This window comes from Netta rufina (assembly GCF_964035555.1).
Source record: "Netta rufina genome assembly, chromosome: 13".
Lineage (NCBI taxonomy): Eukaryota > Metazoa > Chordata > Aves > Anseriformes > Anatidae > Netta > Netta rufina.
In genome coordinates, this window is record NC_140136.1 from 17661969 (window position 1) to 17734057 (window position 72089).

The following is a 72089-nucleotide window of genomic DNA, read 5'->3' on the forward strand; positions in this document are numbered from 1 at the left end:
TCTATTTCAGTGCAGACAATACACCAAGAAAAATGTGCTGAAGAAGGGGAAAAGAAAAACAGAAGGGGAAAAGAAAAAAAAAAAAAAAAAAGCATTTGACATCAAATACTTTATCTGTTAAGGACAGTTTGTTATGAATAAAGTTAAAGCCCTTCAGCAAATTAAAGTCCAATAGAAATCAAATCCCAGCATGTGATTTTAATTACAAAGATAGGAGAACAAAGGCTTGTGTTATGGTCATCTGCAGACCGCACAGCATGGACAGCTTACAGTTTCTTCTTTCTGTTGTGATTTAAAGAAAAAGGAAGAGAAGAGGAAAAAAAGACAAAGAGAAAACAGAGGAAATAGAAGGGGACAGTACAGTACAACAAAATACTCCACCACTCAAGTACTGATGCAAAATTTACACCTCAGAGTTAGGCTTATACAACAATTAGTTGAAAGCTAAGTGACAAGAATATTATAGAAGATATACACAGTGTAGTCTTGCTGTGTATCTGTGTAATCTTAGGATTTTGATACAGAGAAGAAAAAAAAAGACCCTTTTTACCTCTGGTAAGGCTTTGAAATTGTTTTTGTAATCATAGCAATTTAAAACAGCTGGACAACACATTCAGGAAGCATTACAAAACCAGAATTTTAGAATGTGTGTTTCATGCCAAGTTAGGTTCCAATCATGAAGTCTAGAATATTGCTAATAAAAGTCACAGAAGTATGAAACAGAATTCAATAGAAGAATCCATAAATTTGAGTCATATTTCTGAAGAAATCACCAGTCTTAAAATTTAGATTATTTTATTCAACTTCTAGATTTCTAGGGTTAGCTTAAACCAGATTTCCGTGTCTTTGTCTAGAATAGTATGTAATAACTTCTATTTTAATTACAGATTATAATTACAGGTGAGTACATGGTTCCAGTAGATGTGAATTTGACAAAATATTGAAGTGTGAGACTTGCAATAAATCTGAAAGAATATTAAGCTTTCTGAAGCTTGTAGCTCTGTCTACGCTGACAGCTTTTTTGCTATGTCACCAGGCAAACTTTATACCAGCCAAGCTTTAGCTACTTGAGTCAGATCTGTAAACTACCAGCTTTCGGTTTTACTGGGTGAAATGAAAATTTATAAACAACGTGATTTCCCGTTGAAAAATAAACATCTTATTTGAAAATATGAAAATACATCACTGGGAAACAGGAAGTCTTTTTCTTTATGGCAATAGAACAAATCACTTCTCAAACATTTAAATGACAGCTGCTCCAAGTTGTACGCAGCCTTTGTGTTGATTTATAGGATATTCAGGACTTCTGTGCTTCCTCTTTACACAACTGAATTCCCCTGAAATTGCAAGAACTGCCCACAATCAGAGCTGAGAAGACAAAAAGCATTGGAAGAGGATGCAGGGATAAGATTCCTTTAGCTTTCCTCTAGTGCTACAGGTAACAGCAGAGCCAGCTCTGTAGGAAGGAATTAAATGTGCTCAGTTCTCAATGAAGAGACAAGACCCAACAGCAACTCTCGAACACTGCTCAGAAACGCGGTATCTTCTCTTTTCAGGCTTCTCACAGTGTGTTTTGAAAGGCTGTATTAATACTTATGTGGGGGAAGAAATACATATCCTTCCATTGGAAAGAAGACATCAAGACAAGGACGGCAAAATGGCATGTATTCTAGGAATGAGGGCCTCTGCTACCAGTTGGAAATGTATCTTCCTCTGATCCAGATGTTACTGAATGAGACACCTAGAAAGGGCAGCCCTCACCATTGGCAAAATCCACATGACTTGTTTGTGTATAATTCTCTCAAATTTCATTAGATTCAGGACGAGATTAGTCAGGAAATTTCAGAAAAACAATTGAACAAATGGTCTTGCCATATAACATTTAGAAGAAAAAACTTAGAAAGTCTGCCAGTTCTCTTGTGGGAATAGAGGATATAGCAACTTTTTTTTCCATTCTATAAAACATGTCCTTTAAATATTTACTAGACTTGTATTTTCTGAATGTGGCCAGGTCCCAAGCAAAAGCCCTCTACATCTCACTAAAGTATGCTTAAGAACGTTCACTGCATATGTAATAAGAGTATTAAAGGATCCAGATGTGAAGTAGAAAAACAACTGTGTCTATTATAGCTGAATTTCAAACTACTGGAGTAAGATCAAGCAGGAAAGCTGTGGTTTATTCCAGAGCACCACCCACACAATTCTCTGAGTAGGTCACCAAATGACAGTAAATCTCCCCAGTACAATGCAAAACAAAGCTGTCACATCTGATTAAATTCTCTGTGACTGAGTGGCCAATGGACATTTCTCTGGAACTTCTCAAGCTTAAAAATTAACCTTGTGAAGATGTATATAATAAATCTCTAATTAACATCTAATTATTATTTTCTTTGGTTATGGAATATCACATATGAGTCAACAAATTTGAGGGACAGTTACAGGATTATCCCTGTGGGGTTAAAATTGAAGTTTCCCTTTAGAAACAAGCACGGTTTATTTCTGCACTTAAACTTTACAGAAGTAACATTTTGAGAGGCATCACGGGGCAGGCATTAACAGAAAACGGTAGCTACGGCAGCGTTGTTGAAACCGTGGAAGCCTCGACAAATATGCTATTAAATTCCAAGGAGTTTATAGGAAGCCTTAATTTCCATCTAAAAGTTAATTTTTGCACTTGTAATGGACAACAGGGGTGTATTTCCCGAAAACGTATGAGTGGGGTGGGCTGTGAGGAGCGGGGTGAGCTGTGAGGAGAGCAGCGGGCTCTGAGGGGCCTCTGAGGGGGCCGCACCCCTCGCCCCAGGACGGGCAGGATCCCCATGACCCGGGGGAGCCGCTGAGGGCGGCCCCCGTCCGCTCTCACCGCTCCCCGGCACCGAGCGCGCCCCCACGGCCGCCGCTCCGCATGCGCCGCGGCACCTCCGGGCCGCCAGGGGGCGCCGCAGCACCGCGGCCCCGTTTCCCCCCCCGCCGCCACTGCCGCGACAACAGCGCGGCCTGGCCGGGCCGGCGCCATGGGCAAGAAGCACAAGAAGCACAAGTCGGACAAGCACCCCTACGAGGGTGGGTGGGCGGCGGCTGGGGGGGGCGGCAGGGGACAAGGGAGCGAGCGAGGCGGGTGCGGGGTCTCGGCCCGCGGCCTGGCCGGGCCCGCCGGCCTTGGGCTGCGGCTGCCGGGCGGGGAGCTGCCGGCCCTCAGCCGGGCTGGGCTGCGTGTGCCCGGCTGGGGGTCCGCAGGGCACGGGGGGGGGCTCTGCGGCTGTGGCAGCCCGGGGGAGCCGTCGGGTGGAGGCAAAGCTCAGCCCGTGTTGTTATCCGGGTGGAGCGAGGGTGTTTTCGGCGCTACTCATGTGCCCTATTTCTCTGCTGTCCTAAGAATACGTAGAAAAGCCCCTGAAGCTGGTGCTGAAAGTTGGAGGAAGTGAAGTTGCCGAGCTGTCTACTGGAAACACAGGGCTTGATTCAAGCCTATACGATGACAAATCCGAGCACGAGAAGCACAAAGACAGAAAACGGAAAAAGAGGAAGAAAGGAGAGAAACAAGTTCCTGGAGAAGAAAAGGAGAAAAGAAAGAGAAAAGTTAAGGTATGCATATCTTAATATTGCATTTTAGTCCCCCTCCCTCCCTCCCCCCCAAAAAATAAGCTTCAGCTTTCTCTAGACCTCTTCAGATGGTGAGCAGATATAACTACTTGTATCCTTAAACTGGAGTGCATTCATAGTGCGTATGCTGGTTCTGCCAACGCCTTTTCCTCCAGGTCCTTTCAGAAAAAGATGAGTAAAGCCGTCTAAAATAGTGGCCAATATAAACAAAGAAAATTAAAACCAGAAACAATTCTCACATCTAAATAAATTAATTTATCTAAAATGAAGCCTTACTAGTTCTTAATTAAAAAAGAAGGAATTGTGTTTCCCTTTGGGGGTTCTTTAGCTGATAAGCAATTATAACATACTTATTTGAAGTGTTAGGGGTACCCTTCATTTTAAACTTCCTGTCTCTTTCCTACTAGTTTTTCTAAAAGCTTCAAAATAATCCTAGAGGCTACAATGGAGATAATTCTCTGTGCAGAATTGTTCCTGTCATGCTATAAAAGGCTGTCATGTTTAAAAAAAATAACAATAACAGTTGTTATATAGCTGAAAGTACTGTCCAGTAGATGGAGACAGTACATAAAGAATACAGGGCCTTACAATTATTTAATTATTTTTATTTTTTTAATAAAAATGCTAGGTTGTTTTGAAAAATCTGGAGAGCATTACATGCAGTAATAATACTGGTTTGGAGGTCCCCTGAGTTTCTCTAACAATCTTTCTCTTTCTAGGATGATAAAAAGAAACGCGATCGAGACCACCCAGACAGCGATGGAGAGCAGGAGCTGAAATGTCAGACCCCTATCAGGTTGGAATTGCCACCAGAGAAATCATTGACAAGTACTTTATCAAAACAGGAAGGTAGGAAAAAATTACATTTTGTTTACCCTTGGTTAATTCCAGTTTTCTGCAATTGACTTATGTTTTGTTTGTTTCTGTAGCAACTGCGTTGACATTTTTTGCCATCCCAGTGTTCTTCCCCATCTTATAGAAATACATGTATATGAATCTATGTCACCATGTACTTCTTTTACAAAAGGGTATCTAGTGTCTGTGTCAGTGTGTGCAGGATATTAAGGTCAATGAGAAAAGGAGATCCCCTACATATCCTGTTGTTTTTGCAACCATATTTTGTTTTTGTTGTTGTTGTTTATCAGGAATTCTCAAGTTGGATCAGTTGTAAGTTTAGTACCACTTGCTGTCAGTTCTGTTTCACATCCTTTCTCCCCCCTGCTTCTTTTTGGTCTAGAGGTGGAACAGACACCACTTCAGGAAGCTCTGAATCAACTCATGAGACAGCTGCAGAGGTAAATATCCATGCTACAGGCTTTCAGAGCTATGAAATGAATGTAACATACATTAAGAGAAGAAACTTATAAAAAGCTGACTGAAAATATCACTAAATATTATGCTGACATGACTATTTTAGAAATCGAAGAACTAGTTTAAGAATAGATACAGTTTCTGCTCAGTTTAGGCTTCATGTAATCATGTCAGTTTTAAGTTTAAAGTAATTTTAGAAAACCCTTGAAAAACAAAAACAAACAGAAAAACACACACACACAAAGAAATTTGTTCTAGAAAAGATTCTCAGCAGCTAATCAGCCTAGCCTGACCCCACAGAGAAAATACTAAGCAACTAAATTTGACGTTAATGCTTTTAGAAGCACCCATGAACATCGGTGTACATCAGAGATCACAGAAAGCCTTGGAGACATTTTAATGTAAAAAAGAATGTTAAAATTGTGTGAACTGAAAATGAACAGAATTATAAATACATATGTTCTATCACAGATTTTAGCAACAAGCTTTCCCTTCTGTTAATTTCAGGGTAAGAAAATTAATGAATGACAGGTATACATTCTTATCACATTTGTTCCCTTTATTTTTCGTCAAACTAAGTATAGTATAAAACCACTTCTGGAAAGACCAAAACTTCAAAAGATTTAAAAATAAAAAACATTCTTTTGAGGAATACAGATAGTTATCAGACTGTAGAACTAACTCCTGAAATATGTTTGTAGCACTTTTCTGGTATATGGGTTTGTTGTGGAATCTTTCCAGCCTTCAAGAGTGAAAGACTGTGCTGACACAAGCCATTTCTGGCTTTATGTTTTTGATTCCTTTTCAGCCTAGTCTGTTCCTTTCTATTTAATTCCAAGCTCAATATGTTCTTTATTATAAAGTCAAAACATAAAAATGTCTTTTCATATCTTAACAGAAAGGATCCAAGTTCTTTCTTTTCATTTCCTGTGACTGACTTTATTGCTCCTGGCTATTCCATGATCATTAAAAATCCTATGGATTTTAGTACAATGAAAGAGAAGATCAAGAACAATGGGTACCAGTCCATAGAAGAATTAAAGGTAATTCTGTAAATTTTATTTTGACTAGAGATGGATTATGGTCAGTTTACTTCAGCTCTAGAATTTTATAAGAATATGAAGTTACCAACAAGAACCAATACTTCAGCATGAAGAAATGTTTCTTCTTGACTTTTTTGGGAGAAAGAGGTTTTGCATCAAAACTTTAAAAATTAGAAGCAATGCTTAACATTTAGGAATGTTTTCAGGATGTTATTGGGAGTCTAGTTTTGAGAGGAGTTTCATTTACTTATTTCTGTTTAAATTTTTAATTAAGTACATTTAAATTCATTTAAAAGGTTCTTTGAAGTTCTTTTTCACTAAAGCTCTAGATACATCATTTGCAACAAGGATTTTAATACAGTATGCTGTAAAATTTTAACTGTAATTGCAAAATTATTAATGTTTGCATAGGAGAACTTCAAACTGATGTGTACTAATGCAATGACGTACAACAAACCTGACACCATTTACTACAAAGCTGCAAAAAAACTGCTGCACTCAGGGATGAAGATACTTAGCCAGGTAATAGAAAATTACAAAACAAACTATTACAAGATAGCCTTCTTACTTTTTGACTCTTCTTTCATTCTGCTTTTCTTGTAGGGATCTCATGAAAATGAATGAAAGCTTGCTTAATATTTGTCAAATGCTTGCATATTAGGATTTCATAGTACTAAAGCATGAGCTTTTAATACAGCTAGCAGATTACTTATTTGCATTTTATATTTGATTTTTCTAAATTGTCTTTATACTTGCTAGTGAAAGAAAGAAAGGATAAAAATTAAATAATTCTCTGCAGGTAAGTTAAGAAAAGATTGATTGAAGTAGGATACTTTAAGATTCAGCTGTGTGTTTTAGGAGAGGATTCAGAGCCTGAAACAAAGTATAGAATTCATGGCTGATCTGCAGAAGACAAGGAAACAGAAAGATAAGATGGAACAGCAACTAACTGGAGAAGATGAAAATGGTTCTGGGAAAGACAAAGGAGAATCTGTGGATGGTGATACCAAAGCATTCAAAACACCCAACAAAGACCACAAAAAGTGAAGTATTGTTTCATTACTGATTAGAGGATACAGCTCTTTAAAGACACTGAAAGATGACAACTATTAGGGACTAGTAGATGTGGGTTTCTCTGGTACAGGATATACACTAAGAGCCCTTCATCTCAAGGGAGCAAAATTTATATAAAGCATTATTGTATGCCAAAAATATATGTAGAATCTTTTATATAGTACCATCATTTTTTGTGGAGGTAACCCTGTACTGGTCATCAACTCCATTCCTTCAGTTGTTTTTTATTTTAGTGTCTCTTTCACATAGATAGCACTGTTTTGAAGAAAAATTTTAAATATCCCAGTACAAAATAACTATTTAGCCATTTGCATGTACCAATTATTTTGTGCATAACACTTGTATTTGAAACTTGTATGTTCTGTAGCCTATGCATTTACACTTTCTAAATTATCTTTTAATATCTAGGAATACTTCTTTTAATGTTCCGAAATACTAGTGAATTCATTTTCACAGATTCAAAAATAGATACTAAAATCCAGAGTATATGAATTAATTTTACCCAAAATATTCTTGTTTGTTGTGGGGGAGTAATGATGTAAAATCTGACAAGCTGCCAAACTAGGACATCTGTATGGCTAAAGTAAACTAAACAAAGGCCTTTACAGTCACTAATTTAAAAAGCATTTGTGGGTATAAGTAGTGTCTGTCACATTTTTTCCTGCTATATTAAAACAGTTTGCATAGTTGACAGAAAAAAATATATATTCCACTGTATCCTTTCCTAATAGCCAGTTGGTGTCTGTTAAAGCTAGTAATTAAGACACGTCAATTTTATTCACAGAAAAGACAAAGACCTACTTGAAGACAAATTAAGAAACAATAGCTTGGAAAGGGAACAAGAGCAGATTGATCGCATTGTTAGAGAATCTGGAGGAAAGCTAACAAGACGACTTGCAAACAGCCAGGTAAGTCTTGGGGTGTTTGGTATAGTTTGGAGTATGAAGACTCCGTTCACTTTTTCATGGACCAGGCTCACTTAGCATCTTATGTCAGTTGAAACTCAAGGGGTGCTTTTACTACAGTTTACATCATTTTACATGAGTAATCATCTCCAAGATAAGAGGGGGGTGGGGAGAAGGAAGGTTACCCATTGAACACATGCTGGATTTCATCAGCAGAGCAAGTTCAGCTTAAGTTTCTTGAATTTTTAAATAAAGTAACAGAAAAGGTTGAATACTAAGAACTTCAAAAAATATCTCAAATCTGACCTGCAAAAAAAAAAAAATTAAAAAAAATCCCTCATAGCTCTGAATTCTGAAGCAGTCAGATATCTGAGCAAAGATTGTTAAATAGGAGGAGGAACACAGTTTGGTAAAATTGACCTACTTTTCTATCAAGTATGAGTTACTTATTTTCTTAGTCTTTACAGAAATGTTACTATTTCTTGTAACTTGGTAATTCCGAGATCAGTAACAGTTATCTAGCGAGAGCAAAAACGGTAGGAGTATTCACTTTGAATTTAACTTATCTTTCCAAATTGCTTTCTAATTCATATAGTTGAAAGTGTTTCATTAGAGGTTTTTATAAATCTAAGAGCTGTGAATTTCAGCTAGCGTATAAAATAAAATCTTATTTCAGTGTGAATTTGAAAGAAGAAAGCCAGATGGTACAACAACTCTGGGCCTTCTTAATCCAGTTGACCTTAGTGCAGGAGGTAAGTTGGCATAGTTCTGGTAACAAATAGCTTCCACCTACCTGTTCTGTAGCTTTTTTTGCTGGGGTAGATGGGTGAATGGTGCCCAGCAATCAAACGGTTCTTAATAGCCTGATAATTTGAACTTTAAAAAGTTGCAGCTGATCACTATTAAGAGGAACTGGAGAGAGCCCTCAGTGGCTTCATTTTGCATCACCTATTTGTGGGAGGTGCAAGACACTTCTTTTGTCATAGAGATGGGACTACCAGTCATATGCTAGGGCACATTTAATTTCTGGACTACCCTTAAGTCAGGATCATTTGTAGAGTGAAGTCTGTGACCTGAAGGGTCAAAAACCTTTCAAGAACTGGGAACCACCTGGGACCTCAATCATTTGTAACATCAGTACCATCTGTGTAGTGCCACTAGCTGGAAGGGTGCAGGTGCTTGATTTTTTTAACTGCCATCTCACTGCAGATTTGAACTGACAAGGTCTCGAATAGAGTGAAACCATGCTGAAAGTTTGACTTCTCCATTCCCCTAATTTGTGCAGTAGGAAATCTCAGCAAGAATAAATAAATTTACAATCAGATCCTCTTTAACAATATAGCCTTTGTTAGGGAAGGAAGTAAAGTAGTGAAAACATCTAAGTTAAAATCTTCTATCCTTACCTAGTGTTATCGCTTAAACTAGTATTATCGCTTACTTACGTCTGACTTCATGTTCATGACTACACATAGTCTTTAATATGAAACAGTTGGACAAAAACACGCTTAGAGTTGTATCCTGTATAATCTGAAGCCTTTGTCTATGAGTATTAAATGAGTTTGGATGTCTTCCTATGTCAATGAACAATGCCATCATTACTTTTGTATTTTGATTATATCCTACAGAACCGGGTTACTGCCCTGTAAAGCTGGGTATGACAGCAGGGAGACTTCAGTCAGGAGTTAATACATTACAAGGGTTCAAAGAAGATAAAAGAAACAAGGTTACTCCAGGCAAGTGCTGAATTTTTTATTATATTTGTTATTATTTTAATTCTTTTTGTATAAACAAAATATGTTGGTCTCATTACTCATACAGTTTTGAACTTTTTAATGATAAAGCACATCTTTGCATATATTTATCACACAACTAAACAGCACATCACAAATTTACACGTACAAAATGGGAGGTACATTCAATAAAATCTTCATCTATATTGAGAAGAGGAACTATGCCAGTGAGGTACAAAGGTTTTTGCTAAACATGTTTTTTTCTTAAGAACTATGTTCTAGAAATTTCTTTGGGGGGGATTGTTTTACAACTGCTTCTCACTTTTATCTGATATGTGCATACCAGAGGTGATAATCAGTGCTGTTGTTATTCATTAGTGACGTACTTGAATTATGGACCTTATAGTTCCTATGCTCCGACATATGATTCTACATTTGCCAACATCAGCAAAGAAGATTCAGACTTAATCTATTCAACGTATGGGGAAGACTCTAATCAAGGATCTTTCAGGTAATCAAACAGCTAGGATGTGTATTACAGTTTTCATCTATAGAAGCAGTTTTGTGCAAATCTCTGCATGGACTGCATCTTTGCTGCTGGAATGACGTTGCTACTGTCTCACAGCCTACTGTTTTTTTGTTAGTTTTAAGAAGCAAAAATTTAGTAAGAGAATTTGTATGTGATGTAAAATTAGCCAGGGCTGAAGGATTTTTATGGTACCAATACATAAGAACATAGAGCCTAGCACTTAATTATTATTAATTCGTAACTATTTCTGAAGGACTCATGTTAAAAACCAGGAAAATTGTTGAGGAAAAAATGTTCAGACAAACTGAATTTTTTTAATGTTAATGAATTTTATTACTGCCTTGAGAAAAAGTCAGCTTTGTTAATGACAAATAGTGACCACATTACTGTGGTTACAGTGGGAGATCTGAGTCCAAATCAGGTGATTCCTAATTTCATTCTTAAATAACATGTATATTACTTGATTTTCCTACTATTTGCTACAGCAAAAATAATTAATTCCCATTGCTTCTATTATTCCTGCTTGTAAAAATGTCAGAATGTAAATCCTTTTGTTTTATGAGAACTCAGGAATAGAAGATATTCATATTTATATTCATATGAATATAAATTCATATTAAATATAGGAATACTTAAGTACAGCGCAAACGTTAAGTGGCTGTGCAAGTTTGCTGTCAGTTTCATGCAGCTGCCTGAAGCAGTATACCTTTCATCCTTTTTCAGGTTTTATAAGTAATCTGAATGTGTTCCTAGGCTGCAAAAGCCATAGATTTTAAACAAAAGCAAGCTATTTAGATTAAATTCTATGCTGGTTTTTGTGTTTTCCATTCTGTAGATATTAGTCTGCCTTTACCTAACAAAACTTTTTACTGTTGAATGTTAGATACAGAAGTGGTTACCTTAACTATCTTTTAACCTTCTAGCATTCATGAATTTTTGATGAAATCACAAGATTATCCTTTCCTAATGGCTGATAGTTTGCTTGATGTTCTAACTAAAGGAGGACACTCTAGATCTCTCAGAGAACTTGAAGCGGTAAGAGTGAGTTTGTGGACTTTCTAGTCTTTATTTTTGCACATAAGCCATAAAGCTAGAGAAAGATGATACTGATCCTATTGACAGGCCCCCTTTTAAGCGGTAAAATTTGGAAGTGGAGATACCTTTGTCTCCAGTGGATGGGTCTTCTGGGAAGAGATTATGCTGGTTTGTTAATTAATGAACTGTGAAAAATTACAAAATATCGTAGGTTACCCAGAGTCCCATGGCCTTTTTCTGTCTATTCTACCACTAGCACTTAGAAAAGAGCAATATGGGGTTTAGAGACAAGGCAAACTCAGTTTTTTGTTTATTAGTTTCCATGAAAAGTTTAGCATGCCCCTAGCAGCCACTGTTTATGTCAGAATTAGTACCTAGTTTTTTTTATTAGTTAACACATATTTGAGTTTAAAAGCACCGCACTATGGAAAACCACTAAACAGGTAGTCCTCAAATGCTCCTGAGACTTCAGTACCCATATACATGTATGCCAAACATGACTGGAATCAGAGGAGCTGATGAGGTGAACAGCATGAGACTAAAACTTCATTCACAATCCTTGAATTAGTTGAGTATCTCCAGAGGGCAGTTGCTGCTAACTAAAAGTGTTCATTTGACCTACTTTCACATGAATGGAAACTTGAAATACAGATCATAGCTTCTTAGTAATGGTTCGTATATCAGCTAAACTAATACTGGAAATAGTTCATAGAGCAAAGATCAGCCCCTGGCCTCCAGTTCAGACCTCTGCTTAGCATTACTCTTTTCTAGTACCCAATAGTGACACTGAGTTACAGGGTTCAGTTGCTACTGGTGCAAAATATTAAGAAATAGTTATGTATTGAAGCAGTATATTTCAGCTTCTAATCATCATGCTTCCTTTTCTCCCTCCTCCCCAGTAGATAATCTTTGAGGTGATGTCACTGGGGAAGAACGCATGGATGTTTGCAGAGAGTAATAAAATGCATGCTATAAAAATGTATTTTTAGCAAACATTGGTATCTGAAAATGCTTTCTAAAAATAGTTGCTTTGTAACTTGGTTTTACAAAGAAAGCTTGCATCAGTTACCTCAGTTTAAAATACCATATTGTAAGGTGTTACTTTGACCTTAAGGAAAAGATAAGTAAGCTTTAATGCCTGCTTTAAAGAATTCTTTGTGTATTCAGCCCCTGGAGGAAACTGAAGGCACACATGAAAGAAGTGATGCAATAAAAGAAGTAAAGGTAAGATTATTCGTTTAGCTACTGTAAGCAACACGTGTAGCTTGTCAGTTATAAAACTGCCAACAATTGTAAAGCCTATGAAGCGACATCGAAAATTTGATTGTAAATATACACAATGTAAATCTTGACAACTGCATGCTATTTTGTAGGCATTTGCAGAATCTCCAAAATCTTCAAAAAGTTAATTCTTAATTTAGACTATATGTCAATAGAAGTGCAAGAAAATGCTTATAGGCTTTTGTCTGCAATTATCATACAATCCACTGGCACTTCTGGCTGACAGCTGTAGTTATTCTAATTACTTTTAACATGAACTTGTAATAAGTATGAAATACCATACCCCACAAGACTTAGCAATCTTTGAGTCATATTCTCAACTATCTTGTGTCCCTGTAGGCATACAAAATATCACTAAAATCATTTCATCTGACAAACTTTGTTCAGTTAAAGAAAGTATAGTAGTAGTTCTACTGAAAGGCTGCTCTCCTGAAGCTTTAACCTGCTGCCAGTTCCTGGGTTGTTTCTGACTTTCGGTCTCAGATTGTACATAAGTTCTGTTCTAGGTGAGATACCAATGTTTGAGTATGAAATAGTCAGCTGAGCAACTAAAGATCAGTAAAAATTTCATAGGGTGTCTTTACTTCTTTCCTGCTGTAAGTTGACTTCTGTTTTGTAGAGCTGATTAATTTTAACTAATTTGATATTCTGATTTCCCCAGAACAACTTTGTTGTTTCAGACTGATCTAAATATTATATAAATTATTTCTTGCTGCTTTTTTAGATTATGGAAATTGACATTGCAACAAGGTTGGACTCTGCTAATAATGACAGACTCACAGCACTAAAAGCTGTTACAAACTTCGGCATGCCTGTAGAAGAGTTTGATTCTGAGGGTAAGTTATCTTGGTACTAATAATTCTGATGTGTCTGTAACCTTTAATGAAAGGTAATTAATGTTCTTAGTCTCCTTGCATATTCAATCTTACGTATTTTACATCATAATGGAAGTAAACACACTCTCTTACTAACAGGACTTTTCTTCATTAAACAGAGGCTGAAATTTTCCAGAGGAAACTTGATGAAACAACAAAGCTTCTGAGAGAACTTCAGGATGCGCAAAATGAACGACTAAGTACAAAACCACCCCCGAACATGATTTGTCTTCTGGGTCCATCTTACAGAGAGATGCACTTAGGTAAATATACTTTTTCTGCTCATTTTTGGGGAATTGGTCAAGTCTCACTGTTTTATAAAGGCAAAACTTGATCAGTGGGGGATTCTCTGCCCTGTTGTGTATAGTAGATTCATTTGTTGTACGGAAAGACAGATGCAAGTTTTAAACAGTAATGGCAAATATTTTTTTCTTTACTAAGTGAAATTCCCTAAAATTGAGAATTTTCTCAATGCCCCAGGGCAGATAGCCAAGCACCTCTAACTTCATGATCTTTCCAGTGTCTTTGAACAGGAGTAATTTAAATGTTAGCGATTTTTTACTGTAAGGATAGTTTTCTTCTAGGCTAGTTTATTTTATTATAACCAATTAATAGCAATCACTTACTCTTCAATTATTCGAGCAAAGCCCCTTGTTCCACAGCTCAGTTCCAGCAGCCTTCTCTGACAGGACTGTGTGAAGAGGGTATTTGTTCTAGGAGTAAAACTAAATTGTGCAATATCCACTACAGTGTATGTGGCCTAAAATAGCTAGCTCACTGACAAAAGATAAAATCCCCATTATTGCAGAAATATGACCAATGTTGGTCCAGTTCTCTGTCAGTGATTTTATATGCATGCTTGTACATGTAGCCTATGAGTACATCTACTACTATTTTTTATGTAGCGGAGAGAGTAACCAATAATCTGAAAGAACTGGCACAACAAGTGACTCCAGGTGACATTGTTAGTACATATGGAATCCGGAAAGCAATGGGAATTTCGATTCCTTTACCTGATACAGAAGACAGCGGGGTAGATTTAACAGATGGTGAGTATACAGAACTGTTTTGTAGCATCTGTTCAACTAAAACAAAGCCACATCTGCAAACCATTAGAATGGCTTGTGGTAGAACTTGGCAGTAACTTAGTTCCAGCTTTCAGTTATTCTCTACTTTTTAAAATTCTGTCTTTAATGGAAAGTTGTTGTGCTTGGTCTCAGTTCAGAATTAATCTTTGGAATACATGGAACTTTGTTTCAACTACTCAAAGTGGTTATTTTATCATTCATCTTATAGCACTGCCAAATTGTAAAGCTTGGCAAACCATTAAATTCTAGTTTTTCCATTTAGAGTGAAGTTACAAGAAAAGAGTTAAAATTCCTCACTTGCTTAAATGAGGACATCGTGCTTCCTTCTTCCCCAAGCTTTTGGCTGTGCACTCCTTTTGCTTAATTTGGCCAGCCGTAGTGCTTTTTAGTTGACAGCATCAACTCATTTATCCAGCACGAAGTAACTACTGTTTTTGCTGGACTGAGGAGTTTGTTCAGTGAAAAACTTAAGTGCCAGAACCAGATCTCCCCCTTGTGGCAGCGGCTTATTAAGTCATGTAAACTGTGAAAGCATTCCTAGAATTTGTGTTTCCTCAATTTTTAAGACAGGCAAGAATTTAGTTTCAAGAAAGGCAATTCACACAACAAATTTGCACAATATGTGGCTTATAAAAGGTTTCAGGTCTCATGTGATTTAATGAGAAGAACAGGACTGCTTCAGTAACTTCTTTTCAAGGAGACTAAGAAATCTCAATTTGACAATTATTGAGCAATTTCTTTTTCGTAGTGTACTACAAGCCAGACTATGTAACAACCAAATTCTTGAGCTGTTACAGAGCACACAGTTAACTCAGGACTGTCTGTACAAATAACAAATTACTTCAGAAGTATTATATTGTATATGCACTTATTTCATTGACAAGTTCTAAATATACATATTGACCTGGTCTGTCGTACTCTTCCAGAGTTTCAAGAACCTAAAAAGACTGTCACCATCACTGAAAATGAATGTGGGCCAGTTAAAGTCTGAAGCTTCAGTTAAGTTTACAGGTGTTTGTTTGATTCTTTTTAAGAACCAGATAAACATTCTTCAGGTGCATTCACAGAGCATGTGTATATTGTGTGTTAAAGAAACTACTTTTGTTTATTAAATTTTGGAACTGAAATTTGAATTGTTTGAGTTTCTCCTGCTACTTAAAAGCATTTGATTATTCTTCTGTCATTTATTATTTTAAAAGACTTCAGCATTTAAGTTTTCCTTCCATTATTATATACCTGGAAAAGTCAAAGAATAAGTGAAAATGGGGCTATGTATGGTGAAAGGACTCAACCACAAGTTTCCAAAAGCACTGCTTTAGCTGTAGTTAAACTTGGTTGGGGCAAAAACTATTAGTATCTGAACACACAAGTTTCCCTTTTTAAAATAACCATGCAACTCTTATGATCACGAGGAACAGGAAAAAAAACAACACTGAATGAAACTGATGTAACCTGATAAATTAACAAAAGATCACCTTTGTAAGACTTTCAGCATAGATTAATTTCCTCATAGATAAGTAGCAACATCCATTCACAGTATTCTAAAAGTTGAAAGCTTTGATATACATCATGACAACAATAAGGTGAGACTTAACAAACTCATTAGCTGCCAAAGTAAAAAATCCACATTAATGTAGCAGTATTAACTCGGGTTGAGATGTGCATGTAGAAAACTTGAAGGTATTACTAAACACCATCTGAATAATTATTTTAAGCTTGTTTTCAGAAAGAAGGGCATATTGACTAAACGTCAATTAAAAACATGATTCCCTTGTCACAAAAATTGCTTATAGTGTTAGTCTGTTTTGTCTGCATTCAGGCAGAGAGGAATTGAAGCATGGTGGCAGTATTACACAGAGCAAGAGTCCTGAACAAGAATTATTCCTATGGTGTAGTCAATTACTTTCATACACTTGTCTGGTGCTATACCGTTCTACCACAGACATCATTACCTATTTTTAAATATTGCTTCTTTTTACTGCATAATATTTATTTAAGGTTCCAGTGTTACTTTGGAGTGTTAACAGCAATGACATGCAGTAGTTCATCTCAATCTAATTAATGATTTATAATATTTGTAGTGGCATGGAACTGAAATGAAGAGGTAACATAAAGACAAAACAGAATAATGAATTCCACTCTTCATTCCTAGTCTTATGGCCAACATCACCTTTATACTTCCTTTCTTCCTCCTCCTCTCTAAAAAGGAGCTGCAGAGGTATTTAATTCCATTTTAAAATTTTCAGTTCTTAAAACTCATTCCAAAAAGTTTGAACTGTCAGCCTGAATACTTCTCCAGTAGTTTCTGTTATCAAATCATCGCAGAATAGGTTTTTGTTTTCTTTAAATAAAATATTAACTGTTGTGCTTTTTTCCCCACAGTAGTGGCTAATTGTAGCTAATTACTTTGAAATACTTCAGGGAATGAATTTTTCAATTAATATTTAACTCATTTTCTTGGTACAAGAGACGGCAAGATACAACACATTATTGGCTCAGTCCATAGCATCTTATTTCCCATCATTTATCTTTCATATTGTGCAGTAGAAGGCCAGATGACAGAAAACAGAGCATGGAAATTTTTCTTTAGCTGTTGAATGTAAGTATATCACACTATGTATTTTCTACTTAAATAAATTCTCAAAAATATGAGTATCAAATTTACTTAGTAAGTAAAAACAATCTCATTAACTCTATAGAGATATATCTTATGTATCATGCCTCCTGTTTATGGGGAAACTTCATCAAAATAATTACAAAAAAACAAACAAGTTCCAGGAAGTTCTTTATTTAATGGTAAAAAGAAAAGTTTGTTCTTTAAAATAGATTGCTAATTCAAAACACATTATTAGCTCTTCAAATTAGATACAATGCCATTTTTACAGTTCAAAAAACCACAGTAATGCTGTAAAGATTTTCAAACAAGATTACTTCTTCAATCTTAAGTTTCACAGTTCTCAAGAAATGACTGCTAAAAACAATTACTTAAAGACAGTTGCCATGTAAAGTGAACTTATTCTCTGGTTGAATATAGCTTTCTTTGTATACACTTCCAGTTCTGCTAAGTTAATGTCATTCTCAGCTATAACCCCTTTTTCTTTACATGTGGTTTCCAACTTTCTCCATTATGTAAGCTAAAATTGAGCAGTGTAAGTACGCAATGTCCTTTTAAAACCACGACAAGAAAACAAACAAACTACTAATTCCAGTTCAAAAGCTACAGCTTTTTATACCACTTCTGTAAATGAGGTTAAGTTTAAGTTATGCCCAAGCAAGTTACTAGCCTGATAGGCAATATAATGTAAACAAAAGCATTTCAAAATGCTGTTACAGACAGCCAATTTTTCATAGATAACTTACACCTACGTTCTACTAGTTCTGTGAACAGAAACACTTCAGAGCCAGCTCTATCTATAGGCATAATGCACTTTCCAAAATATATTAGAGGCAAATCATGACTTTACGTAACATATGACATCAAAGACTGCTGAAAGGAGCCTTTGACACATGCATGGTCCTTGTAAAACAATAAATATCTCAAGATAAATGCTTGCTGAGCATCTGTTACTACAAATGCACAACATACAAGAGTAGCAAAAGCTGTTTGAAAGTTTATTCAATTGCAACACTGATCTGATACTGACAAGATGCCAAGTCTGAAACTTCCTTCTTCAGCTGAGTCCATACATGACCCAGAAAACCTCAAACCAAGGTTTTCTAACATGCTGTTTCCTGTCGGAGGCTTACTACAGACAGTTTTGACCTACCAAATTGAAAAAGGCTGTAAGCACAAGTTTTAATCCACAGTTGGACAATATCTAGATTTGTTTCTGTCTTGAAACATAGTCACTTCATCTTCTAAAGAAATTACACAGTAATTAGAAAGTGGCAGTAATGCATATGACTGCTTGTTAAAAACTTCTCCAGTATAGCTTAGTAGTAAACCCAAAGATTAGTAAGTGCTGCTTTGTTTGTAGAAGTGTAAGGATTAACAAAGCAGATGTACAACTTACTAATCACTGTGCTGTTTAGTCATACTCCGTGTGGTATGAAGGGGTAAAGGGAGAATCCATCCTTAGTTAATGCATACATTTAGGCAGGAGATATTATTATAAAATACTGTCATTCCACCAACGGAAAAGAGATTGATTACAAGAAGTAGAAAAATGCTAATTTACAAACTAAGAGCAAGCCGATTTCCATGATCATCTTACCAATGCACCAAGCATACTTTCATGTACGAAAATGTTAAGAACATGATCAAAATGTTAAGAGCATGAAAATTTAAGAACATTTTTCCACACTTCCTTTTGTAATTTTAAAAACCAAACTGTTTCATAAGCTGCATTGCATTTCAAAGGAATTCAAACCAGCAAGTAGCTAGTCAAATTGGAGAAACAAAAATAGGAAAAAAAAAAAAAAAAAAAGGAAGAAAAAAAGAAAGCCCATCTCAGTTGCAGTTCTGTTTGTACAGTATTAGAAACAGTAACAGTTACTATTTTATTAGTTCTGTTTTTCAGTTTCCAAACTGTTCAAAAATGCCCTCAAGGATACAGTCAGTATGCAGAATTCCAGCTGGATGTCAGTGATACAAGCCGTTATCTGAGCCCGTCTAACCAAGCATTCAGCATAAATGCAAAATGCAGGTGCCCAGTGCTCCTCAAGATTATTATTGTTGTTTTGGGTTCTTTTGAAATTTCAAGCCAGAATTTTTAAAGAACATTCTCCTATGTGACTACGAAATCTGCATGCAGATGCTAAATACAGAAGCACAGAAATACAAAGGATGATATGTATTAGAATGTAAACACTCAACTAGTTTAAAGATTTCTGAACAGCTGCTGGTCAGAAAAAACATTTATACTACTGTAGAAGATAGGATAATGAAGAAGGGATCCAAACTGCGCAATTAATTCCCTTCACAACCAAAGGAGCTCAGCACAATTATCATATGATATATTGGAGTTTACTTGCATTTCTCTTTCTGTTATTCAACTGTCTTCTGCCATGAAGTTTGTTTAGCATTAAAAGCAGGGTATGCGGTGCCCAGAGTATCATCTCAGTATGTCTGTGACAAATGCAATACTGTGTGCAGGTGTGACAAAGAATGAAGCAGTGGAATGTTTTAAGGCGGTAAAGAGTTCTACAGTGCATCCACACAGGTGGTTACTGGAGCTGTTAGACACTCACAGTGCAGGGAAGGACAGGAACTAACCGAAAATGCTTCATGCAAATTCCAGGTAAATTCTCAAATAACTTCGGGAAAACGTAGTCTTTTTCAAACTGGTGGTTCCATGTCTTCTACAAACTTCTCAGAACTTCTTTCAAAAAACAACAACAAACATAACAACATTCTCTGATCTTTTGAAGTAGAAGACGTATGAAAGTATATATAGTTTTGAATAATCTCCTTTACATAAGGAGGGAAATTTTAAGTCTTCACAGAAGGGAGGCAGTTCTAAGTCTACTTTGATTAACTTTGTCATAGCCTCAGTTTAGTCCAATACCTTGGAATTTGGCTGTCTCAGTGCAAACAAAGTAGGTCCTCAGTTCTCCCTTGCCTTTGACATTAATGAGTCCCCTACATTCACATGAATATCCCAGCTCCTGTAGTATTCTACTTGTTTCTTCTGTGACCTTTGTGTGAAAAGAATTAGAAAACTCCTGTGAAATTCTACTTATTATTCAAATAAATAAATAAACAAACAATTAGAAATAATTTCTTAGACATTCCAAGGCTCACGTTTACCTGGATTTTCCCAAGTTCCCCCGTACTCTCCATTCTGCTAGCAACGTTAACAGTGTTGCCCCAAATATCATACTGTGGTTTCCGAGCACCAATTACACCAGCAATCACAGGGCCATGATTTATTCCTGTATAAATAAAAGCAGGAGTCATTACTAAAGTAGGTAGTTATGTGTTACCTACCTTCATTATTAGCTATAAATTGTGACCTTCAGGGAAATAAATTTAAAAAAAAAAAAAAAAAAAAAAAAAAAAACACTAACCCTGCTACACTTTTCTGGCAGTATTATCACTGTTCTATAAAAATAGTACTGAACTTCATGAGATGGGAGGTCACTCATTCATTATATAATGGAAGTCCAAAATGAGCTAGGGCAGAGTTTATGCCAAAGCAAAACGTTTCTACTTTAAATATATAGAAATATTTATTTCTATAATGACAATACTGTCTTTAGCTGACAGTTAATAATTACAGACTACCTCCCTCTTCACCCATACCTGTAATTTTCTCCAAACTCATCCAGCTGCTGTCTTCCTATTGCTCCTTTCAGTGATTAGAAAAGCCCATCCCTGACATTTCTATAAGTTTGGCATATTTAAAAAGTGAGACAAGACAACACTACCTTCAGCTATTCATCATCCAATAATAATAAAATTACTGTATTCAGTTTTAAGCAGGGCTCCACAGAACTCCATTTACTTAAGTCATCCTGCCTCATTTTTAATTTCCAAGGAGCTGCAGAGTTCATGTTCTTCACAAACTGAACTTACCAATACGTAAGCGGAAATTGTTAAAGGAATGTCGGTTGATTCCATCCAGTTTACTCATCAGGGCAATTCCATATTCCACCATAATCCCAATGTGTGCATGCTGTCTCTCCTTATCCTACCATTTGCAACGTGTTAATGATCAAATAACAACACAGATGATCATATTAGACTGGTTTATATTCAAAACCAGTACTGTTCACGAATAAAGTATATAAGGATAAGGCTACACAATGAAATTGCACAGTTCAACAAATATTTAAAATGGATTAAATTCAACTGGCATGGCTAGTCATAATGAATTTATGTCTCTCCTACTGAATTCACAGAATTGCACAGAATCACAGAATGGCCGAGGTTGGAAGGTACCTCTGGAGATCATCTGGTCCAACCCCCCAGCCAAGCAGGGTCATGCAGTGTGCATTGCACAGGATGGCATCCAGGCAGGTTTTGACTATCTCCAAAGACAGAGACTCCACCATCACTCTGGGCAACCTGTTCCAGTGCTCTGTCACCCTTACAGTAAAGGAGTAAAGGTTTCTCATATTCAGCCAGAATTTCCTGTGTTTTGGTTTGTGTCCACTGCCTCTTGTCTTGTCGCCGGGCACCACTGAAAAGAATCCAGCCCCATCCTCTAGACACCCTCCCAGTATTTTATAATTCCATATTTAGAGTTCCATATTTAACGTATATGCTATATAACATATAGGAAGAGCACCTGCATGCATCCTAATGTCACATACAATCCTGCTAGCCTGAGTACAGAAACTGGTCTTAATTCTTTTGGGTTACAGAATGTTTCAGATTCAGATCTAATGAGATATTTGAGGCTTCTCTTTTTGTGCCAGTTCTCAGCTATCTAAAGCTTCCTGTCAAATTATAAGATGGCTTTTTCTCTGGCAGCCATTTTTCCTTATCTCCAGAGCTATTCTGTTATGCATCTAGAAATGCTAAGCTACTGTAATCAGAGATAAAAGATGTAAGAAGTATGCAGTCTTGACTCTTGCTTAGAAACTGTGAATTCAATGAGACAAAACAGTTTTGTGATCATCCACATTTCAGAAAGTTATCTTGGTGATTTACTTCCTTTTTCCATCACACTTCATTCTGCTACTTTGAAACATACATGCACACACACAGCTTCACGAAACACATACAGCACTGACGGTAGATTTCAGAAAAAAAAAAACAAAAAAACACATACCTGGTTGTTCTCTTGGCCTGGTGTAACACTGAGGCCAGCTGCTGCCATATAAGTGCTTCCAATGGTTTTTATTTTTTCAACACCACTAAATTTAGGTTTTAGCAAGAGCTGTTTGAAGGTAAGGAAAATAGAGACAGAGACTTTAATAGAATATTTCTGTGTGTGATTTAACTGGAAATCCTATGCTGCCTGCAATAAACACTGGACATCTGTAGGAACACTATCAATCACATGAATGTTAGATAAGAGAGCACGAAGTGTTCATTTAATCTTTTTGCTCTAATAGCTCGTAAGAGAAATGAAACAACTACTGAAATTCACAACTTTGAAGCCATACTACTAACGAATTAGATGATCCCATCAGATCGAATATATTTTATTTCGAAGATTTCAAGGCTGAACTCAAAATATTAGTTAAGCATAAAAGCCTTTCTTTTTTTTTTTTCTCTTTCCACGGCTAACAGATCTATTGAAACATTTTGCAGCAAAACCATAATCCGGTCCATTTTAGCCAGAAGCTTAATTACCTCATCAAAATCAGCAATGATTTCATTTAACAGCCGCAAGCATTCCAGACCCTCTTTATTGACATCACATTCAGTATAGAACACCTTAAAATCTGGCACTGATGCAAACATGACACAGACACAGTCATAAGATTGATGGTACCAGTCCTACAGGAAAACAAACAGTATAGTTAGATATTGTCTGCAGCTGACTTACACCACAGGCACTCAAAATTATGATTATTGTTTGCAAACAGTAATCAAATCACAATTTTCTTTGGAAGCCAGCTACAGATCTTTACAGTTGGTTTGTCCAATTTTATCAGAAACATTAACAAAGTTGATGTGCCTAAGGAAAAACTGCTGAGATATCTACATATCTCAAAGATTCTTATCTGTTCTGGACAGTGCCTGTTTTCTCCCACTTACCATAGCTTTGAAATCAGCAAAATATTTATTCTGATAACATGCTGGCAGAATCAAAAATGTCTTTTAAAAATCACTATCAATGAACTTTTCTCACAGGGTTGTTACCACAGAGATACTATCTGTTGGTCAACTAACTTCTTTAGAAAGAAGGTCTATCTTCTCCAGTGAATTATGGTCTTTTGAATGCAGTAAATCATTAAATATTTGCCAAATTCACTCTGCCCCAAAGCTGAACAATCAGTTCTGAAAAACAAATTTCAGAAACTGACACCAGAAGTTTGTGCTTTCTGAGCCTGTCTAGATAGCAGATTAGGTTTACAAAGTTCTTGGGATACAAACAAGATGCAAAATATTGCAGTGTTCTGTGTGCTTGTTGGCCTGATGTTCTGTGTCACACTGGTCCAATTTACTGTCATTCATGTGTTAGAGACTAAACATACCTCATTTCGTTTTTCCCCAATGAAATATGCAGCGACATGTGCTGGAAGTACATTTTCCAGCAAAAGCCTGTTAACATTCTCCATCGTTTCAAACTGTTCATGTTCTTTTTTAAACTTATTCTTCCACAGACAATCCAGTCGACAGTAATAATCAATCTGCAAATGAATCCAATACCCTAACTTAAATCCATATAACATCTCACTTAAATATATAATGAGTTAAATTATTTCAAAAGCATAGTAGCCGTAAGATTTCTTCAAGACATTTTGAACTTAAACAGTTATGAACTGTGTGCCTCAAAAACGGAAATCAGAAAAATATGAAGCAGTCACTACAAATGAATGCCATTAAGGTAGCATCAGATGTATGTACAACAACGGTATTTTAATAAAACAATAACAACAACAATAATAATCACAGTAATAATACAGTGATGGTTTTGAATTGAATTACTACATTTAGGATAAATAATCACAATGGATCCAAATTGCAGGAATTTCTAAAAAGTTCTGACTTCTGTAATATACATACTATTGAAAAAATAAAAACGTTCCTGCCCTTTCACAGTAAATTTTTTTGGCATTATCTACAGTCCACAAGTACAAGAGAAAAAAAGATAAAACTATATACATTAATTTAGCGCACAATTTCAATAAATGACATGTTTGCATTGTATTTAAATCAACTTGCTGCAAGTAAGAGAATTAACCTATTGCTTTTTATATACATACCTGTTTTGCAAGTAGTATTAGGGTTACATAAAACAGAACCAGATATATATTAACCATTATCCTCGGCTCTTCAATGAAAAGCCTGAAAACAAGAAAACAATACAAAATCATCTGTATCCTTTAAGAAAATCCACACGACTAAGGGTTGGTTTGAGAGTGGGATGGGGAGCAGAAAGCATAGCAGAAGAGGATGTCTTTGTGCATATATATATTACCAATTCATTCGTGCCAATAGCTGCCTGGTTACCTGATTACCCTGATAGTGAAGAAAGATAATCATTCAGTTCAGTACATGAACTGTGTCTGACACAATGACAAAATGGTGCTGAAACCCTGTTAAGTAGCTATTGTAATGAGATGTTCCCTCCCCACACTGTCCTACAAAAAAAAAAAAAAAAAAAAAAAAAAAAAAAACATAGTAAACAGAACCTTGAAATAGGAAAACAAACTTTCTTATTGTAGTGGGTTTACATGGCAAGGTTTTGGTAGAAGAGGGCCATAAGGGTGGCTTCTGTGAGAAGGATCTAGAAGTTGCCCCATGTTTGGTAAGGGCCCCACTGTTGACCAGAGCCGAGCCAATAAGCGATGTTGTTTTGTGCCTCTGTGAGAGCATATTTAAGACAGGGAAAAAAAACGCTGCGCCACACAGCAGCTGGGAGAGTGAGAGGAGTGAGGAACAGCCTTGCAGGGACCAAGGTCAGTGAAGGAGGAGGGGGAGAGGTGCTCCAGGTTTCGGAGCAGAAGTCCCCTGCGGCCTGTGGTGAGGACCATGGTGAAGCAGAATTTCCCCCTGCAGCCCATGGAGTACCACGGTGGAGCAGGGTTCCACGCTGCAGCCCGTGGAGGAGACCACGGTGGAGCAGGTGGCCCTGCACCGATGGAGGCTGCCGCCTATGGAAGACCCCTGCCGGAGCAGATTCTGGGCCGGACCTGTAGCCCGTGGAGAGGAGTCCACACAAGAGCAGGTGACCTGGCAGGAGCTGCTGCCCGTGGGGGAGCCAGGTTGGAGCAGTTTGCTCCTGAGAGATGGACCTCATGGTACGGACCTATATCTGGAGCAGTTCCTGAAGAGCTTCTGCCTGTGGGAAGCCCATGCCAGATCAGTTCAGCAAGGACGGCATCCCATGGGTGGGACCCCACAGCACAGGGGACGAGAGTGACCGAGAAGGAGTGGCAGAGAAGAAGTGCTGTAGACTGACCATAACCCCCATTCCCCTGTTCCCCTGCGCCACTCGGGGGGAGGAGGTGGAAGAGGGTGGATGGGGGGGAAGGTGCTTTTGGTCTCTTTCCTTTGTTTCTCACTTCTCTAGCTTGTTAGTAATGAGCAATAAATCTTACTATCTTCTTATGCTGAGTCTGTTTTGCCCGTTACAATAATTATTGCGTGATTTTCTCGTCCTTATCTCAACCCTTGAGCCCTTTTCACATATTTTCTCCCCATTCCTCTTTGAGGAGGGGGAGTGAGAGAGCGGCTGTGGTGGAGCTTTGCTGCCCACTCGAGCGGAACCACCACACTTGTTTGTGGAAGGGAAGCTGATAATAAATAAAAACCTGAATTTCTAAAGCAAATGTAACCATTAAATCACACCTGTACAGAATTCCACAGAACTCTGAGAGATCATTCACATTTCATAGTAAAATCAGTCTCTTAACACATTATTCGTTTTCACTAATGTATCAAAGTAAATTCTTGTGATATGAACAATCTGGGATTTCAAGGCAAAATTAAGAGCTCATTTAGGCTTTTTTAAGCACTGAGAACTCACAGCTAGCCTCTGCAAAATAAAATAATCCTAATCTTCAACTATGAGAATATGCTAAGAATATAGGAAACAGACTTGCAAATGAAGAGTAAAAGCTTTCCACATGTGATTTTAGTATTATTGTAGTTTCTTCAATTAGATCAGATAAGTTGCTGTTACTGTTCAAATTATCATGTAAGCAAATGAAGAGTTCACTATCCTGTTGGGCACATCCGGCAAACGCAGCTTAGGAATCAGATTTATCAAGGCTTCACTTCGCATCTTACAAGAAAATCTACCCTACTACAAGACTAATATTCTACCCCTTCTTTCCCTCCAGTCTTTAACACAAGCTAATTTTCCAGATATCTTAAAAGCCACATGGTAGAATTGTTCAGGGAAACAAACAAACAAACAAACCCCACACCTCCACTCTCTTTCCTTTCCAAGTGAATAAACAAGTACAAATGGTGATACGGTCTAATGAGATTTCTGAGTCATTAACTTTACAAAAAGGTTTATAATGTCTGATTCATGCCATTATGGTATTTCAATATTCTAGAATGCGTACAAAGATCCAACACCTTAAATAGAATATTATTGTTCATAAGAAACTTTATACTGCACCTGGTACGGTTGACGGATAGACTCAAGTTCCAAGGCTCTGGAAGGGTATTGAAAATGAAGAGGTATACAGTCACAGCAATAGACAGGAGGAGAACCTTGAGTTCGAAGCTCATTTGAAGAAATACCGAGCAAGCAATGAACCCCAAAATGCAGCAATATGCATAATACTGTAAAAGAAGATTTTAAATGCAGTTGTGTTATTCACACTTTATGCACGTGCAACATTCAAGCCATAGCAAATGCTTTAAGTTCATGACCATCATAAAAAGAAATTATAACCACTTAATCCTTTATTTTTAACTGTACTAAACGCAGAATTTAACGCTTTCTATAGCTACTAGTTTTTAATTTGTTAAAGATGAACATTTAAACAAGAAGAATTACATTAATATGAGTGGTATGAGTGTTGAGAATTTATTTTCTGAAGACTAGTAATTTAAGCAATTACTTATTTCAAGGTCAGGACTAACTTACTTTATATTCCAGTGAACTGGCTCTGAAGCACAAACTCCTGAATTCTGGTCCTCTTTTTAATAGTGCTCCCTTTGTAACCTTAAGCTGATAGCATATTCCCATCTCCCCAGCTTGTAACATGTAAGGCTGTGAGCAGCTCTCCAACCTTAGGCACAACTTCTGCATGAGAACTTTGATGCATTATCAAGCTAGAGCCATTATCCAATGGAAGGCATGAAAAAATTCATAAGGAAATCACAGTGCAAGCCTGGCTTCCACATTCAGCGAGCAGCTGGGAACTTTCAGAACATCAGTTGCTACAGAATTCATTGCAGAGACAGGATTGCTCTCCGCTGCCACAGGTACAGATGTGGCTTACTTCAGTCTACAGACAATTCAGAAATTACCTCTGCTTCTGTTCCTCAAGAGTTTATTTATCTTTATGCACATAGGATCACATTATAGCAGCTTTTCACCCATAACAGCACTGACAGACCTACCGCATATCTGGGAGATTTTTAGACTAAGCAAAAATTTCTGATGAAGAAAATGAAGCTAGAAAAATTTTTTGAACAACTCAGAATCAGACCACCTATAGCAATGCATTGTACCAACTTTGTCATCCTAATGGCTTTGAGTATAACTTTCAAAAGATAACAAGCACACAGTTTCAACCCCACAGCCAACCCTCTGAGAGCACAAGTCTGTTTGCCATTTAAGCCTTTTCATTCTGCCACAGTACTTTACTGGGATAACTGCAAATTCAGTTCTCATTTCACAAACAATCATCACCCTGTTCTGCTGCTTTTCCTCAAAGTTCTAGACCTACTTTTAATTTTGCCTTTTTTTGTTGTTGTTGTTGTTTAAAACATCAAAAGTCATGCTTCCTTCATCACTGCAACAACAGCAGAAACATCTCAATTTCCTTTAGAACTGTGATGCTGCCAGATGCCTAAAAAGCTGTTTTATACAGCAACAGAACCTGCCAGTTATCGAGAATATATATAGTATTCAAATATCTGAGTTTTAAAATAAAACATATTCACTACTTACAGTTTTCTCAGCGAAGTATTCAGTTGTGTTTCCAAAAGACTGATTTTCAGGCTTGCAAGAATAGAAAATTACTAGATGAGTACAATTTGCATTACATTATGTATGACTTTTCTGTCACAAGGACTTCGATTAAAAGGGTCCTCACATGACCTACTATGCATTGTTCAATAAAATGCTCATCACCTGAAGGGGTGACCAGGTGACAAAGGAGCATCACAAAGATTTGAACAATCTCAAAATAGAAAGCCATTCTGAAGCTAAAGAGCTAAAATACTACATCAGTAGGAATAATCCTTTTGTGCAGTTAACGAGTGCTGCACCTAACTATCCCTAACACAAATGCCAGGGAACACCTCTCAAAAGTGTTGAGTAACCAAAGGAAGCCAACTTTGGCTTTACCTGTAGTATGAGACTTTTGAAAATCCGTAGAAGATGCACAGTAAAGTCATGGGTAATAACAGAAAATATTGCTAGAACTGCCTTGCGAGAGTAGTGACCTTTGTGTTCAATGGTTTAAGAATTCTGTTTTAATAAAAGCAGGAAAAGATAGCAAAACACTGCCATCCATCTATATTCTACACACTATCCAAGCCTCATTTCATTTTATCTTAGGAATGAAGACATTACTCACATAGATGGTGCCATTCACGTAATTTGATCTAGTAAAGTTTGCAGTACTGTTTTTTCCAGTAGTCTGATTTGTTAGCAAGAAAAAAAAAAAAAAAAAAGACAAAACAACATACAAACTGGTTAGCAGGTAGTCATTCATTTTAAGATTTTTTGCTGCTTGTTATACAGTGAGTCCTGATTTGGCTCTCTTTCAGTGCTACTGCAACTTAAGTGTTAGAACTCCATATCCCATATAGCTTCAATTAACTATACATTCACACGCAAGGTAACGAGAAGGTTAGAATTGCCAAGTATTTACTTACTTTTCTATTTGGGGGTGAAGTTTCGCATTACAGCTAATCTAATCTAAGAGCTAACTGGCACAGACATTATCCTACTGTCTCCCCCACCAGTTTCACAGCTGCTGTTCCTGTTTTCTTTTGGGCTGTCTCTGGTGGTGTTTAAATGACACCACTGTGAGTTAATTCAAGGACCCAAGCCAGCAGAAAAACCACCTTACAAAAGCTACAATACAGCTTTCAGAATAAACTCCCCATGGAATCAGGAGAATGGCAGACAGAACACAGGATAGGAAGAACATCACCTTTGCTAGCTAGCTATCAGACAGGTTTAACTGTTAACATGATGTCACATAAAGCTTGTTTAAAACAAAACACAAAAACACAAATGACATGGTCTTGAGCATAACATAACTCCAAAGGGTATTTTTTCATGTGTGTTCCCCAGGTGCAGCAAAATACTCAAACTAAATTTAAAAGATGGATTCTGCTTGCTTCTTAGTCTAGCCACAATGTCTTTGGTTTTAAAAGAGAGCTGAGCTATACACCTCCCCTCCACCACCTATATTGTTCCTAGGTAGTGAGCATAACAGAGTAAACCACTTAACCTACATCAGCCAAACATTTAAACCCACATAAAATACTTGAAGACCGTCTTAGTGATGATAGTCATAATCAACGGTAATTATAAATGCCATCTTGAAAGCAAGAAGAGGTGACAGAAACATAGATCTCAAGTCTATTGCAAGAACTTCTGGTTCTACAAACTAGTCTTTTTTTGCTTTGAATTATTTTACATTTTTACAATATTCAAAATATTTTTTATTGTTAATTTTAATGACATTGTGCATTACCCACGTGTAAATCAACTCAGGTGGAAACTGGACATCAGAAAAAAAGCAAAAAGCAAAGTAATTGATAAAAAGAATAAAGAACATTGCTCGAAGTTACAATATGTTCACAGAATGAAGGTAATGTGATTACTTACCAAGTTGAAGATACCTATAATCAGCAAGGCACCTATAGTGATGACTGCTAAAGGAAGCCTAAGTAAAGGCATTGTTTCCACCTTTTCTGAGATAGCACAAAGATGGCGCAGAAAAAGCCACCTTTCTGAGCAGTGCTTCTGTAAAATAAAATAAAATAAAAATATAGTTTTAATGACATGACCAACATTTTGGTACGTGTGAAGAAATATTTATAAATTTAAAAATACTTTTGTCTATGCAAAAGAGTCAAGGCTCATTGTTAGGATCCAAATTTAGAGCTCTGAATCTAGTAATTCAGATTTAATGCCTCATGCCTTAAATTCCAGACTTGGAAATTGAGATAATGACTTCTGATTTCAAAACTTATCAATGTTATCATTGGGCGATAACATTTTTTTGAATGTCTACTATAAAAATAGCAAACTATGATCTGATTGAAAGTGCTAAATAAATATTAATAAAAACATAGTGACAGCCTGCGCTGTATTTTGTATTCAGCTATATAATACTTCACTAGAACTAAAGTTTCAGATGACTACATCAAAACCAAAGACAGTTCCCTTGCCATCCTAATAGCCTTCATTTATTGCTTCAGAGAAAATATATTTGGTAAAGCATATGCTTTTAGAAGACTGCAAACATTGTTCAAGGACGCTATACTCAAAGACTGCCAGTGTAAAACTCAAGCCTGATGCAGTTGTCATCTTGGAATTTTCTTTTTTTTTCTCCGTGTGTTTTACATACGTAGAAACTATACATGGATACAGATACACGCACATCTCTATATAGACATACACACATATAAAATCCATATAAATAAAAACTACTATGTAAATGCCGTGCATGTTACCTAACTATTTTTAAATTAATAATAAAATTTTACATATGTAGAGAGTGCACTGTTTTTACCTTTCCCTTTTACGCAATTTGAACCTGGCTCTGTAAGAGACCACCTTTCTGTGACAGATTTCCTGGAAGACCACCCTCATTAGTTTGCAACAAGATGATGGTGGGATGATCTCAACAGAACTTCAAAGTGCTCTCCCACCCTTGCTCTAGCACAACAAAGATTTGATGAGTGTAAGGAACACTCTAAAATTCCTTCCCTCTCCAACCCCGAGCCTCCAGACAGTTCTTGGAGAAGAGATGGAGTTTATTTCATTTTGCACAGTTGAACTCTGTCACTACAGGGTGTTTTATGTATTTTTAAACAGCAATTGCAGACATTTAATGATGCAATGAAAAATTGATGTAATGGTGAATTATGGTGAATTTCGAATTCTAACAGCTATGAAATCGTTGTCAATGAATTATTCATATGTTTGTAGCTTTCACAGGGCTTTACAAATGATTATGAAAACTAACCTTGCATTCAAACTCCTTGAGAATTTAATCTTGTTTCCAGTATGGAAACCTCAGGATTTACAACCAAAATTACTATTAAGGATAAACACGGGAAACAAACAAACACAAACATAAAAGCAACCCCATCACACAAGTGTTAATACACTCTTCCCTCCTAGCCATCTATTCTGGCACTCAAATAATTTCAAACTACAGTAAGAACTTCAAAAGATGAGAACCTGTTTCAGACAGTGCAATCTACTGGTAACCTAAAGTTTCAGGCTTCTGCAACTCTTATTGAAATAAACAGCTTAATTCATCATCCTGTAAAATAGACTGAATTGTCAAATTATATCCATCTGCTTTTTAAAACTTACCATACATTTCTCAGCAAAGCATACAAGCAAAATAAGTACAATGATGATAGCAACAACACCAAAGGAGATTCCTAGTTTTGCAGTTCTAAACAGAAAAGAAAGCATTAAATAAAAGTGTTAAATGAAAATGTTTTTCAGACTGCACGTCAGACTAATGTTTGCTAACAGCATTTCTCAAAATTATAAATAGATTGTTCTTTTCTAATGGCACTGGATGTCCATAAAATAGCATAAGTTATTGTTGCTCTCTGTTGCATAAATAAAACTTTAAATTATTCCACTCTGTCACTAAGGGCCTGAACTATTACCCCCACGCATAAATCACATGGAAATTGCGCTGTGATAGCTGTGAAAAAAAGCAAGTATCCCATAAAGGTCAGAAACATCAAATATCTGCTTTCTTGGAGATATGAGAAGAAACAGAAATTCCTTCCTTTTAGCTCTATTAAAAAAAAGGATTGCTGATCACTGTTTATTTTTTAAACCAAATAAACCCATTTTTCTATTCCTCACTCAGTCAGCAAGCTTACAGCCAACTATTGTTATAAAATAGTAATTATCAATCAACTGACCATCTCGCTGCATATATATCCAGTCATACATAGTATTTAAGAAATATTCCTATTTTATTTCCATACTGATATCTGGGCTGTTACACCAACAATACGAATGCGCTCTTTTAGAGCCCTAGGAAGTGTATCTTTCTTAAGCATAAACCCTCAGGAACTCCAAAAGACTTCAAGAAGTTTCATGCACATGAGTTTCTTTTAAACCATTAGTTAATTTGAATTATAATTGATTAAAATACTGACACTTACTTTGGCATTATAAACATCTGTATCAGGAAAATGCAGAAGAACACAAAACTCGCACAGGCAAAGTAACTCTTCAGTTTTAGAATAGGAATGGTGCGATACTGAAACACAGATTATAACAAATCAGATTACTATAAAGAACAATTCCAGGATATTTTTTGAATCCTATTACATCTTTGTGATTACATATGCATACACAAATTTATACTGTACTGTTCAAAACACACAGAACTAAAAGGCAACAAAAGAAAATCAGTGAACAAATATAAACACAGTCCAAAGTATCCAAAGTGCAGTCCAAAGAATAATTTCTAATCTAGAGGGAAACCCACCCCTGAGTATGTAAATCAGCACTTCAGATACAAATGATCAAAATTTTACAAAAAAAAAGGATATACACACAGTATATATAGATAGATAGATATACACTTTTGTGTGTGTGTGTACCAGTAACTATGTAAGGTGCATCACAGCACAGTGAATCAAAGAACAGAAAACATACTCTCTACCTAACAAATAAAGGTATTATACTTGCAATGAAGCAACCAGAAAAAAATATATATTTTTTCATTATATTTTATTTTTTCAATTCTCATTACTTTTGAAATAAGTTCTTTATATAATAAAGCTGATTAAAATCCTACTGGCTCCCTCATGGCAAGAATTTTATCACAGGTCAGATACAATCTCCTTTAATTTCACATTAATAACCAGCATTATCAAGGAAGAGTGACCAGCTCAAATGAATCATGAGATCTGCTTCCCATTATCTATCATAAGCCTCTCTGGGTATGCAGTCATATCTAGAATCCAGTTTAAGAATGAAAACAGTTTCAAATATACTCATGCTGCTCTGAAGTGCAAAAGAAAGACTGAGAAGGATTGTTTTGATCTTACCAACCTCTTTTTCAAGACCAGGTTCTGCAAATATCAGTGAAAATCCATAGAAGTCATCAGATTTGCTACACCATGGACTACATACAAAGAGAAATGTGTTACAAGAAGTATGCAGCAGGCCCAGGGAAGAGTGCAAGAGCATTGTTGTAGTTACAACTCTGCAGTACACAGGGTGTTGGTGCCATGGTTTTATACACATCTGACAGCTCTGGAAGGTCTTTATGTTTCATAGGGTGACACATGAGCTGCTAAATTTTAATGTTGACAGGCAGATCCAAAACTTCCACAGACAGCAGTGTTTGCTAGTTACACACGAGATATAATCCCAGACTTTTTTTTTTTGAGTTTTAAATATAGGAACATATAACATGAAATGTTAGAGATGGCTTACAGCCTCCAAACACTGCCCATAGGTATTACCAGACATTACAGTATTAGCAGCCTTGCTATGATTTATGTCTTTATACATAAATTTTGTTCAGAACTACACCCCATTTCCTCATAGATCTTATCTTAATAATCAGAATGCAAATATTGACTTCCTATCCCTGTACTGCAGTTCACCTCATCATTTCAGAGGGTCCTAAGAAAAAAAAAGCAGTACTTTTGCTATTTCATAGTATCAGATCACATTGAACAGCTAAACTAACCATTTGCTTCTTGTTCTGATAATGAAAATAGTGATATTATTACTGCAAACTAAAGCAAAAAGAGAACTTCAGTAAACAAAACAAAACAAAAAAAAAAGGAGCAAGACAAACTCCTGGTAATGTTTTCAAAAAATAAATTTGCTATCTAGACTTAAAATTGTGAATGCAAATTATTCTTGAAGAAAATATGAGAAAAAATTAAAGTACTGCATACTTCGTTGAACTGAGTCCCTCGATGGTTGACATCATTTCATCATAAATATCTTCTTCTATCCTTCCCTTTTGAGATGAATTTCTGTGAATATGAAGTCCATGTCACAAATGCTATTCAGAAACAATTAATGGCTTATAGATACAATTCCTCTTTATCCAAACTTCTTAAATATGTAGAAAAAGTTATGTACTGTGGGATTATCAGACATTGTTTATCTTATTTAAACAGCTTTTTGATAAATATATGTATCCTAAAACACATTAAAATAACATCTGGCTACTTTCAAAATGAGGCAACTATTTTAAAATAAATTATGTACTTTTTCAAATAGACCAAAGTCAAATGCATGGCAAGCACAAACATTAGCAAAGCAAAACTCCAAGATAGAAATCAGATTAGGTATGCTTTCTAGTGCTGATAATGGCAACATCAGAAAGCAAAGATGAAACTAGAAATTCCTATTAACTTCTCCTTCCTCTTACACAGTTATCTCGTAGTCCTATAAAAAGACAGTGTCCTCGTTACATCTAAATGTCAGTACTCAGAACCCTAGAAAGACAAGAAACCCAGGAATAAAGAGAGGGAAATGACATTTAAGCCACTTTGACAACTGAGTGTAACTGGCTGGCTATGAGTAAAGATGGGCTCAAAATTAGCATCCTTAACCACTAAGAGGTTAACCCAGGAATGTGTGAGCTGTTAGGCAAGGGAGGACCCTCTAATTATTTCTAAGTAATATAGTGGAGGTAAACAATATAACAGAGTATGTGCTCTTTAAGTACTTGAGCAACAAGATCATCCCACTACCAAAAACCAACAGGTTACTGCTGGGAATCAGCAAAGAAGTTGTTTTTTTCAGGACTTAAAAAAGGTCTCCACCAAGAAGGGATAATAGAAATGGCTTTTGCTGCAAGAAACTTGTGAAAGCCTTAAAGAGGAGTCTTTAAGGAGTCATCTGGGAGTCCTGTATCTTTCAAGAAAGAATGGCTTTTTCCTAAACCACAACAGTTGCTAAGCACCACCAAAACCAAACCTGTCAGAAGTCCTCTGGCGCCCAGTGGAACACAAAGGTATTTCCTAAACCAAATAAGGAATAAAGAACAAGTTACAACAACAGAAACTCAGCCTCAAAAAGCATCAGATTTCAAGTAGTTCAGATTTTTAAGATGACAATAATTATTTAAACCCTCACCTTTCTTTTCCTTCCTTGTGAAATGGAAGAGTCACTGCTCACGCTTTCCCTATGGTTCAAGTGGGCAAAGGGCCTGGCTGCTCCCCAGGATTCCAAATAACGTGTCATCCGAACAGATGCTCGCATCTTCAGCCCATCGTTAACTCTTGTTTTAGGGAGATGATTATTTGACGCGCACTGTTTGGACTAACAGAAAAATGCAGTAACTTAGAAAACAGAAAGTGACACAGATTACAAACAAATGAAGCTCAGGGTAGCTAAGTAGTTTAAGAACAATCTAGCAACTTACTAGGACTCTAAACATTCATTGGTGATGTGTCAGCCAACCTTTGTCTCACTTAACTAATTTGGGCTAGAGCAAATCATGACATAATTAATTTGGTTGAGCTCCCATTACAAGCCTTCACTTGTGAAACAACTTTCAAGCTTCCTGGTTTATAAGTGATGATGTGAGAGATCTGGGATCTCAGATGCAGTTTCCTTGCAGTCAGCACAAGAGCAGAAGCATGAGATATTCAATTTCTGAGCTAGGGCATATCAAAACATAGGTCAGGAGAAGATCCCACAAATGACACTCTGCCTTAGATGACATCCCTACGCAGCAGGTGAACAGCCAGGCAGTACTCATACAGCAGTACCTCCTTAGCTTCTAAAAGGAAGCTAAAACTACAGAATAAACTGATAAATCATTGACTGGCTAACTGCTAACATCTCATAGGTATCTTCAAGTGAGTAGGGACCATTTAAACAATTAGATCTTAAATCTGAGAATGTATGCAGTGTATATGATGTGTGTGTGCGCATGCACACTGTGGCATACATAAAACATACAAGTAAAACAAGCTTGAGCTGTTGATAATTCAAAGTGAGTCCCATAAAGATCCTGAAGGAAAGGAATTTGTCTTCATTCTTCTTTCTTTTAAAATATTTTATTGTCAACCACAAGCCAATTCAAACCATCAATACCCAATGTGTTTGTGGTTATCTGGCCCTAAGTAGGTAACCAGCAGTTATCTGTATACCTCGAAAATAAGGTGACTCTCATTGAAAACAGTGAGGAAGAAGTTGTCAGAAGCCACACCACAGAGAATATTTTAACTGAAAGTGGCTACGCAGTACAGATGCACTTTCGTTACTTCATCCCACCTTTTTACCTTAATTTGAGAGTCACACGGCTCAAGCAAATACATAACCCAATATAGATTTTGACTCTATGCAGGCCATGTAAGAGATTTCAGTGTAACACTTATTACCTTCAAGCTAATAGACATTTCACAGAACAATAGGATATGCTTTCAGATCTAAAGTCCCAAATCAAAGTTATTCAGATGACTCATTCCATGTTTAAATTCTGTTCCTGAATTAAAAAGATGTATGCAAAGCAGATAGCTATGCAATTAAAATGCTTTTTTTTTTAATATACATGTTTAAAAACATGCACATACCCTTGGATCAACCACCAAGTAGGTTTTGATATTCATGGATTCAAGGTAAGGATCTCTAAGGTGTCCATTTCCTTCTTCTACTTCATAAGCTTTGCCTAGGTGATTTAACGTTGCTTCAGTGATGTGTACGCGGCTGAGAACGAAAGAAAGAACAAGAGACCCAAACATTTACAGAAAGGTCATATTAAACATCTCATTTACATTTCAAAGGCTACTGCTGACATTTCTGCTTTTCAGCCATTCTGTGCTTTGGCAGCCAACTCCAAAATCCTGCTAGTACCTAAAACAATATTTGCAATCCATTGCTGCAGATCTTTGTGGCACATCCTTCATAATAAACATGCCAAAAAACACTTTCCAGATTGGGATACTACCAGCATAAAATTAAAGTGAAATAAACACAGTAGGAGACAAAGAGAAATACAAGAAGCAAGAAGAAATATGATCACGGGAGATTCAATGACTAACAAAACAGACATACAGGCAGGTTGTTTCAAACAGCAAGAGCCACAAGGAAAGTTCACATACAAAGCACAAGGGAGGACTGCCTTATGCAGGAAACACATGGGGAGGGGAGGAGAAATTGATAAAGAAAATATCGAAAAGAGTTGGAAAAGTTTTTGTTGTTGTTGTTTTCAGGGCAATTCTGAAAGTCTGTCTTTTCTGACTGAAACAAATTGAGTGTAACACAGCAACAGCAACAGACTTTTAATGGGAGCAGCTAGCACTTGTCTGTATCCACTCATGTTTTCCCTTGGATGTTCTCTTGTCCAGTATCCTGAATCATGTATTTCCATACAAATAATGAGTAATACCTTTCCACAGAATCTCTCAACAAGAGACTTAAGTACATTCATAGAAGTGTACGTGTGCATATATGTGTATAAACAGATAAATAAATACATTTTTGTTATATTCTTTCTAATTGTTCATCTTCCCACTGCTTTTCTGAGTTTCCCTTGGCACTGAGGGGTTAACTACTGCGCAGTCATTCCTACAGCCTGCCAGCACGGAGCTGGGAGCAGAATATTTCCAGAATGGAAGCTGACAGCACTACAGAAAGAAAGGAGATGGTCCCATCCATCTCAACTTCCTTATCCTGCAGAGGATACCTGAAGATAATTTAGCCAAGACCTGGAGACCACTGGCTATGGCTTCCCACAAGGAAGAAAAAAATTCTTCAGTTCTTCCAGAGTTAGAAGGTAAGAGTTTTGGGATACAGAGGATGCATGGTTTTGTTTACTGGTAATTGTCTCAAAAGACTGTTTTTTCTAATTGTTACCTTAGTTAAGCAGTCTTGTAGTAGAGGCAAACCTTCAAATCTAAAATTGTATAGCCTGCTTTAGATCATCATTTTCCCCCCCAGTCGGAACCGAAGCATACTGGGTGATGTCTGTATTAAATGAGCATCGAATCAGTCATGTACTGCAGTAAGTTTCCTGTTTTCTACTTATTTCATTTGTTCAGTATCCATAATTTTCCAATTTTATCAAGAATCCTCTCCCCTTTTCCCAAAGTCACACACTATCATAGCACATTTCAGATCTCACTGTATATGTCTTCCTATTTAAATGACTACGCTGACAACTTCTCAACAGTTACTGATGCTTACTGGACTCCAAAAGTTGCTAACATTGCCTCTCAAAGGCGAGTTTTAATACACACCAAGGCACCTAATGTTAGTGCACAATATCTAACATATGCACTCTCGTTTCCCTGTGCTAATAAGTCTGAGAAAATAACACATTACAATTTTTCAGCCATATACATTAGAGAAATAGTCATAAATGCATTTTTAGTTTTGGTGTTATGCTTGTTCTTTCTGCTTTACCAGTGTATTACATTGTTATGAATACAAATCCTTTTTAGTCTAGAAAAGAATGAGGATATTCAGTCAAAGGAAATAATATATTTATAAAAGGAGAAGTTTCCCTGCATCCTTTTAAATGTCTTCAGAATTTCTTCATTGACAGCAGCCCAAAATATATATACTTCCTATTTTAAATGAAACCCTCAATGACAAAATTTCTTCTGTCTTCCAAAGAAGCAGAACTAGCTAGGATTGCAAGCTATGGAGAATCCCAGACAGATCACTGTTCCACAGAGGAAGCTACATAACAAATAGAAATCCCTCCTTTCCCTGTGAGGCTTAGTTTTCCAGGAATTGAAGGTTTCCTTCAGCTAGTTTTAACATGTGAAAAGCAAGTGCTAGACATGTATAGCTACAGAAATTATTAACTGTAATATCTTGGAATCAGCAAGCAAACCTAAAAGAGCTTCAGTCAAAGAGAGAATCAAATATAAGCGTGACAAACATAATGGAATAATCAGTTTTTAACTTTAGGCGATAGTCCTAAACATGACTAAAAAAATAAACTTTCATGCCATGTTCAGAGTCATGTTGTTTGCTTTACCAACAAAAGAAATTTTACAACTCCATATTCTTGTTTCATCATGCAGAATCACAGTAAAACACTCAACCTGGATGGCATTGCAACTGTTAACTAAGATCCAATTAGTTTGTTTTCTGTTTCTGTTACCAATGAAAGAAAAGAACTCATATCCCCTTACTATTTTGCAGAAAATCACTTTAAAGTTACAGGATTTTACCTAAACAGTGTTCAAGGCATGCAAATAAGATGACAATTGCTGATGATACAATGTTCCTGCTTAGAATCACTTTCCAAGAGAAACGAGTATCTTAATGCTTAATGTTTTTTAATGGCAAACATATACCCCTCAGAACATCATTGCATTAGTAAGCATTAATTTGCACAGGCTACCAAGAACATGCAAAATTACAGTGTCATTTGGGAATAGAAAAAGGAAAACCTGTAATATTATCTTTTTTGTACAGACTACTGAAAAGAAAAAGATTTTTGCTCAATTCTAATCTCTGATTCAACTTCAAAAACAGAAAACAGGAATATTTTCCTCAATGTGGAACATGCAAAGTACTACTATTTTTAGAAGCATTTATATTTGTCCTTTTCGTAAGGATCTTCAAAAAGGTAGCAAAAAGATCAACCTCAGGCCCAACACCCCACACTGCTGAGCAATACACAGCAAGTTACACTACTGCTTTGCCTCAGTTCTTCCACCCAGGACTACTCATTCTGCTTCTCATTCTGCCCATGGCAAATGCTATGCAGAAAGAATACACAACAGTCAACAGCTCAAATTCTTGCTTGGCCACTTCTCACCAGGGCCTATTTTAATTTCTGAGGGTTGGGGCTTGTGGTGTGTTTGAATATAGAGCTAAGATCAATTGGTCCCACCTGATTTATATGTCAACAGAAACATCAGGTAAATATGCTGCTTTGCCTTGTCAACACAAGAAGTGCATCTATTCTTTATCTAAACTTAAAATTACACTATGCAATACAAGTTAACATAATGCACTGCTAAAGACACACAACTTTCTCAAATGAAGGAGAGTTCAAGAAGTAGTTATTTTCCTGAGAAAACAATTGTATAGCGCATTGAAAAGTAACCATCAGAAAATATTAATATTTTACTGCTCAAGTAAGTAAGTACACATTTGACCTATTTTCTTCATGCCATTAGGATGATTTGCATTATGGCACAGTTACAAATTCCAGACTCATAAGCCACAATTATGAAAATGGTAATGATAGAGTGAGCCAGCACTGAGAGCTAAGGTTCTCACCCAGGTACGCCCGCAGACTCCATGCGGTTCGCTAAGGAAACGTCGTGAGACCAGACATCGTACTGCCACTTCCGCAGGCCGATCACGCCGCACAGCACGTTCCCAGAATGAATACCGACTCTCATGTTGATGTCCACGCCTGTGGCTTCTCTCACCTGCCTATGGAAGGAAGGAAGGAGTTAGAACATGTTTTACATTTTTGACTTTGTCTCTTCCTTCTGGAGATCTATTAGGGTTCATTCTTAACATACACCCAGTGGAAAGACAAGAGACAAACTTATGACCTAATGTATAACTATCAAACTACAGGTAATAAATGCTTTTCGAAGGTTAACAAGAATACTAAGAATGACTCCATTCAATATCTTCTTAGACTCTATACAATTAAAAAGTCTTCTGTGCTGTACTTACTTTATTGCTTCACACATGTCGAGTCCCATTTTAACACAGTTCCTGGCATGAACCGGCAAGGACACAGGTAGGCCTGACACGCAGTAGTAACAGTCTCCCAGGATTTTTATTCTCATGCATTCATTCTCCTGTGAAATTAAAGTAAACATATTTAGCAGGAAAACAAAACAAAACAAAACAAAAAAAAGTGAACTGCAGGTAGGCCAATGACACCAAATCTCGGACTTGTCTACACCATTTTGATGAAGTCAGGCTCCATTCAATCTTGTTTGAAGCAAAACCTACTTCTAATTTTCTGCATCCAAGCACCTGGAAAGTATTAGATATGACTGCTTCAAGCATTTTTGAAATAAAATAATCTTATTTATTTCTGACTTTATTCTTGGAACTGTTTGCAATTGAGAAACTATAAATTAACTTAAATTATAGCAGTGCAAAACTGTCAAAGAATTTACCATCTGAAGGATGAAATCTAATTATCTCTCTTAATATTAGTCTTTAATTTATTAACACCTGAATAATAAGTGGTTTGTTCACCTTTTCTTCAATTTCCTCATGGAAGTCTCATAAATAACATTATGTAGTGACACAAAATCTGCACAGAATTTAGGGAGAAATTAGGGTTTGACTGATGATTAGAGAGAGCTTAATTTGGGACACCTTCACCTGCACAACCATCCCTACTGTGGGAACAGCTCAGCAATTCTTCCGTCAACTCTGAAGTACCACAATTTACAACCAGCCCAAGTCAGTGACAATTTATCAAACTAAGTTGTTCTCATTCATCAGCCCAAACCTTAAGAGAACACATCATTCTCCAACATCTGAAGCCACTCCATAGGTTCTGATTAAGTAAGCTTAGACAGTCCTGTACTTCTGTGTTTCAGAGATCTCTGGGGTACCTTTAGGTTAGAGCTGGTAGACTTTAGTATCCAGCCAAGCATCCAGGTTAGCCATGGACTTTTATAAGGTAGATTGGAGCCTACAACGTCCTCACATTGTGGAAGAGATGACTGAGAATGTTTCCTTGCAGAATAAAAACAGCACAAAAAGCAGCGATATCTTCTTACAGCCCAACCACAGAGTTGCAAAAGATCTTGACTCACTAAATCCAAATATTTTTTAAACAGTGCAATTTGCAGAAATTCAAGCATATCACTCAAAATCTTAAATCTGTACCCAAGGAACAGTTGCAATTACCAAATGTCTTTAATCCCAACTTCTACTGTAGAATAAAAAGCTGGTGGCAACTACGATAGCATGATTTATTCCAAGAGTTCTTAATAGCTGCTTCAATACAATATAGAAAATATGAAACTTTTACTTTCTGGTACTTGAAGTTTTAACAACTGAGTTTTAACTGAATGAAAGTAGTCTTTAATCCCACTCTACAAGAAACTGCAACACGTACCTTTGCAATCTGATCAAACTTTCCAAAAAGTTCATTCAGCATTACTACTAGTTCCTTAGGAGAGCAGTCACTGGCAAGGCGAGTAAATCCCACAATGTCTGCATAGAGAATGCTACACAAGAACAAAAGGAAAATAAATAAATAAATGATATATGAAGATATGTCTATTCCGCAGTCAGCTGAAATGTTAAAATGCATTTAATGGAAAACACCTCTCCCTCAGAGAAAAAAAAAAAGGGGGGGGGGGGGGCTCAAGCATCTCAACTCATTAGAAGGCCACACATGAGTTTGGGACAGATTATCTTTCAACAACAGGAAAGAAGTCCACTTCAGCCTGGAAGTCTACCTCTGAATTTTAGTTTCACTGGACGATATGCACTGGTAAAAATTAGCAGCTTATGTCAATATAACTACTTTGGAAATTAAACTTACCTTACATTTTGGTGTCTTTTCACATACAGACTGTGGAAGTTGTTGTCATGCATTTGCCTATTATCATTAGTTTCCTTCAGTCGCTCTATGATTGCTAGCTTCATTTCCATAGATATATGAGCTGGCAGTATGGATAAAAGCAGATTTTCCTAAAGGGGGAGCAAAAAAAATTAATGATACAAAATTCTTCATATAGTAACTTTGAGACTGCAAGATTTTAGTGGCCACAAGAATGAATTAAAGATATAAAACCTCCTTATTCAAATAGCCTTTGCATAATGCATGTCAGGTTCTCCAGAAAAGACTGTTCCATTTCAGTTCTAAAAAGCAAAAAAAAAAAAATTTTACATTTAAGTGGGTTACACAGGTTGCTGATTTTTTTTTTTTTTGGTTTGTTCCTTGTGCCCTAGATGTCACATCTTTCTAAGTATGAAACAGGAGAAAGTTAAATAAATAAATCAGTATTACTACAATTTCTAGATAAATTATTTTTTTTTCCCAACCAACCTCAGGATTACGTTAGCATCTGATAAAAATCTGATAAAATCTCACACTCTATAGCTAGTAATCTATGCAGCACTAAAAACCCTTGTGAATTCACAAATGCTGAAATAAGTAGCTGAGAACCTCAAGTGCTGGGAACGCAGCAGATACAAAACTCCTTCAACAAACCAGGAACTGATGCCACTGAAACAAAAGTCTTCTGAACTGAGTGAGAATAAAGACTTGTTACAAACCACTTACATACTATTTGACTATACAGTGCGCTGCATGTTTTGCTGGCTTTGTCTTAAAAGCCTGCTCTTGAAAGAAGAGAGCACTGTGTTGTTGGGCAGAAGACAAAAGGAGGTTTTAGCCCAGGAAAGGCTCTGCTGCCCCATGGAAAGAGCCACCACAGAAGAGAAAACGTTGTGTGGAGCTGCTACAAGCAGAAACTTTTTCAGACAACACTGCCAGCAAAGCCAGATTGTGTAACTGAGTAAAACTCTGCCTGTTTTGACTAAATCTTTGTCCCCTTTCCCTGAGCAAAGGATGCAGCAGTACACAGATGGGAGCAAGCTGCCAGGGTTGCTTAGCCAGCACCTACTGGCAGAAATAAATGTCTTGGGATCACAGCAGAAAGAAGGGGTCTGTCAAGTACTTGACTAAACCAGCCATAGGCTGCAGCTTGGCTTGAGGCTGCCTCCCAGAAACAGAAACTACTTCATCCCCTCCCCTAGCATTTTAGTATTACGGGAGTCAACTTTAGGGACCAATTTAAGCCAACAGAGCCCTGCTGGATGTAACGGGGCCGTTTGATACTGACACATTATACAGCTTTCCAGAAAGCGATGATGAGCCCTGACCTGCATTTCTCACATTATTTCCATTGGGAAAAAGTGGGTGGCAAAAAGGCAGCTCAGAATTGTCTGACAAATTACAACACAGATGAAAAGTAAACTGTCAGTAGACTTAAGCTCATCTACATTTCAAACAAGCAACCACAGAAGGCATGCAAGTTACCACATCGCCCAAAGACGTTATAGAAAGCACACTGCTTGTGTAGGCTGCTTAAATACTTCCCTGGCTGTTGTGTAGGGAACAGACTTCTGCTAGGGTTTTCATAGGGTTTTCATGCAGATTTGTCATCTCGTATCACACGCCTATCATCAGAGGACAGGCTACACCAGCAGTGTGCCATTTTCTTTTCAACTCAGCCAAGTTGGTCACTTTTCAGCCCCTTCCTTTCATCTCATAACTTGTGGGCAGAGAACTCAGCACACATCAGCCTTTTAGAGCTGCCAGCTTAAACCCTTAACCCAACTTATACCAGGATAAAAGAAGAAAGGCATACTAGTTTCAACTGATACTTCTTTACAGTCCTTCCTCAGTAGAAAACTCATGTTTCTTGCCTACTTCTTTAAATACCGCTGGAGTTTAGAGATATATAATTTATAATCATACTCCAAAAAAAACACCATAATGTATTATATGATTTTTTCCTCCCTTAAGTTTCAATTTTCTCCTTCTAGCAAAAGAAAGACTTTGTGAGACAAGAAAATAAAAGAACAAATATTGCAGAATTACAAAGCAAAAGCATGACCAAGGGAAGCACAAAACTAACTGTTGAAACTTCCTTACAAGTATTTGTCAGGACATTAAGGACACTTGCTTTTAAGTTACCAGTCCCTTTAACTTCTTATACTAGGAAAGAAGTTAACTGAAATAACTGGAAATTACATTCCTGTTACAAATATTGTGATTTTCATACAGACAAGCCACACAGAACAGCTTCCTCCCTTTAACTTCCTTCTTTTGTTACTAATGGCATAACTTTTGACATTAGGTAGGTATCACAAAGATCAGCCCTAGCCTTTCAACAGGCATTAGTCACAAACCTGATAAAATTACACCAACTTTAGAAATGAAAACAAGCAATTCATAACATGAATTATTTCACTTACTTGTTGCCTCTTTTCAATCTTCAGTTTCATTCGAACCTGAATGCACTTTAACGTGTACCTATACAAATCCCATGAAGCAACCTGCATTTGCCGTTTATGAAATGCTCCCATCAAGTTCCCACAAAGGAAAATGACAGCATTGGCAAGTACCTGCACAAGAAGAACAACATTTACCTACAGCAGAACAGCCACTGATCTTTCACCAATACACACACTTACTAGTCCCTTTAAAAAAAAAAAAAAAAAAAAAGTAGTCGCAGGTCTTAATTTTCCCCTTACCCTGTCACACACCAAATCATAGCATTTCAATTAGCCAGGATGTGCCTGGGAAATACAAACTAACTTACACAGTGATGGGCATTCCTGTACGAATGTACAGTAGTACAATGTAAAAGTGAATTCTGCTGTATCGCTTAACACTTTCATTTGCAGACACCAGTGTTTGGTTTAGGGATAATCCAGCCAACAAACTCATGCATCAGCATACTGTGTGAAGTCTGACATCATCTGCAAAAGAGCTGGGGTGCTGCTTTGAACACACCCAATTAATAAGCTTTGGGAACCCTGAAAGGCACCTGTAGCACTCCCAGGGGCAACAGCGGCCCTTTTGATCCACCCAGTAGGCAGTACCAGATGAAGTAAGATAGGACCCATCTGAAACAGCACAGATTGGGAAGAAAGATTGTGGCAAAGTTTGTCATATTTTAATTAACATGTTAAAATAAATAAATAAATCTGCCTCTTCCATGCAGGTCAGCAAACCCAAATGCATGATAAATGAAAATAATTGTATTTTCATAAAAGCATGCAGAACAGGTGTTGGTCCAAGCTCCAAATCCTTGAATTGCATGGACGTTTGGTACTTATCTAAACAGGATAGCTATGCCAGTATCAAGTGGTAATATGACTAGGATATCTAATTTCTTACCCAAGTAGCTTCTCCTTACCTGAAACAGAAGGGATCTCTTGTCTGCCTGAGAATCCTTGGATAACACACTTAGAACGATAATATGGGAGAGAGCAGAAAGAACACTAATTATAACTGCATCTCTCATTCCAAAAGGTAGCATGGTATAAACTGTGAAGATTATGAATAGAAAGAATGGCACCTTTGGAAAAAAAGCAAACAGAAGTGAGACACACACACACACTTACATGTTATTATGTTCACCAAAAATCACTAAAGAAGAAGGAAAGTAGCAGCATTCTTGTCTATTTTCAAGCCAAACAATAAAATATTGACATTTCAAAAGCACAGTTAAAAACATGAGGGAAGTAACCCTACAATCTTTGGAGGAATTAGCAGCTATAGATTCATAGATAAAATGGTTTAGCTGACATATCACCTTTAATTTTTCCAGTTGTCCTTGCTCTTTATCCTTAATTTATCCATTACAGCTGAAGATGCACCTTATACATTATGTATCAGGAAGAGCACATTGCACAGATAGCAAAACTGAATAGAAACAAATTTCTCACCTTCTCCAAGTTAGTATTCTAATCCTAAAACCACCAGATCACATTTATTTGCTCCATATTTGATAAATACTTCCCAGTGCTGACAGAAGAGAATAATCCTTATTGCAACTACCTACCTATTTAACTGCAAATTTTACAAAATGCCCAATGATCTGCTACACTGCTACAGATCTGAAGGAACATCTACAGAACTTATATCCATATTTACAGATTTGTTATAGAGATTAACTCTTACATATGGAAACTAAATGAGACTGATCAGAAGAAAATACTGCAGCATTCCTGGCTCAGGTCTGTCTCTTCACTGCAGCTCAAACTTGCGCTGTTCCAGACATCAGCTTCCTTCAAGGAAGTCTCAAGGCCCAGACAACACTTAAATGCTTTGCCAGCATTAAGCAGATTGCTTGGCTGGGACAGAAAGTAGCAAACAAACAAACAAAGGTTTTCATCCAACAAAAAAGTAACCTTTTCACATCCATATTTACTATTTGAGCTGTACTAAAAATCTTTCTACTGTATTTACAACCCTATCAGACTGTTCTGAATGCAGTGTAATTATTTTTTTTTTATATAAGCACAGGCAAACAAAGGTCATACCTGCATTTAAACACTAGCCTGAATCTGTCATAAATTCATAACTTGTGATAAAATTCTGGATTTCACCTATTCACTTCTGCTTTCTAATCTATGGTCTCCTTATTTTTTGTTTTAAATCAACATTATTACCAAATTGCAACAATGTAAGGCACTGACTTGCTGCATAGAAAGCAACAAAACCAAATCTTGCTTCATTACATGACTGTACCTATAGTTAATAGTAAGTTTTGTTTTTTTCCTAAGGCGGCATCTTCTTCCTTAAGTCAAAAAATACTGAATAGCAACTGCAAATACTGATGCTGGATTGAGGCCATAATACAAATCAGATTTTGGTTGTTTAACTCATAATTTATATCTTTCTTTATTTGAGATAAAGAGGGGAAGGGGAAGAGTCAGTAAAACAAGATAAAAACTCATTTTTATTTCATTAAAAACTCTTCTGTTTACATTATGAAAGTTTAGGAGGAGTTTCCTACAGATTATGATATTTTTGGCATCATGAAATTGTCTGTCTTCTGATCAGAGATACTAAGTAATGACCTTGAACCGCACCCAGCTATGCCAGGATGTGTCATTAATTCTTATTGTTCACTTCACCTCTCCCATTGATTTGAAAAACTGCTCCCTAGGGCACACCCAGTTCTAGAATCCTTAATACATGTCTTGAACACCACTTTGACACACATAAATTAACAAAGCAAGCATTATTAACAAAAAATTCTCTTCAAGATGCATTCATGATAATTAGCATTTAACCTGCTTAAATAGAATTAAAATTACAACTTAGAGATGCAATTTCTGCATAAATTTATGCAGTTATCCAACTTTATTAGCTGAACTGTATTTTCACCACCAGAAGAATACAAATAAAAACTGGCCACAATATAAACCAATAAAACCAATTTAGGAAAGTGAACCTAAATCTCAAGAAAAAATATTATGCAGTTATAATGTTCGTAAAAAATAAAGCACACAAGTAGATCTATATATACTGACCAGTTCTGTATAGGTGCATGAATTACCAGGAAATACATACCTGTTCCCATGCTAAAAAATCATTTTCTCTTTCAAGAAGAGGAATATATCCTATTGTTAGGAAGCAAATCCAAATCATAACTCCAAATAACGTTAGCCATCTCCGAAACAGGGATTCGATACATAAAAGTAAGTACATGACTGCAAATATGACCAGAACAGCACATACTGCAATAATAAAGGCAAGATGCATATTTGTGTCCTGCAAAAGCAAAACAAAGTGTTATGTTTGATCTAGCTTTCTCCTTCAGTAAAGATGGAAAATGCATCTATACAGTCCTGGAAAGAGTTTAATTAGCTTTAAAATATGCTAAGCTGAATTCCTAGTAGTCAAGCTGTGGCAGCGTTAATACTTTCTGGTATTCACACACAGAGATAACAATAAATACTATCCTAGGTACCCTGTCTGTCCAGTTTCATCATCATCATTTCCCAAACTAGTCTTTTTGTTGTTGTCTTTTAAGATGTTATAACTATACTATATTGTACACAAACATATTTAAAGAATTCAAGCATTGCTAAAAGGGGTGCAACAACTATTTTCTGCAGGTTTTGCAGCAGTTGACTTGTAACACATATAAACAGCACTGACATTTCTTTCCATTTTCAAGGAATAAAAGCTAAACAGGATATGAGTGCAACTGGTATGATTAAGTCACTTTCTCTTGAAGCACTCTATTTGGAAAATCAGTGTAAGAAGGCAGTGGAGGATTGTAACAGCTCCCTCATTACCCTTTTACAACATTATCATTAAATCAACTCCCCTTTTTACCAGCTGTCAACTGGGCTTACTTGAAGAACACCTAATTTATTTATTTTTTATTAAAAAAAAAACAAACAAAAAAAAAAACCACCAACAACAATCATATTATGCTACACAACAGCAAATTTCTTTAAGGTGTACCTTTCCTATAGGATGCCTATAGGATCCCTGCACTTTGCTAAATGACTATTGATTCAACAGATCTCCCATTACATTGTGGGATTGTTTGATGTCTTTTTAGTAAATAAATAAATATACAAATCCTAAAAAAAAAAAATTAAAAAAAATTTAAAAAAATCAGGATTTCATAACCGATGTTAATTTACATTTCTTAGACGAATCTAAAAACAAAGTTTAAAAACAAAATATGCAGGAGACATGCTAACTTATGATTTTGTTGTGTCTTTGGCCCCACTATTACTTATTTACTATGATAGCCACTACTCAGAGTGGATTACTATTTGTTCATAACATATAGGAATGGAAGAACATGCCTCCTCCTAACTGTGCATGTGTAACAAAACTATCTTGTCTCACCCCATCTCTTCAAAAGCATACACAGCATTATTTACGCAATTACTCTATTTCTTTCAACATCAAACTTTCATACCACGTAGCTCAAAAACTACTTAACCAGAAATGTTGAGTGCTGTTTTACGTGTATGCTATTTTACCTATTTCTCATCATTTTTGAAAACACTGAATACCAACAATTCAATAGTATACTCACATCTTTGACAAAAAAGATGATAATTAGTATAGTCCAGAAGATGATTGCAATGAAGAGCAGCAATAGCAGGAGTGGATGCTGCTGGCTTGTATAGCGGTACTTCTCATAGAGAGGGTCTGTTATCCTGCAGTCATCGTTTTCATTGAAGAAGTATTTACCCTTAGCTGGCATTTTATCCCAGGTTGGCTGCTATTTCTCTCAGTTCCCAGGGCACACAAAAGGACCAAGCTGAAGCCTCTACTTCAAAGAGAACGTCTGACTTTTCGCTGCCGTCACCACAACCTTTAGCCACGCTGAGCACCCCGGGTTCTCCGATTTTACTTCTCATGAGCACTAACTTCAGATTCCCGATGCAACCAAAAGCGAAAGAGTTAGCGTCCCTAAAACCAGGGGCTATTCACCAGTTTCAGGTGGGAATCTCTAGATCAATTTGTACATGTGCTGCAAGGATTTTTATTTTTTTCTTTAAATTATTTTGAAAGTCTCTACCTTCTTTCCATAAGCTTGAATTTCACTTCCTGAGATGAACTCTGTAGAAAAACAGTATTATTAAGTTACGTGTCTTCAGACAAAAGTGCACAACATTCCCCCTACCCAAAAAAAGCACACTTAAACTCACTATCTGCATGCTCTAAAGAGCAGCAACTGAAAGCTGCTTCTGGCTCACAGAATGGAAGCCCGACAGCCCCTTGCACAGGCGATGCTGTCTTAACAGCCACAGAAGCAGGGCTCCAGCAACACTTGGCAGTGGCTGCTCAGCGTGCACCATCACACCTTACTCCACCAACTGAAACTTCATATGAAAAGTGTACTAAATTTGGTTTGTTTCCTTTTGAACAAATGATGTATTTTCCATGGGCGCAGTGTGCAATAAAAACTGAAGACAATTCACACTACGAAGACTGGAAGAACTAGTAAACGTGCTGGTTTGAGGGCAGAAAGTTTGCTAACCAGCTGATGTGGAAACGTGTTGAACAGTGAGCATACAGCTCCCTTCTGAAACCAAAAGATGCAATAGATTTTTTTTTGTTTGTTTTGTGGGTTTTGTTGTTACGAAACAACACTTTTGAAGTGATGCATATATATAAATCATTAATCATAATACATGTTTCTTGCTTTAATTCTTTTTCAAAATGTGTATTTTAATTTTTTTTTTTTTTTACTCCTTTCACAATTTGTTTAATTAAAAAGGAGACCAAAAATTAGAAAGGAATACAACCGAAGCCAAAATTCACTCAACTATATATTAAAAAAAAAAAAAAAAAAGCGTCTAAAAAAGCTTCTAGCTCTATATATTTCATTCAACTCCAATTAATAGCGTTTCCAGGGCAAAGTGTGCATTCTATTAACAATGAACATTAAGAGATTAACTGTATTGGTAATTACTAGTTACCAACGTTTTTCAAGTACATTCGTGAATATAGCTCATTCAATGCCAAGAGACATAAAACAAAAAAGCAGGGGGATGGGATGGAGGGGAGCATGAAAAACAGGCTTTCAGAAGAAGTTTTATTAGAACTTGATAACAGGATGACAGCTTCTTTGCCACTTGACTGCCGTCACCATGGTGCCCAAGACTATTTCTCTGGGGAGAAAGAACCAGCTAAAAGAAAAGCCAAACTCTAGCCAGTTACTCTAAGGCAAAACTTTCAACGGCACATGTTCCCACTGCATTCACATTACAACCAGAAGCAGTGTTTAGGAATGCAGATGCATATTGAAATCTGAAATAAAATAAGGTGTGTTTCAATAGATCTTCCCCTTGTACAGTTAATGGCACACCTGTGCCATTGTTAGGCACACCTGTACTTGCTGTTACTGAGCTTTCTTTCCTAATAAAAAGGTCTCCTATATTTTACCTGAAAAAAATCCCCTGGCACTTATGCTATTTGCATACGCATCATTGTGCTCTTGCAAAGGTGTGTGGATGCATCATAGAAATCAGTGACAGTCACAGAATCACAGAACAGTTTGGGTTGGGAGGGATCCTTAAGGATCACCCATTTCCCACTCCCTGCCATGGGTAGGGACCCCTCTCTGTGTATATTCTCAGAAGACAAAGAAAAAAAATATTTAATATACTCACTGAAATACAATTTTATGGTAATTTTTATGATAATAGATATTTTGAAAGGTTCTTAAAAAAAAAAAAGCCTTTTTCCAGTTTGCAAAACCAAATCCATTTTCTAAAAATAACCATTAATTACTAAGCAGTGATACATTCACAATTATGAGACACACAATGCTGTCTTGGGCTACTTAATCTGCAATCTAAGAAAAATGACTTCACAGCTTTTCTTCTGCCATTTATTCTTCTGACTCTGCCAAGGAAAACACACCACCAGGCGCAATCTATTCTTCAGAACTACACTGTGGCTCTGGTTCAGTTGTCTAATGCTCAAAAGATGAAAAAGATGTCAAATATCAGCTTTAATACTACTCAGGGATGGCTTCAAGAGTTTTACAGGATACAAAAATCAGAGAGACACGTCTCTTCAATGACTTAATCTGTCTCAATAAAGTAAGAGGGTGCTACCTTACTGATTCACATATTCCTTCCAATTGTTACACTGACATACACTGCAAGTAATTACTAACGAGCCCTGGGTCACAGCACTTTCTTCTCAAAAACTCTGTTAAGTAAATAAATCCTCAATTTGTACCGTATTGGTTTAACAGGAATCTGTAACACACTACCCGAATACTACTTGGAGATGAATAATTCAGTTCTGGCCTAATTTCAGTTTGCATCCTGCATCCACTGCCACTACCAGAACCCTTTTTAAAAAGAGCCAACCAGTAACTTGTGCTTCTTCAGTACAAGCAAAATATTTTAAAACTTCAAATTGCTTAACCAGACTTGAACACAAAAATGGTAGTGATATTAATTCCTCCCATTAGCTTAAAATTTCCTTAAAAAAAGATCTATTCTTCAAGAAACTAACAGACTTAGCTGAAAGTTTCCAGTCCTTTTGTCCTTCCTCCCCCTTTGATTTTTTTTTCCAACAGCCACTTTAAAGCAGAGAAGAAATACTTATGAGAGGGAGAAACGTTCTGTCTCAGAGATGACATGACACACTAGTAAAATCATCAGTTGACGGCATTCCTGTTTATGTATTTAAGGATCACATGCGCACTGTTCACCACAGCATCACTTTTACTTTTTTTGGTCATTGCTTCTTGGAGATTTGGCGTTCTGACACCACAAGAGAGATGCAACCCTCAGCTGGCAATAGACCACAAAGTCCAAACAGCACTCCCAGAAGCACCAGCAGCAAAAAAAAAAAAAAAAAAAAAAAAAAAGAGCTCTGATCATCACTTTATCAAAAAAAAAGCTTTCTTTGGAAGTCTTCGCCACGTTCTGAAGAATTAGAAAGGAGAAGGAAAAATTTGTCAACAAGATAAGTTCAGTGTATGCTTATATATATATATAAATATATATATATATAAATATATATGTATATACACACAGAAATAACCCCAATAGTATGGATTGGAAGCTGCACTGAGAACTGACCAGAACGTCTACCAAACAAATGAATAAAACTCAATCAGATCTAGATGAGTTCCAGCCCTGCGCATGCCAGTTAACGTGAAAAATATTTGGTCAGATAAAGAAGTTGACCCAATGAATATACAAGAGCATTGGACTCGTGATAGGTAAAAAATAAGAAGAAGAAGAAAAGAAAAAAAAAAAAAAAAAAAGAAAGAAAGAAAGAAAGAAAGAAAGAAAAAAGGAAAAACAGCCAGTAAGATTCCTTCCAGAATGTGAATCAAACGGGAAACTGATCTGGGAACTTGCATCACTCAGACAAGAGGCACATCACCTGATGGGGTGATAGCATGCCTGTGCCCCCACTGCTGCCAGGACTTCCCTCATTTTCCATCTCCAGCCACGTCCTAAACAGCATGCAGAGGGTGCTGAAGGACGGGTAACTTCTGATCTGTCCTAAAGGACCGGTGCCATGGCAGGGTGAGCAGGGAGACACGGGAGAACATCTGAGGCCCTGAGAGCACAGCAGAAAGCTCCGTCACAGCGGCACAAAGAGCGTTCTTCCTTCCTGGCAGCACAAGGTGGAGCGACAGAACGACGTGCTATCTGACAAAAAAAATCAGGCTGATAACAACAAAAAAAGCTCTTGGTAGGGCCTTCCTTTATCCTATTTATGAAGCACAAACTGTTCTCAGGTTTCAGACTGTGGAGTGGACCTGGCAAATCCATATCCTTCTGCTCAGTCTCCCACTCAGGACTGACGCAGATGGTCAGGAATCACATCCTTTCTCCCCTTTCCTTACAAGTACTGTCCCTACCAGACACTGACCGAGTTGATGCCATTCCAAGTAGGATCCAAGTACGCTGCAGTTCTGTTTTCCATTTTGAAATTATCAACGTATTCACAAACACATTCTCAGTAACTGCCTGGATAATAAGTACTTATTTTTCTACTTAGCTGCTCATTTGCAGCTAAGTCTTACTCACCTCAAGCTGTTTACTGAAAAGCAGTCTCATCCATGAAATGCTAAAACCAAACCGTAATAGCAAGAATCAAGTAAAATTACATATATTGCCTTATTGTTCTCAATAGCCAAAGCACAAAAGTGAGCAGAAGCAGTTTTTCTGTTTTTGACTACTACAGCATCAAAGAAAAAGGTGCACTTTTGATTTTCATTCCATCTTTTGTTTCACGCAAATGACAAGTGTTTCTGAAATTACATTAGCAATTTCCATGACAAGAATGATTGCTGACCATAATTACCCATTAGCAGATATTAAAAGGGAATCAGGAATCTGTGATCATCAAATTGAATAATTGCAGGAGTATTAGTAGATGAATTATGAATTTCAGGCAAAAATAATCTACAGCCTAGTGGACTCCACAACTAATTCAGTCTAGGAAATGAATGTTAGCAATCCTTTTGGATTTTGCATACTTCGTAGCAGTCACCACAGGAAATACCACTCATGTTAAAGACAACACTTCTTCCTTTTAGGAATTTGCTTCCAAATGCTAGCCTGCAGTCATCTTAGCTTTTTCTGCTCCTATAAAAATATTAAAAGGAGAACAGACGCATTTGTAATGCCTTATCTGCTATCAGCACTAAATCTAACTTGTGCAGTAAATTTCTTTACAAAGGTAAACCGTTTTTGTACCCTGAAGTTCTTTGTGTGTCATTCCACCTTCCTTATTTATGTTTAATTTGTGAAAAATTCCTTCTGGAAAACGGAAGGAATCTGATATACATTTACCTTGCTTTCCTATTAAAAGTGAGCATTCATGCAATTAAGCTTCATTGCATGATCACTCAAAGCTTGATTTACATACAAAAGCCAAAACAATACAAAAAAGTAGTCTGACAACTGGAAAAAAGTCAGGAAACAGAAGAAACCCCAACGTGTCAGAACAATTGTTATCAATGAAATAAAACAAAGGTTATCACTATGCACTCAGAGCCATAATGATGACAGTGCTAAATACTCTGCAAAGAAAAACTAAAACGTTCTCTATTCACATTCCTATCTGTATAGACTGCTTCTTCTCATGACATGTGTGGTACAATAGCCTTTAAAATCAGAACAACTTGTGTAGTAGTAATTTGAATATAGTTTTCCAGTTACTGGTAGAAACAGAAGATGAGAAATAGCAGAGGCCATGGTTTCACACACATCTGAGCCGAGCAGGCAGCTCCGAGCACAAGAAGGAGAAGGTGTCTCCCACCTGGACCCCTCTCCTGGCCAGCCTGCCCAGGCACCCAACTCCAGCACTCTCTGGCCCCTCTTCTGAGCCTACTCACCAAGGAAAACAGAAAGCTAGTTTTGCCCTGTCACTTCTCTCTCTGGGTGCTGGAGCGTGTCAGCAAGCAGAAGCATCCGATGAGCTCCAGAGCTGGCCCAGCTTTTGGAAAGGAAAGGCAAACCACAAGTAGGGGAGCAAGGGCAGCAGTGAGTTGCTAATTGACTCATCAATTCTCACGGGTCCACAGCCCAAAAAGAAGTTTACTGATAACATCGCATCTGGAGCTGGCAAACACCACTATGGTTACAGGACAGGCTTCAAGGAGAGCCATTAGCCCGTCACAAAGAAATCTCTGTGCTACTGATCCACGCAGGACACAGCAATGACTACAGAAGATGACTCAGGAAACTAAAGACTCATAATTTACAACTAGCTCGTAAACTAAGCTAAGTAAAAGAGGAAAAAGAATCCATATAACCAGAGCAGTGTGACTAAATTAGATGGGAGAGTTCACTGCTGTTCCAAGGTAATTTATTGTGCAAACATAAGGCAGCTCAAACAACAATCTCTCCAGCCCTATAATTAACTTCAGTTTCTATCTCAGCAGGAAAAAAAAAAAAAAGTCCTTTTATAATGCTGATTTTCATAAGCAACAAACTCCAGGGTGTAAAAAAGTATTATCACACCAGAAGAGAATTCAGCTGTGCTTTGCATGTTTCAAAGTCCAAGGTGTGTGATTATTTCATGAGTCCCAGACACTGCGATGTACCTCACAGATAGATTTTCTGACTAACTGATTTAAAATTGAATTTATGACTACAAAAGTCAATATCCCACTTACAGTAAGTTTTTTTTATGTTACCTGTTTTAAAAGTCACGTCTTTGAACAGTGTCCTCAGAAGTCAGGATAAGTTTTCATTGTATAATTTCAATTATATCAAAAGCAGAACACTTGCTCAGTTATTTATAGTAATAAAGAGCAACATAAAATACATTACAAAAAAAAATCTCAAATACAGAATATTTAGCTTGAAGACTATAGGTAAAATAGTGTTTCCAACAGAGGGGGGAAGGAGGGAGACTCAATTTTTTCTACTGAATACCCCTGATTTTTACAGAAACTGAACTCCCTGATATTTTCAAAACATTTTCCTTATAGGGGAAAAAATACATTACACCAGGTAATACTCAGTCTATACTGAAATTAGTACTAAGAAAAAGGATCATTTGAAGAAAGGCACGTTCAAACTGACAAGTCTTTTGTCCTGATGTTATTGTTTAGGATGCTAAAGCTGACAAACTCCCTCAGCTTAAAAGAATTACGTAATTACATCCAGACTTAAATCTCTCTCGTTTGTATAGCAATATTTTAAATACATGTATGCCTCCACTTTTCTCTCTCCCTAAAGCAACCAAGAAACAGTCTGCTGATGTGCCAGCACCAGAACACTTGGACGTAACTTGCCTCTTCTTACAGCTAGGTACGCCAGGAGATGCTCAATAAATCACAGTGAGTGCAATGGGCATCACACATTACTTTTACCTTCCCCCCACCTAATTTAGTTATTTAGGGGGAGTGTTGCAGTTCCAGAGAAATGTATGTTTCCCACCTCTAGGGTAAACAGTGTATTTGCACAGAACAGGTGCAATCACAACACGGCAAGGGATAAGGGGCATGCTATGGGCAGGAGGAAGATAAAACCTGTCCTAAGTCAGATAAGGAAAGAAATCACTTGCTATTTAGATTTAGGTTCAGTCCTACTAAGGACAGTGAAACAGAGAAGCAGGCTCAGAGAGAAACAAAGCTCTCTCTTCTCTCTACAATACTTGCATGCTGCTGACCTGAGGAGAAACCCATACAGACAGCTGAGCCTCAGCTGATGCACTGAACCCAATAGCTTTGGGTTTTTAGTCTTTTTTTTTTTTTTTTTCCCCAGTCTCTGAGTTTTTGGAAGAACTAACACAGACGTCCACGCTGAAAATATGTCACTGAGTAGTAGGTAACTGACCCCATAAGGTTGCTCAAAGCATAGATCACAGAATCATGGAACCACAGAACTGAAGGGGTTGGAAGGGACTTCAAGAGATCATCGGGTCCAACCCCCTTACCAAAGCAGGTTCCTTAGAGCAGGCTGCCCAGGTAGGCATCCAGATAGGCCTTGAATATCTCCAGAGAAGGAGACTCCACAACTTCCCTGGGCAGCCTGTCCCAGTGCTCCGTCACCATCACCGTGAAGAGGTTCTTCCATGTGTTGGTGCGGAACTGCCTGTGCTCAATCTTGTGGCCATTACCTCTTTTCCCATCCCCACAAGCCACTGAAAAGAGGTTGGCCAAATCCCTCTGTCTCCCACACCTCAGGTATTTATACACATTGATGAGATCCCTTCTCAGTCTTCTTTTCTCCAGGCTGAACAGACCCAGGTCTCTCAGCCTTTCCTCATAAGGAAGATGCTCCAGGCCCCATATCATCTTTGTGGCCCTCCGCTGGACTCTTTCCAGGAGCTCCCTGTCTTTTTTGTACCAGGGAGCCCAGAACTGGACACAGTACTCCAGGTGAGGCCTGAGCAGGGCAGAGTAGAGGGGGAGGATCCCCCCCTTGACCTGCTGGCCACACTCCTTTTAATGCATGCCAGGATCCCATTGGCCCTCTTGGCCACCAGGGCACACTGCTGGCTCATGGCCAACCTGTTGTCCACCAGGACCCCCAGCTCCTTCTCCTCAGAGCTTCTCTCCAGGGGGTCGCCCCCCAGCCTGTACTAATACACGTGGTTGTTCCTTCCCAGGTGCAGGACTCTACACTTGCTCTTGTTAAACCTCATTTGGTTTCTTCCTGCCCATCTCTCCAGCCTGTCCAGGTCTCGCTGAATGGCAGCGCAGCCTTCTGGCGTGTCAGCCACTCCTCCCAGCTTTGTGTCATCAGCATACTTGCTGAGGGCAGATACTATCCCCTCATCAAGGTTGTCGATGAAGATGTTGAACAAGACTGGACCCAGCACCAACCCCTGGGGAACACCGCTAGTCACAGGTCTCCAGCCAGACTCTGCTCCTCCGATCACCACCCTGTGAGCTCAGCCAGTCAGCCGGTTCTCAACCCACCTTACTGTCCACTCCTCTATCCCACACTTTCTCAGCTTTGCTATCAGGATGTCATGGGAGACAGTACCAATCAGCACCGCCTTCATACTGTACTCTGTTATCAATAGCTATTATAGAACGAATCATTTTTAAATGCTTTTACCAAGCATCATAACCAAAATACAAGAGTAAGCCATAATACGAGAACAACGTTGCTTGTGTTTAAGCCAAAGGTAAAAACCATTTTTTCTGTCTGAATTTCTACTTATTCACCTGTACCTGCTTCAGGAAGAGCACTAACTTGAAGGATATCAGATCTGCAGACAATTTCATGTTGGAAACAAACCTCAGCCCAATGCTGATGACAGATGGGCAACAGAACCAACATGACTGTACATCAGCACCAGCAACAATGTACTGTGGGGTGCTATTGCAGCACAAATATTTTTGAAGTATAACATACCCTTAAAGTTTCATAAAGAAAGCCTTCCTACCATTTCTGAAAAAGGGACATATTAAATCCAATTCTCCTTTATTTAGTGACCAGCACTTCACCAGTATAGAATCATAGAATAGAATATCCTGAGTTGGAAGGGACCCTTAAGGATCATCAAGTCCAACTCTTGACACCGCACAGGTCTACCCAAAAGTTCAGACCATGTGACTAAGTGCACAGTCCAATCTCTTCTTAAATTCAGCCAGGCTCGGTGCAGTGACCACTTCCCTGGGGAGCCTGTTCCAGTGTGCAACCACCCTCTCTGTGAAGAACCCCCTCCTGACGTCCAGCCTAAATTTCCCCTGCCTCAGCTTAACCCCGTTCCCGCGGGTCCTGTCACTAGTGTTAATGGAGAAAAGGTCTCCTGCCTCTCGACACCCCCTTACGAGGAAGTTGTAGACTGTGATGAGGTCTCCCCTCAGTCTCCTCTTCTCCAGGCTGAACAGGCCCAGTGACCTCAGCCGTTCCTCGTACGTCTTCCCCTCCAGGCCTTTCACCATCTTCGTAGCCCTCCTCTGGACACTTTCCAACAGTTTCATGTCCTTTTTATACTGTGGTGCCCAGAACTGCACACAGTACTCGAGGTGAGGCCGCACCAGCGCAGAGTAGAGCGGGACAATCACCTCCCTTGACCTACTAGCGATGCCGTGCTTGATGCACCCCAGGACACGGTTGGCCCTCCTGGCTGCCAGGGCACACTGCTGGCTCATATTCAACTTGCTGTCTACCACGACCCCCAGATCCCTCTCTTCTAGGCTGCTCTCCAGCGTCTCATCGCCCAGTCTGTACATGCAGCCAGGGTTTCCCCGTCCCAGGTGCAGGACCCGGCACTTGCTCTTATTGAACTTCATGCGGTTGGTGATCGCCCAGCTCTCCAACCTGTCCAGATCCCTCTGTAAGGCCTTTACGCCCTCATTTGAGTCCACAACTCCTCCAAGTTTGGTGTCATCAGCAAACTTGCTCAAAATACCCTCTATTCCTACATCCAGATCGTTTATAAAAATATTGAAAAGTACCGGCCCTAAAATGGAGCCTTGAGGGACCCCACTGGTGACCGCCCGCCAGCCTGACGCAGCCCCATTTACCATAACCCTTTGGGCCCTGCCCGTTAGCCAATTGCTCACCCATCGTATGATGTTTTTATTTAGCTGTATGGTGGACATTTTGTCCAGTAGGATCCTATGGGAAACCGTGTCAAAAGCCTTGCTGAAGTCCAAAAAAATCACATCAGCTGGTTTCCCTTGGTCCACCATACGGGTGATCTTATCATAAAAGGAAATCAGGTTAGTTAGGCAGGACCTACCCTTCACAAACCCATGCTGGCTGGGACCAATGACTGCTCTGTCCCCCAGGTGCGCCTCAATAAGTCCGAGAACCAACTTCTCCATGATTTTACCAGGCACTGACGTGAGACTGACAGGCCTGTAATTGCTAGGGTCTTCTTTCTGACCCTTCTTGAAAATTGGCACAACATTTGCCAGCTTCCAGTCTATCGGGACCTCTCCAAATTCCCAGGATCGTTGAAAAATAATTGAAAGAGGTTCCGCGATGACATCCGCCAGCTCTTTCAGCACCCGGGGATGAATCCCATCCGGACCCATGGACTTGTAGGGATCCAGGTGGAGTAGCAAATCCCGCACACGTTCAGGGTCAGTTGGGAGTTTGTCATCCCCACCGTCCCGGTCCTCCAGCTCAGGGCACCCTCGGTCCCGAAGCCCATCATCGGCATTGAAGACAGAGGCAAAGAAGGCGTTAAGCGTCTCTGCTTTGCCTACGTCATCGTCTGTGAGGAGACCTTCCCTATCAAGGAGCGGCCCTATGTATTCTTTAGTTCTCCTTTTTCCATTTACATATCTAAAAAAACCCTTTTTATTTTCTCTCACAGACACAGCCAGCTTCAACTCTAGCTGTGCTTTGGCCACTCGAACTTTCTCCCTACAAACACGAACAGCATCCCTGTATTCTTTCCATGACGCCAGGCCCTCCTTCCAGTAGCGAAACACTCTCTGTTTCCGCCTAATCTCCATTAGAACATTCCTGGTCAGCCACGCCGGCCTCCTTCCCCGCCTGCCTGACTTGCGATATTTTGGAATTGCCTGATCTTGTGCTTCTAGGAGGCATCGCTTAAAGAGTGACCAGCACTGGTGGACATCGAGGCCTTCAAGAGCAGTTTCCCAGGGGACCTTGCTGACTAGTTCCCTGAGCAGCCTGAAGTCCGCTTTCCCCATATCTAGGGATGAGGTTTTGGTGGCACTTTTCCTTCTGTCACCATAAATATTGAACTCAACCACTTCATGGTCGCTATGGCCGAGGCGGCCACCAATCACCACATCTCCCACCAGACCCTCTCTGTTTTCTAGCAACAGGTCTAGGAGGACACCTTTCCTAGTTGGCTCCGTTAGCACCTGCACCAAAAAGTTATCATCTAGGTGCTTCATGAACCTCCTGGACTTGCTTGTGTCAGCTGTGTGGCACTCCCAGTTAACGTCCGGCAAGTTGAAGTCCCCCATAAGGACAAGGGGAGTTAATCTCGAGGCCTTTCTTAGTTCTGTAAAGAATAATTTATCGGCGCTATCGTCCTGGCCAGGCGGTCTGTAATAGACTCCCACAACGACATCCCCTTTATTCGTTCGTCCCTTGATCCTTACCCAGAGGCTCTCAACTTTGCCATCGCCGACCTGAAGTTCCACACAGTCCAGCCCCTGCTTCACATACATCGCCACCCCACCACCTCGCCTACCCTGCCTGTCCCTCCTGAAGAGCCTGTAACCATCTATCACAACACCCCAGTCACAGGACTCATCCCACCAGGTTTCGCTTATGCCGATGATGTCGTAGTTGCGGGACTGGGCCAGGACTTCTAGCTCATCTATTTTATTCCTCATACTGCGTGCGTTCGTGTAAAAGCACTTCAAGTGCGTCTCCTTACACTCAGCACCTTGTGGATCTGACCAAAGGACCTCACTGGCACACAGCCCCTCTGATTCTAGCGTACCATCCCTTAGATCTTCACCGGCGCGCCTGGTTTTAGCCCCTTCCCCCTTCGACTCTAGTTTAAAGCCCTATCTATCAGCCCTGCCAACTCCTGACCAAAGATCCTTACCCCTCTCCGAGAGAGGCGCATCCCATCTGGTGCCATCAGGCCCGGTGTAGCGTAGACCTTCCCATGATCAAAGAAACCGAAATTCTGCCGGTCACACCAGTCACGAAGCCACGAGTTTATGTGAACAGTACGTCTTTCAGCTTCGATCCCCCCTATCGGAAGGACAGAGGCAAACACCACCTGCGCCCCTGATCCTCTAAGTAGTCGCCCCAAATCCCTAAAGTCTCTTTTGATCGCCTTTGGACTTCTTGTTGCAACTTCATCGCTACCAGCCTGAAAGACCAGTAGCGGGTAGTAGTCAGTGGGCCGTACCAGGCGCTTGACTTTCTTGGCAAAGTCTCTCACCCGAGCCCCAGGGAGGCAACAGACTTCTCTGCGGGTTGGGTCCGGTCGGCATATCGGTCCCTCTGTCCCTTTCAGGAGGGAGCCCCCCATAACAATAGCCCTTCTTTCTTTTTTGAAGGATGATGTGGCAATGCGACGTGTAGGTCGCATTGTCTTAGGCGCCCCCTCCAACTGGGATGGGTGTTTGTCTACTTTGTCATTTAGATTGTCTTGCTCTAGTCCTTCATATCGATTATTTAAGGGTAGATGAGAAGGTGAGGTGGGCAGAGAGAGGGCTCGCCTACCACCCCGAATAGGCACCTGCCTCCATTCCCCCCCTTGATCTAGGTCTCCTCCCGCTGCCTGGCAGGAGGAGGGAACCTCCGTCTTCTGCGTAACAGGAGACGTCTGTGCTGTGGCAGTCTCGTGAGCCTGCCTCAGAGAGGGTAGAGCGCACCTCCACCAGTCAATTTCCCTCTCTGATTCCCTGATGCTCCTGAGCCTGTTCACCTCCTCCCGGAGCTCCGCTACCTGGCTGAGCAGTTCTTCAACCTGGGCACACCTCCCACAGGCATACCCCCCAGTAAATTCTATACAGTACATGTCTTTAAAATCTTATTTCTGTGTACTATTTATTATATAAGGGCATTTTAACGTTCCCCAGACATCTTCAAATATCAGCCATGCAGTATTTATTACACCACCACACTCATGCTTTACAGCCAAAACCAAAACTAAAACTAACACTTGCAATAAGGAAGTTCCCTCCCTTGGAGGTTAAGCACTTAAGTACCACTAAGGAGACATACCTACACTTCTGGCAGGAAGTTTTGCTTCTGCTGTTATACCCTACCTCAGCTCACAACAGACACCAAAAAAGAACAGATTGGTTAAGAATGGTTTCAAAAAAGCAACTTGGGGTTTAGGAAAGGTCACTTATGAGCTCACTGAAATAAAACACCACCAACGGGATAAAAGCTCTGAAGTCTTATATTTTCAGTCATACTTGATAGCAACAGAAGCTGCAAAATTGTTACGGGTTTCACACATTTATCACTGACCCACACTACAGGCTATGTGAACCAAGTGTTCACAAGTACCTGGGTATGGTCTCTTGGATAATTGAAAGAAGAGAGGTACAGAAACAGTACAAAGCTCTCTGTGTTGTACTGCTCCATAGGCAACCACATAACCCATGGGAATTTTTTACACTGTAAGTTTTGATTGTCTACCAAGATAACGCAACTGCTGAACACAAATCTGTAATCACTATCATTCTCATTTTATCTTATCCTGTATCTTTCATTTTCAAAGCTTTGTTTGGCAGCCAACCCAACTGTTCTCTACACTAACAAGCTACTGGAAACCTGCATCATGTGAAGCACTGAGTCACTATGGGAAATATTGGTGTCTCAGGAGGCAACAGCTGAAGTGAAGCAGGCACTTAAATTAAATTACCCTTGAGCAGCTTTACCCTTTGGATTCAGTGATACTAAATTCAGTTAACTAGTATTATAAAACAGAAATAGTTAATATCAAAAACATGAAATAATTTGATAGCCACAGCAAAACTTGAGGATATGGTAAATGTTACTTGTCTGAAAAACTCTGAAGTTACTTCCCTGGAGTAACACAGAGTCCGTGGAAGAACTTTCCAAAATAGCAAAGAATGCAGCCACTATCACATGAAAGTTTATCACGCTGATCAACATCTAACCAATCCCCAGAGCAGGGCGAAGCCACTGAGAAGGTACTTTTTACCTAGACTGTAAGGCTGAGCTGTGCATGACAGGTTACTCTGGGGTTTTATGGTCCTAAATTTTACTTAGAATCCTGATTAAAAACAAAAAACAAACAAACAAACAAAAAAAAAAAACAACTTGTTGTTTGCTTACCATTACAGGCCACAGAATTCATCAGCAAAAGTAGCATTTCTTCACTCCATTGTGGTCTGCTTGATCGTTTTGAAATTTGTGCAGCAGAGTCAGTACAGCCCAGGCAGGTATGATTCTTGACACCAAATCTTTGAGATACTCACACCAACCTGCAACAAGATGAGGACTCCTTATTCCATGGACCACCGTAGGCATTAACAATGTTTCTACTCCTTCCCCTTGTAGCTCAAGGAAGAAAAAAAGACTACTCAACCTCTGTCTTTTGCCAGGAAAATAAATAGAAGGAAAACTTAGTTTACTATACTCTGACAATGACAATGCACTGCTTTTTAAAAACAAAGTATACATTTATGCATATTTGTATACTTATCTAAAATATCTTTGTCACCAAGAACACACACACAAGCGTGCACGCTGCATGTCTATACGCAATCCCACTCAGCAGCAAAGCTATGAAAACACTTCTGTCACAAGGGGTTAAATGCCCAGTTCATCCTTAAGCACTGGGACAAGCTGTGATCAAATCTTGCTACTTTTTGGATAGAAGTTGCTTGGATCCAGTTAGCCAAGTTCACGGGCATCAGTATTTATAGAAGTCAGGTGGAGACTGGAGACAATTCTTAAGAAAAAGGTCAAGATCCTGACAAAGCCTTCCTGCAGCCTTAGAGATAAAAGAGGAAGGAAGAAAACAAGACCACATCTCGCAGAGCTGATCTGAAAAGGCAGATATAAATCTGCTGCGTGTATGTGTGTAAACGGAGATAAAAATGAGACTATAACCTCTGTACATCTTATTAGAGGTACGTGTTCGATCTGGAATGCCCAAACAGGTTTCCTCTTTACTTTCATCTTAATACTTCTCCAGCAAGCATGGCTCCCTGGTATTCAGCAGACAGATGCTTCGAGCTGCTTTGAAATGGGTCAGTGCAGTCCAGAGAGCAATACCAGCAGCTGCTCACTGGTACTCACGTAGGAAAGTGAGGAGAATGCCCAAACAGCCAGGGTGTCCCAGAAATTTCATAATGGTTTTTAGAAATATATGCTATGATTTATTCATTTATTTTTCAGTTATCCAGAAAGAACACTTCAGAAATTTTACACAAGTTGGTAAAGCGTTATGTTTTTCAGAGTTTGTGAAAGGGCTTAACTGCTGTTATTTGTACTTGTATCGTGATAGCTCTTAGAGGTTACAGTAAGGATTATGCTCGATACCCAAAACTTCACCAAATTTCTTCCTTTTTAAAAAAAAAAAAAAAACTGTCTGAAAATACAAATTTCACCAGAGCCTCCGATAAGCAGTTACATGCAAGATGAACTTTATGGGCAGAGGGATCAAGCTGCCCAGCCAGAAGGTGTGTCAGGAGCAGGCCCTACGGACAGTACGCTTCACATCATGCACCAGCACTGAAAACAAAGGCAGACATGAGAGAAGTACTTTGCTTCAGCACCTACAGGAAGCAAAAAAGATGGTTCTCTCTGTATGCTTACCCAAAGCTCATCAGAGGCACAGAGAGCAGCCTCCTGATAAGCAGCATGTTTCAGGAAGCGAAGCACAGTACTTTGAGCCATTTTTTGATCTACGCGACAGAGAAAGCTGCCTGCATTCAGCGCTAACCACAGGCCCTATTACCCTAGCAACTGTTTGCAGGCCCTGCTCATTCTGCCTGCCGAACACTTACCAGCTACACTGCGAGCACTGCGCCTTGCTGCTCTGACTGCAGGTGCTTTTCACACTTACCAATTTGTTATTTATGTGGCATTGAGCTGGTGGATCAATGCACCTGCAGCACAAATCTGTTTTATCTTTTTGTGTGTGCGTGCACACTTTTTGCTGTTTTTCGTTGGTGTTGTTTATTTTTAATGTGTGTTCAATCTTTATCAAGCTAGAACTATTAAAAGTTGTAAAAACCTATAGCCAAGCTGCAACATTAAAAAAAAAAAAAAAAAAAAAAGTCTTCTGTTCAGTCGTTAGTAACACACTATTACTTTTTTTTTTCCTTCAAAATTTTTCTGTTGCTTTAGGTTTGGAGCCTTACAATATGAAGAAGAAAAAGACATGAGAATAGCTCTCAGTTAATTTTACTGAGAGTTCATTAGCTTCAAGAAATAACAAATGTGACCTAACAGAAACTCCGAACAGAGGGATGGATCATTTTTGTATTACAAATTCCCAGACTTAGCATACTTCACCCAAATGTAACACCTGTTTAGAGCACAGACTTCCAAAACTGGATGATTCTTCCCTGTTTTATTCAGGACATCTGTTCACGAACATATCAACTAATCCAAGGAAATTCAGATTTCACTATTCTCCAAAATACTTCATAAATGCTTAAAACACATTTCATACTATCATCTTTTTAAAATTTAAAAACAACAACAAAACTGTATATAAAGCACACCAAAATTATTACAAAGACTAAGATGTTTCCTTTACTGCCTGGCTAATATTTACAGATTTCCTTAAAATCACTTCCATGTTATCCTATATTTCCAAAGAAACATAAATTGAACTGATGTTTAACTTAAAGTTTACATTATTCAGGAACTTGTAAGACAGTTTACTGGAGAAACAATATAAACACTTAGACGCAAAAGTCAGATTGAAACTGTCTCAGACAAAGCTGGGACTGCTTCCTCTCCTATGCTATCTGTAGAATTACTTTGAAAACCACAAGAAATGTCAAAATTGTATCAATTTCTGCCATAAAAGGAATTTTAAGATTACTAAAAGATAACACAACAGAGCAGCCTGACTGTACTTGTTACAACCAGCTGAGCATTCTTCATTCTCTTCTTCATTTTACCTTTGTTATACCCGAACTCCTTGGCTACCAACGTCTTGCAACTGATCCCCCCGGGGAAACACCTAGAAAACAGGACTTCTACACAAAGACTGGTTTCTGGTCTTTTGGAAGTAATATTTAATTAACACAGGAACTATTTCCTGAGCGCACAAAGTTTGAAGTAAGAAGACCCACACAGAGACTATCTCAGAAGGAAGGTCTCCAAGATTTGCTGGTACAATCTTTCTTGCTGCAACAAGTCTGAAGGCTATACAGTGCTGCTGGAGTGGTTTTGCATTTCAGTGACAATTGTTTTTCCATCTTATACAAGCACGTAATTAAGAATTTAGCAAACAGTAGTTCATATTTAAACTATTTCAAATTTAAAATTGCAATTATTTTCATGAGCAAAAGCAAGAGCAGAAACACCATTACCACAGGCTGCATCAAATACGCAGTTCCCACCCCTGCAGCTGCAGCTCTCCAGCACTACTGGAAGCTCTTTGCCAAAACCCAGGGGGGCCTCACAACAGCTCTCTTTCTCTCAGCAAGGTCGTACTATCGTTTGTTTTATGTTAGTGCCTTGGCAGGGCTGGTATTAGCAGGAATTCATTGGCTGAGACACGATACAGACGTGCACCAGAACTAACCAGAGTGAAGAATGCTATGGAGTTGAAACTGTACAGGACCAACTAAAGGAGGCAGAAGATACAGCACCCCAATAATGCAACAGTGGACTTCAACTACTCATCCATAATGAGATAAAATGGCATGAGATAAAAAGCAGAAAGTGACAAATTCAAAAATAGCAATCTAGAAACAATCTGAGAAAATGATATATCTTTTAATGGAAATGTAATCAAACTATATAACTAAATTCCATAGAATTACAGGGTTAACTTTTATTGTTGGGAGACGAAAAGGTGTTTTGGTGTTGTTTTTTTTTTTTTTTTTTTTTTCCCAGCACTATACACCAAGAAAATTCTGACTAAAAATGGAATTAAGAAGTAGCCCTAAGCTCTGACCAAACACTAGTTTCCTAACAGATAATCCATGATTCAGAGACTTCACATTTGAAGTAGAAACGCAAGAGGAAAGCAAGCAGTTATGCACTGGAAAAGCGCTTAACTAAAATGCCATGAAGCACCTCAGTAGCAAATCTGGGAATACAACCCAGGCTTGATAGTTCACTGGCAAGATCTTATCTGGTAGATCAGAGAGCTCCAGTGGGAGCATAAATCACCCTTTTAATTAGTGTCACAGCCATTTCCCTGCGTTTCAAAATTCTGATTACTTTTAACTTTCACTGAATTTGTTCAGTACAGTTCAAGAGCAGGAATGAAATCCAAATATTGCCAAAAACCCAAGACATTATTTTAACAACCACATCCTGTGGTTAAAGCATAATAAATTCCAGAGGTATTTTTCCTGCCTGTAATCCCTTCTTTCCATCCTGTGCACATACAAATTCTCAAACCTTCTGAAGCTCTTAGCCTATGGATGAGAAGGATGACCACTGCGGTTAAAGCGAAGAACTCAAAATCCATTTCCTAACTTTTGGCTCTCCCACAGATTTCCTGCTGGCAGGCTTTGAGTGTGTGGTATCCCTTTTTCTCTCCCAAAGGAGCTGAACTAATACCATCATCAATCCCCAAAAGGTGCTGACAAAATATATAAACACTCACAGGACATTTTATAGTCCAAAATGATTTGCACCTTTAACAATGCATTACAGTAATCACCAGCTTTGACACGAACTTTTTGTTGGACTTTAATATCATGCTTCCAGAAATTGATATCCCTGGAGGAGTCTGTCTCTTTAGCTGTGGCAGGAAGCACAATGACAGGCTTTAAATATTGCGTAAAAAATAATTAAGTTATTGTATAATAGTATTATATTCAAAAATAAAAATAAAATTAAATAAGAATGCGTGCTAAGGAGAGCAAAGTGCCGGTCATTCAACTCCCACTGACAGTCACGGTGGTTACAAAAGCTACAGAGCAAGTCAGTGCTGCAATTTCAGTTACACAAGCAGGAAAAAAATTAATTTATGTTCCGACAACCTGAGAAAGAAAAGTTTGTTTGTTTGTTTTTGTTTTTGTTTTTTTGCCCCCCCCCCAGCATAAAATCATGTTATTTAAACAATGTCAAGACAGAGCGATGGCTGGAGTCATGGAGGCCTTTGCACCCCTTTCATACATCTGTAACCCAACCACCACTTTTTTTTTTTCCATGTATGATTCAACCTGACACATGGGCCATTGCTACCACTTCCTTATTTCTAAAGCCCAGCTTACTGCTCGAGCCATGAGCCCTAATGTAACGGGACAACAGCCTCCTAGTGAAATGACAGGCGTCACTACCAGGGATGTATTCACACATGACCAGCTACTATGGCAAGGGCACATATTAATAAATCAGCCCCCTCTCCACAGACACAGACACACAGCTTAAATTAGTTTAGTGAATAGAAAGCTGGAGAGGAGCTTTAGCTGCTCATTTTTTTTAGCAGCTAAACCCATAGTTCTTGGCTGCAGCTCTGGGACAGGGGCTTGTTCAAAGAGTTTCCCCTTCTCTTCTTCCCATCGTGTCACCACGCCACATCACTGTTTCGTTATGAGCGTGTGAGTGTTTCTAGGCCCACGCTTGGTAGGCTCAGCTCAAAAATAACCTATTGCATCCCTCAGTTTTTGCTTCCTTTTCTCTAACTGCACCCACCAGGTCAGCGATCTGGCACGGCCAACAGCGGGGAGCTGTGGAGCACAGGCAGGAGGCAGCTCCTTCACCTGGCAGTGCCACCAAAGCCCCTGTATGAAGGAGCTGTGCTCCCACACATGTCCTGAGCCCAGAGATAATGAGAGAAGAGCCAGGAATAGAAAAGATCAGCTTCTTGGGGAAAACAGACTTCTCAGCATCTTTGCTAGGCAAGCAGTCAGAGCAGTCAGTGATTCGCGCTTCAGTTCAGTTATACACAGTCCATAACATCAAGGAAATATTCAAGAATTTAAGAGGCACTGATAAATATCCACTACAAGTGAAGACTCACCCCAGTCAGACTAGCTTATCCCATCCCTGAAAACTGCAGCAGCGAGCAGGATGTGAGATGCTTTCCCAGAGCAGGTAGGAGAATGGCAATTGCATCATTTTTCAAGATCAGCAGTGGCAATGGTTTAGGCAGTGGCTCTCTTTCCTGTGAGTCAGTATTGAACCCATTGATGCCCTGCAGTGATCCCTGGGGCTCTGTGCTGTTAGAAGTGATGACTATGACACAGCCTGTAGAGCAGGACCCAAGCTGACTTGTGCTTATTAGAAAAAGATCTGTTACTTTAGTTTTCAGAAAGAGTCAGAACATACTGCTAATACTTTGGGCAACTTCCAGCAGCCAAATTACTGTTAATGCCCAGAACACTTACCACTTTTGTCAGGGGGCCTCCTATACTCTTGCTATCAGCATTCTGCAGAAAGAAAAAGCCAGAAAAAAAAAAAAAATCTGACTTGAGAGAACCACCCTACAAACAATATTCACATCAGTTGACTGCCAGGTTTCTGCTTCCACCACTGTATCACGCTAAACTTAAAAATAAAAAAATAGTAACTTCGTATGGAAAAAAAAAAATAAAATAAAAAGCATTCAGAAAAACTGTTGCATGGCAAGACAAACACCAAAAGTATCTGTATTTAAGTGCAAGTGAGGGGGGATTTATTGAAGGAATTTCAAGATAAGCAGAACCATTTAAAAGGTTCAACTCACGCTTTTTTTTTTTTTTTTTTACTAAAAAAGTTCTGCATAGAAACTGAAAAAAAATCAGTCCTTTTGTGGCTATTTTGAAGCTCATAATACATGTTTTAAATACTTTATACACCTTCCCTAGTTAAATCTCAAACCCAGGTATTTTTGCATTTAATTTCCAGTCTAGAAAGACATATGACTGCTCAGTGATAAAGTACAGAAAAACCACAAACATTTGTGTACGTGCAGAGTGTTTCTAAAATAACACACTCCCCAAATATTTTTAAATCCAAAAGCCACTTTTACACTGAAACTTCCCTCAGATATCTCTGTTGCTTTTAAATTAAGTCACTTAACTGTTTCTGACAAACTTTCACTAGGAAATACCGTGAAGCTTGCAAAGAGAAAAAGTCGCAAAGGCAAGAATTTAACAAATGTAGCAGAAATACAATGCAACTTGCAATATGACAGAACCTGTACTCATCTCTATCACTTAGCCCGCTTTATTTAGGAGCTAATAGTGAAGGAGCTTCATTCTAGGAGCTAATAGCAGGAGCTAATAATGAAGTGTTTCTGGGTAGGGAAAAACATAAACTGTATGCAACCCTTCAGTGACCTAAGCCATGCATAAAAACGGGCACGTCTACATTTTTAGCTACCCTACGTGCTACACACAGCCATAAAAATGTTGTAACATTGAGTTAAACCGTGAGACAGTGGTTTATATCCACACTTCTACATTGTCACCATGGTAAACCTAAGTGTACAGTTAATACAAGAAGTCAGAAATGAGGAAGCGAAAGGATGAAGTGTAAATAAAAATGTCTGGCATGTATTTTTGTTAAAAAAAAAAAATGCAATCAACTTCTTCAAATGACTAAGTACTTTTGATGATATATGTATTCGGGCACATACATACTTGTTTGTACCAATAATTTAATCACGGTCTCTTTCTGAATGATTCAC

The 72089-nt window shown here is 38.3% G+C and overlaps 2 protein-coding genes across 2 annotated transcripts; one reads left to right on the plus strand and one right to left on the minus strand.

The window, feature by feature from the left end:
* Positions 1-2944: 2944 nt before the first annotated feature.
* On the plus strand, positions 2945-15670 carry BRD7 (bromodomain containing 7). Its single transcript, XM_084294614.1, has 17 exons — positions 2945-3063; positions 3377-3585; positions 4323-4452; positions 4841-4898; positions 5813-5957; positions 6369-6479; positions 6816-7000; positions 7816-7939; positions 8613-8688; positions 9562-9669; positions 10045-10177; positions 11119-11230; positions 12398-12454; positions 13236-13347; positions 13506-13649; positions 14292-14435; positions 15401-15670. The coding sequence occupies exons 1-17, from the start codon at positions 3015-3017 to the stop codon at positions 15463-15465; spliced, it is 1962 nt and encodes a 653-aa protein (XP_084150740.1). The 5' UTR covers positions 2945-3014; the 3' UTR covers positions 15466-15670.
* Positions 15671-19876: 4206 nt separating this feature from the next.
* ADCY7 (adenylate cyclase 7) lies at positions 19877-50148 on the minus strand (the record flags this gene model as incomplete). Its single annotated transcript, XM_084294899.1, has 26 exons — positions 19877-20111; positions 20224-20348; positions 20992-21106; positions 22193-22300; positions 22720-22866; positions 23568-23723; positions 24300-24381; positions 26669-26835; positions 28175-28213; positions 28782-28868; positions 30071-30208; positions 31793-31877; positions 32611-32708; positions 33509-33581; positions 34369-34449; positions 35402-35445; positions 35561-35746; positions 37006-37138; positions 40676-40834; positions 41087-41214; positions 42498-42609; positions 42930-43078; positions 45374-45523; positions 46321-46482; positions 48486-48686; positions 49978-50148. The coding sequence occupies 26 exons, from the start codon at positions 50146-50148 to the stop codon at positions 19965-19967; spliced, it is 3243 nt and encodes a 1080-aa protein (XP_084151025.1). The 3' UTR covers positions 19877-19964.
* Between the last annotated feature and the right edge of the window lie 21941 nt (positions 50149-72089).

Bases quoted from the DNA above. Each gene is read 5' to 3' on its own strand.
- BRD7 (XM_084294614.1), top strand. From the start codon at position 3,015: ATGGGCAAGAAGCACAAGAAGCACAAGTCGGACAAGCACCCCTACGAG. The intron at 5,958-6,368 runs GTAATTCTGTAA...ATGTTTGCATAG, and splicing joins AGTCCATAGAAGAATTAAAG to GAGAACTTCAAACTGATGTG. The intron at 13,348-13,505 runs GTAAGTTATCTT...TTCATTAAACAG, and splicing joins AGAAGAGTTTGATTCTGAGG to AGGCTGAAATTTTCCAGAGG.